Genomic DNA, 72089 nt, shown 5'->3' on the forward strand with positions numbered 1-72089 from the left:
GAGAATTGGGTACTGAATTTAAATAAAGGAAACTACGATGGTATGAGGCGCGAGTTGGCTAGGATGGATTGGGGAATGTTACTTAAAGGGTTGACGGTGAATAGGCAATGGCAAACATTTAAAGAACGCATGGATGAACTACAGAATTTGTTCATCCCTGTTTGGCATAACAATAAAATAAAAAAGTTGACTCAGCATTGGTGAACAAGGGAAATTAGGGATAGCATAAGATCCAAGGAGAGGACATATAAATTGGCCAGAAAAAGCAGCAAACCTGAAGATTGGGAGCAGTTTGGGATTCAGCAAAGGAGGACAAAGGGATTAATTAAGAGGGGAAAAATAGAGTATGAGAGTAAGCTGCAGGGAACATAAAAACTGACTGTAAAAGCTTCTATAGATATGTGAAGAGAAAAAGATTAGTGAAGTCAAGCGTAGGTCCCTTGCAGTCAGAATCAGGGAAATTTATAATGGGGAACAAAGACATGGCAGCCCAATTAAATACATAATTTGGTTCGGTCTTCACAAAGGAGGACACAAATAAACTCCCAGAGATGTCAGGGAAAATAGGGTCTAATGAGAGGGAGGAACTGAATGAAATCAGTATTTGTAGGGAAATGGTGTTAGGGAAATTGACGGGATTGAAGGCTGATAAATCCCCAGGGCCTGATAATCTGCATCCTAGGGTACTTAAGGGAGTGGCCCTAGAAATAATAGATGCATTGCTGGTCATCTTCCAAAATTCTATAGACTCTGGAACAGTTCCCATGGATTGGAGGGTAGCTGATGTAACCCCACTATTTAAAAAATGTGGTAGAGAAAAAACGGGGAATTATAGACCGGTAAGCCTGACATCGGTAGTGGGGAAAATGCTAGAGTCCATTCTAAAGGATGTAATAGCAGAGCACTTGAAAAACAGTGACAGGATCGGACAAAGTCAACATGGATTTACAAAAGGTAAATCATGCTTGACTAATCTACTGGAATTTTTTGAGGATGTAACTGGTAGAATAGATAAGGGAGAACCAGTGGATGTGGTGTATTTGGACTTTCAGAAGGCTTTTGATAAGTTCCCACATAAGAGACTAGCGTGCAAAGTTAAAGCACATGGGATTGGGAGTAAGGTACTAACTTGGATAAAAAACTGGTTGGCAGACAGGAAGCAAAGTATTTGGAATAAACAGGTCTTTTCCGAGTGGAAGGCAGTGACTAGTGGGGTACCGCAGGGATAGGTGCTAGGACCCCAGTTATTCACAATATATATTAATGATCTAGATGAGGGAACCAGATGTAATATCTCCAAGTTTGCAGATGACACAAAGCTGGGTGGGCGTGTGTGCTGTGAGTAGGATGCCAAGAAACTCCAGTATGATTTGGACAAGTTGGGCAATTAGGCAGATGCATGGCAGATGCAGTACAATGTGGATAAATGCGAGGTTATCCACTTTGGTGGCAAAAACAGGAAGGCAGATTATTATCTGAACGGCAATAGATTGGGAAAAGGGGAAGTGCAACGAGACCTGGGTGTCCTTGTACACCAGTCGCTGAAGGTAGGCATGGAGGTGCAGCAGACGGTTAAGAAGGCAAATGGTATGCTGGCCTTCATAGCGAGAGGATTCGAATACAGGAGCAAGGATGTCTTGCTGCAGTTGTACAGGGCCTTGGTGAGACCACACCCTTGAGTATTGTGTGCAGTTTTGGTCGCCTTATCTGAGGAAGGATGTTCTTGCCATGGAGGGAGTGCAGCAAAGATTCACCAGACTGATACCTGGGATGGCAGGAATGACATATGAAGAGAGATTGGGTTGATTAGACCTATATTCGCTAGAGTTTAGAAGAATGAGAGGGGATCTCATTGAAACCTATAAAATTCTAACAGGACTAGACAGACTAGATGCAGGAAGGCTGTTCCTGATGGCGGGGAGTCCAGAACCAGGGGTCACAGTCTAACACAGCCGTTTAGGACTGAGATGAGGAGGAATTTCTTCACCCAGAGAACGTTGAACCTGTGGAATTCTCTACCACAGAAGACAGTGAGGCCAATTTATTAAATATATTCAAGAAGGAGTTAGATATATTTCTTAAGGCTAAGAGGATCAAGGGATATGAGAAGAAAGCAGGGACAGGGTACTGAATTTGGATGATCAGCCATGATCGCATTGAATGGCGGAGCAGGCTTGAGGGGCCAAATGGCCTACTCCTGCTCCTATCTTCTATGTTTCTATGTTAACATCACCTCAGCGAACTTCAGCTGTAGCACTGAGTTCAGTACAGGGTCCTAAGCTCTCTTTGAAAATCTAGCGTTCAGCAGACTGACAGAGATCTAAAGCCCTCTTAAAGGGACACACACAACTTTCAGGTAAGTTTGCATTGAAGCTTTTGGACTGGATTTTTTTTTATTGAAGAATTGGTTTGGTGCAATGCAGGTTAAATGTTAAGTATGCAGGGAGTGCTACTGGATGTTTGCAAGACCTCGGGTGGTAAAGGAAAGCCTCTGAGAAGACAGAAAATATTCAGCAGGTCAGGCAGCATCTGTGGAGAGAGAAACACAGTTCACGTCTCAGGTCGAGATGCTGCCTGACCTGCTGAGTATTTCCAGCATTTTATGCTTTCATTTCAGATTTAAAGCACTCGCTCACAGAGGGAAAAGGAAGACACAGAAGAGGAAGACTCAGAAGAGGAGGAAGCGGAAGGAAAGGTGCAACCCAGACAACCCTTTTCTGGCCGGGACATCCGCGATGGAATCATCAGCGACCACAACCCCAATTCCACTTTCAGCATTAGTCCCACACTTTACCTGCCCTCTGTTGCTGACCATCACAGCGTCCTCTTGGACACGATGCTGAAATAAAAGCCACCACAAAGCAAACTTTCCAATCCAACTTTATACATCTATCCATCTAATATGACATCAATGAATCAACTCATCACCCTTGTGCATTCTCTTAGTGCCTGTCTTGTGTGTGCCTTTGCCTATCCTACTGATGTCTCACAGTGCTATGCCAGTGGCTGCTGCATAGCTGATGGAAGGCTGCTGACTATCAGTGGGGGACACTGCAAATGGCCGCTGACGAGAAGCTAGGAATGGGAGATGTGCCTCGTGTTTGGTACAGATTGTTGGAAGGTGAGTGATTGTGGAGGGGGAGTCATGCATTGAGAAATGTGTGAGGCTAGTGGCGCCATTGATAGGAGACGGCTTTTGAAGATGCAGTCACTGACTTTGGATCAGTCGTTTGAGGTCATGAGACTTCTTTGAGCACTGGAGCCAGGTCACGGGGTTGACACTGCTGACAGTGATGGCCTCGGTGATGTGGTCCCACATCATTCATTCTGGAGGGCCTCCTGGCCCCTGTGGGTAGAGGACCTCTCTTGCAGTGTTGACCCCCTACACAAAGCTGGAGTGCTGTGTGCGAGACCCTGGGTCCCCTTCCCTGGCTCGCTGAGCCATTTGTGTTAGTGCTGAAGCACTTTTCCCATATTTTTTGATGCGGAAGGGAATTCAGCTTTATGAGCTCAGGAGTCCCATTTGGGAATTCTTTTTAATGTAAATTTTTTTCAGAAGGCAGTTGAACTATAAGGGCTATATTTTTACATCATTTTTAATTTTTCATTTCAGAAGGCATTTCCCCCTTACAAAACCAACAATACTTTCTGAAATGACAACCTCGCTTTCAGAGAGGTGGCCGTAGCTGCAACAATGCTTCGGCCTACAATTAATAAAGAAGAAACGGGGAGCCTTTTTCAAGCTGAAGGCTTTAGCTGAGTGCATTGAAGCCGAGATCAACAAGGAGCTGGCAGACTTCCGTTGTGAAGCCAATGCCACCAGAACAGCATTGCACAGTGAGTTAAGCGCTGGGCTAATGTTAATTAGTCCCCAATGCCAATTTTTCAGTCCTGCCAGCTCCACCCTTTTCGGTGGACATTAACACCCGGCCACGGTGACACCGGCAACTTTTGTGGTGGCCAAGAATTTCTAGGCCATAGATCTTTAAAGGTTGAAGTGCAGGGGAAAAGCCCATAGAAAAAGCAACTGGGATTCTGGGTTTTATACATAGGGACATTGAATATAAAAGGAAGGAAGTGAGGTTGAATTTTTATATGACATTAGTTAAGTCACAGTGGGAAATTTGCATGCAGTTCTGAACACCCCCATTATAGGAAGGTTATTAGAACCATGGCAAGAGTACAGTGAATGTGCAATAGAATTATACTACTATGTACTACTATTGCTGCAGCTTGGTTTATATGGTGACCTTAATGTAGAAAAGCATCCTAAGGCATTTCACAGAGGCACAAGGAAGGCAAAGAAGGAGAGATTTGGAGGAGTGGCCAAAAACTTGATCAAAGAGGTGCGTTTTAAGGAGGTCTCAAAGAAGGAGAGAGAGCTGGAGAGATGGAATGGTTTAGAAAGGGAACTCCAGACAGTGGGGCCTTGGGGTCTTTGTGGCTGAAGGCACAGCTACCAATGGTGGGACAAAGAGAAGTGTTGCACAAAAAGCCGGAGCTAGAGGCACAGAGTTTGCGGGGCGGGGGGAGGTGGTGGGGGTGGAGTGCTGTAGGGCTGCAGGAGGTTACAGAGATAGGGGGAAAAAGTCATTTAGGGATTGAAACACAATGATTGCAATTTTAATTCTGAGTCGCTGGGGGATCTGAAGCCAATGTAGGCCAGCAAGGGTGCTGGGCGAGTGGGATGTGATGTGGAATAAGATATAAGCAGCACCTTTTTAAACAAATTGCTGTTTATGGAGGGTGGAGGATAGGATTCCAGCCAAGAGAGTATTGGAATAATCAAGTCTGGAGGCGATAAAGGCATGGCTGAAGGTTTCAGTGACAGATAGGCTGATGTGGGGGCGGAGGTGGGCAATATTATGAATGTGGAAGTAAGGCTGTCTTTGTTTTGAAGATGATATGGGGTTAGAAGTTCAGCTAAGAGTCGAAATCTGTGCTGAGGGTGCAAGCAATCAGGTTCAGCTTGAAACAATAGTCAGGGAGTGGGATGGAGTTGGTGGCAAGGACACAGAGTTTCTAGCAGGGGCTGAAGACAATGGCTTCAGTCTTCCTAATGTTCCTCATAACTGGAGGAAGTTATGGCTCATCAAAGACTCGATGCTGGACAAGAAGTCTGACAACACAAAGTGAAGGGGTCAAGGAAAGTGATGGAGAGATAGAGTTGGGTATTATTGCCCTACACGTGGAAGCTGACCATATGGGTTTGGATGATGTTGCCAAGGAGTAGCATGTAGATGAATAGGAGGAAGGGGCCAAGGATGGATCCTTGGGGAACTCTTGAAGTGGCAGTGCAGGGGTGGAAGAGAAGACATTGGCAGAAATAGTCTGGCTATGATCAGATAGGTAAGAGTTGAACCAAGTGAAGGCAGTCTCATTGAGCTGGACAACAAGGAGATGCATTGAAGGAGGATGATGTGATTTACTTTATAGAAGGCTGCAGAGAGGCCAAGGAGGTGGGGATCAAATAATGCATACTTGTCACAGTCACAGAGGGCCATTCTGGTGCTGTAGGAGAGGTACCTATTTGGAGTGATTCAAATAGATAGTTGTGGGAGAAGTGAATATGGATCTAGGAGGCAATAAAACATTTAAGAGCTAGCAACTCCATAGGCACAATGGGTAAAATAGCCTCTTTCAATACTGTAAATTCTATGGTCAGGATCTTATCAGAGAGGCGCGTTGGGGGTGGGACTGCTGTCTTTTGGGTTCTAGTCCCGCCCCCAGCGGCGTCCGATGCACAGACGCTATTTTGCATCAATTGGTCTTGTTAAGCACGCCCTGCAGGCTTACCGGCCAATTAAGAGAAAGCGGGTGTCAGATGACATCAGTTGATGACGCGTCATCTGCCAGTTTTCTTAAAGGGGCCACCACCATTTCTTTTTGACAGGTGATTTTTTTCAGTGTTTGACAGCATTGAGGTGCTGCAAACACTGCCAATACTGTACAAAGGTGAGCCCCTGCCCCCAGGCTCTCCAGTGACTCTCTCCTTAGGCTAAAACAGATGGCACCTGCAGGTGAGGTTACAGAAGTGATCTGTCACTAGTGAGAGAGGTTCTCCCAATGAGGTGGGACTACACAAACACTTCAAAGCTTGTCACGTACAGAAAATTCTAAACACATTAAAAATGACTTTCCCAACATTTTCTTACCTCTGCAACTCACCAGTGTCCCATTGGATCCTTCACACCGCTTCTGCAGCTGTCATCTATACACAAACATTACAGTAGACCCACAGCACGCCACACTTACCCTGGCAAGATTTCCCAATGTCGGGAAGCCCACAGTAGAAGTGTCAAAATTGGAAAAAGCCTCTTAACTGCCTGTTAACAACCTGTTAACAAGCAGTTAAGTGGCTATAATCCTCTTCCCGCCGCTAGGGGTCGGGTCCCTGCGCAAATCGCGGACCCGACTCCCGGGAAGATTGATTGGAAGCGGGTTTGTGACCCGCTGCCAATCTTTTTGATTTTGCCAGCAGTCCTGCCTCCAAACCCGACCCCTGAGTGCCGGCAAAATCACCCCCATATGATTCTATAATGATCGTAAACTCTATTCTAATATTTAAAATGTTATTGGCCAGAGAGCAGAACATTTAGCATGTGTTTAACTAGATGCTGCAGGGATCTATAGAAAACTGGGTGGCTGATGAAAAATGATTTTGGACCTCACAGATTGTGTTCTTACAGATGGAGAGTTACAAATACATTCATTGTTCTTCATATAACATAGGGACTTAATCCACCTGATTGAAGCAAGGAAAGTTATTATCCATTCCTTTCACATTACATGCAACAGTAAACTTTTGAAAGACTCTATTTTTCAAAAGACAACTTAGTGTAAAAAAAAACTATAATGAGTGTTTTATAAAAGGCAGTGCATTGATTTTTTTTGCGCTGCAGGGGAAATGTGACTTTCCATGCTTGGTTCATATTGTTAAAACATCTTCACAATGAACAACAATTAAACAAACAACATTCTCAAAAGTTATTTCTTGTTTTCATTTTAACTCTACTTTCCCTCTGATTTCTTTCCTGGTGGCCATGACTCACTTTGGGACATGATTCCATGGTGATTGTGGCCTTCTGTATCTTGCCCAAGTGGTCATCTTTTATGGAAGTCTGTACAGTGAGAGTCAGCAAGTATACCATTTGAAAACACTGAACATTCTAGACATTTTCTATACTTTTCGAGTTGCTTTGAATATCCTTTCAGGTGCAGTACTTGCAGTACTAGCAAATAAATGTTGGAGTGCTCTGCATCTCCTCATATATTTATTAAGTGTGAGTTTGGCTCAGTGATGGTACTCTTGCCTTTGATTAAATAAGGTTGTAACAACCTCAGGACATGAGCCAATAATTTAAGCCGATACTTCATTACAGTACTTAGAGAGTGCTGCATTAGTGGAGATGCTGGGGTGGAAATTTCTTTGGGCCCGTTTTCATGCCTGAAATGGGCGCGGGCACAAAATTGGGCCTCGGACCTCATTAACATTATTTAGCCGAGCTGCTGGTGCCTGTTGCTCTTCCACAGGCAGCTTACCCATGTTAAAAAGATGAATGTTGGGCCACTTGCTGTGCCAGCAGCAGCCCGAAGGTAAGTCCCAGGAAGCGGGGGTAGAACAGTAATGGGTGGGCGGGGGGTCGTTGGCATGATTGTGCATACTGTGGAGTCAGGGGTGCACTCCTGCTCATCCTGGCTCCACAGCAACAATTTTTGAAATTTATTAAAAAACATTTTTTTTTTGGTGGCCGCTGCTTAAACTGCAGCAGCCACTGAAGAATCCCAAGCGGAGGAGGACCTACTTCTGCTCTGCTCATCACACTCCAGTTCTAGCAAGGGGGTCCAAAACTGGCGTTAGGTCCCTAATTTGCATATGTAAGGGGACTAATACCTGTTTTAGGTGCCAGTCACAGATGCCTGAAAAATGACTCAACCCAATATTGGGTTGGCTTCTTTAAGAGGTCCTTTGGCTGTAGGATGTTGGGCTTGGAAATTGCCCATCAATGCGCCCATTTTACACCCATAAAATGGGAGCAAACAGGTCCAATTTGTACCCCACTATCTTTTGGATGAGATGTTAAGTCAAGGCCCTGTCTACTTGTTCAGGTGGACATAAAAAATCCCGTGACACTTTTTCGAAAAAGAACAAGGAGTTTCTCCCTGTGTTCTGGCTGACATTCCCCCTTCATTCACCACATTAGCTGGTCATTCATATTTATAGGATTGTTCTGTTCGTAAATTGGCTGCAATGTTTGCCTGCAGAAACAATGGTGACTACACTCTTTAAAAAAAAAATCACTTTGGGATGCCCTGAGGACATGAAAGATGTTATATAAATACAAATCACTCTTTTACCAATGAAGTAACTGCTATAGGTTTCCAGTCCATGCCTTTGTTACCTCTAGACTTGACTATCCTCCGTAAACTTGAGGTCATCCAAATCTCAGCTGCCCGTGTCATAACTTGCATCAAGTCCTGTTTGTAGTGTATGTACTTTGAAGAAGGAACTATATTCTGCAGCCCCTGTATACTGCAGTACCAGTAGTGACCACCCCTGTATATAAGCCTGTGTAGTAACTTTGTATAGTAGTTCCAGTCTTGTCTCCATTCAGTAAACACCTGTTATAACCAACTTCTGCAGTCCGTGTCTCAATTACACACGGACATTACATTGGCGACAAACAGATCCGAACTTACCTACAGTTCTGCACCACCTCACGGGGATCCATCCCTGAAGCGAAGTTATTAGAGGTCGAAGCCAGAAGGAAGAAATCCAAAAAGAAAAAAAAACAAACAGAAGAAACGGGCGTCGACCGTGGGCAACCGCCCTCTGATTCATCGAATTCGAAGATTTGCAGGAGAGGCTGTCGAGAGCTGGGCTTGGTTCTCCAGTCTATGGTGTTCCAGCTAATTGGGCTGGTGGCAGGTAGTACACTGATCCTTCCTGGGCTGCGGCGGGCTAGAGCTCGATCGGGTGGCTTTTCAACGGGGCCGAGCAGCGTTGTCGGGAAGAGGAGAGAGAGGGTGGAGCACACAGGGCGCGGCCGGTGCTACGAAGCCGGGCAGCGTACAGACCCGAGAAGAGGGAGGAAAGTGTCCCATAGGGTCTGCTCTGACGACGGGAAGAGTAATTAAAATAAAAGAAAAAGAAATTAGAAGCGCAGGAAGCCGCGAGGAGCTGCAGTTTGCCACGGGGACCGCAAAGAGCGGCGTTGGCAGCAGCGTGGGGGGAAGCGCGCGAAGACCATAGGGCATCGCCATCAAGGCATAAAAACACCAGCAACAACGCTGGCAGCAGCGGAAAAGACAGAAAGCGCGGGAGGCGCCATTTTGTTCAATCGGGGAAGAAGGCAAAGCGCGGGAGGCGACATTTTGTTCAATCGGGGAAGAAGGCAAAGCGCGAGAGGCGCCATCTTAGATCTCCAAGATGCCGAAGACTGGCAATATCACTGCCTTCGATAATGAAATAGAAGACTGCACCACGTATGTGGAAAGAGTCGAAGTATATTGCAAGGCAAATGAAGTAGCCGATGAGAAAAAGCCATCGGTGCTACTAAACTTAATGGGCGCAAGTACGTACGGCCTATTGCGGAACCTGATCACTCCAGTCAAACCGATGGAGAAGAGTTTTAACGAAATTGTTGATATCCTACAGGAACACCTAAATCCTACACCGCTGCTGATAGCAGAAAGATTTAAATTCCACAAGAGAAATCAGCATAAAGATGAGAGCAATGCTGATTACCTTACGGAACTACGCAAGCTATCAAAGCACTGCCAGTTCGGAGCAGGACTGGCAGATACCCTGCGGGACAAATTTGCCTGTGGACTCCTGAGTGAAGGAACCCAGAAGAGGTTACTCTCAGAGAAAGAGCTGACGCTAGATAAGGCTTTCAGCGTGGCAGTATCGTACGAAGCAGCAGCAAGGGGAGCTGCGGAAATACAGCAAAAGCCACAGGAATACGGCACCCATGAAATGACACGGGGATTTGAAAAATGTTATCACTGCGGCAGAACAACCCATGACCAGAAGGACTGCTGGTTCAAGGACAAAACATACAGGCAATGCGGAAAGATGGGACACATTGCACGAGTTTGCAGGTCCGGGAAGAAGACTAACGACAACAAAAAGACTACTAAGGAAAAGTACAGGAAAGTACAAAAGATGACGGACAGTAGTTCCGAAGACCAGAAGAGCGATAGTGAATCCGGGAACAAGAGACTAAGCTGTCTCAAACTACACAACGTAATCGCAAAAGAGGATCACTGAACCATTTGGGTCACCCTCACGATAGCAGGGTCCCAAGTCAAAATGGAATTGGATACAGGATCAGCCCTGACCGTCATGAATCGACGAGACTACGAGCGGCTATTCTCACACATACCCTTGAAAGACACATCCATTGTCTTGAAGACATATACGGGGCAGAAAGTATACCCCAGAGGGAAAATAAGGGTGCCTGTCGAATACAACGGCAAGGAAATACAGAAATTGCATCTGCACATACTGCAAGATGGTGGACCACCGTTATTGGGATGTGAATGGATCAGAAAGATAAGTTTAGACTGGCACTCCATTCAGGCACTGACTGTGGCTGGTAAAAAGGATGATGACGTCACACCTGGTCGATTGTCAAAAATCTTAGCTAACACTAAAGAGGTATTTCAACAAGGACTGGGAACTCTTAAAGGCGTAACCGCCTCGATAAAAATAGAAGAGAATGCAATTCCCAAGTTTTTCAAAGCAAGACCGGTACCGTATGCAATTCGCCCAGCCGTCGAGGCAGAGCTGGAGAATCTGGAGAATGCAGGCGTGTTGTCTAAGGTAGACTGGAGCGAGTGGGCAACACCCATTGTTCCTGTCATGAAGAAAATGTTAAACAATAAGTCTGAGGAGCCAAGGAAGGTTCGCATCTGTGGGGACTTCAAGGTGATGGTGAACCCAGTCCTTCACACAGTACAATATCCTCTCCCGAGGATAGAAGATATTTTCGCCTCACTATCTGGAGGGAAACGTTTTACAAAAATTGACCTAGCGCAAGCATATTTGCAGATGGAGGTTGAAGAATCCTCTAGGAAATATCTCATGATAAACACTCACAAAGGTCTTTACCAGTATAATCGACTGGTATTCGGAGTAGCATCAGCTCCGGCTATATGGCAAAGAGCGATGGAACAAGTCCTGCAAGGGATTCCGGGTACTCAGTGTTACTTGGACGACATCCTAGTGACAGGTGAAAATGACAGTGAACACCTTGCCAACCTAGAGCAGGTGCTCACTAGACTAAGAGAACATGGGCTACGGGCCAATTGCCCCAAGTGCGAGTTTTTTAAGAAAAAATATCGTATTGTGGCCACGTGATTGATGAAGAGGGGTTACATAAGTCCCCTGACAAAATTGAAGTGGTAGTTAAGGCTCCAGCGCCTGAAAATGTGTTGCAACTGAGGTCATTCCTCGGATTGGTGAATTATTACTGTAGTGTATGTGCCTTTAAGAGCCCCAGGTGTGCTGTAATGCCGGTAATGGCCACTCGGGCTATATAAGCCTGTATATTGTGTATACCCGTTAGAACCCCCCCCCCAGACTTTGCTTAGTAAACACCTATGAACCAACTCCTGTCTTCAGTGTCTTTATCAACACACGGACACTACAGTGGCGACGAAGTGGAAACGGACTTACCTGCAATTCGGCAGCACCTCCAGGACATCGATTCCTCGTGCGTCCAGAAGACTCAAGAAAGTGAGAGAAGCTGCAGTTTCACCAGCTGGCCAAGCTGGTGGCAGGTACTGCGCTAATCCTTCCTGGGCATCAGGCTGGGGCTCCAGCGGCTGGCTCTACAGCTGAGACAGGCAGCGAAATCGGAGGCAAGCAATAACGGACTGGGAGGGAGCACTCGGGAGATGGCCGGTGCGGCAAGCAGGTCAGCGTTCAGACCTGCAGAGAAAGTCCGGCGGGAACGAGTCTCCAGCTGTAAACAAATAATTTTTTTTTTAAAAACAAAGAACGGAAACCGCGGGAAACAGCGTTGTCATCGGCAGCAGCGGCGGGAAAGCGCGGGAAGCGCCATATCTTTGCTGCTGAAAAGAAAGAAAAGCGCGGCAAGCGCCATATCTTTTCTAAAATGCATAAGTCTGGCAATATTGATGCTTTTGATAGCGAAATAGAGGATTGGACCACATACGTGGAAAGAGTAGAGGTATATTGCACTGCAAATGGAATAGAAGATGAAAAAAAAGCTTCAGTACTGCTGAACCTAATGGGCGCAAAGGCATACGGGCTGTTACAAAATTTAATCACTCCAGCCAAACCAAAGGACAAGAATTTTAAAGAAATTGTTGATACCCTGCAGGAGCACTTAAACCCAACACCGCTGCTGATAGCGGAACGATTCAAATTCTTCAAGAGAAATCAACACAAGAATGAAAGTAACGCTGATTACCTAACCGAATTAAGAAAGCTATCAAAATACTGCCAATTCGGGGCAGGACTAGCAGATTATCTTCGAGACAAATTCGTTTGCGGTCTCTTAAGTGAAGGAACACAAAAAAGGCTGCTTTCTGAAAAAGATTTAGGCCTAGAAATTCATTATAGCCACTTTTGGGCGGTAAAGTCGGGCGGCCGCAAAAGTTTGCGCCCGGCGCAAATTCGAGGCCACATCGCCGATATTCATTAGCTTCGCCCTAAGAGTTTGCTCGAGCGCTAAAACTGGCGATGCACGGCTCTCTTTAGGCGCTAAGCCGGCGGCCCGGTCGCTAACACCGGAAGGTGGGCGCAGGGCAGGTGCGGCGAGCTGCTGATTGACGGCAGACACTCTGGCTCCGGTGAGCTCTTAAAGGGGGAGGGTGGATTTGTTTTTTTGAAAGGCCGAGACTGCTGTATTTGTGTTGTTGGGGAGGGCTTCTCTCCATCAGTTTGTTATGTGGTACCGTCACACCTCCTCCTCCTCCTCCTCCTCCTCCTCCTCCTCCTCCTCCTCCTCCTCCTCCTCCTCCTCCTCCTCCTCCTCCTCCTCCTCCTCCTCCTCCTCCTCCTCCTCCTCCTCCTCCTCCTCCTCCTCCTCCTCCTCCTCCATCATCATCACCATCTTTGTCTCTCACAAAGTGTTGCAAAACGGCTGCCTTTTCTACTGCAGGAGTGCCCTTTAATTTGCGCTCCCCGCGGCCCGCCTCGGCTGTGTACCGTTCCACTTCACAGTCGTTCGGGCCGCCAGGCGCACAATGGGGCGGCGCGAGTGAAGTTCCGGTTCCGGACGCACAAAGGGCGTTGCACAACGAAATGACATCATGATCTGCGCGCGCAGCTGAGCGCATGCAAAGACTTTGCGCCGGCGCTAAATTTCTACTGAAGTTGGGGCGAGGCGCAGATCGCGCTGCGCCCGGGTGCTAAGCGCCTAGCGCTCGAGATCTGCTCCTCCTAACGCGTTAACGGCTGGCGCAGCCAACTGAATTTCTAGGCCTTAACATTGGACAAAGCTTTCAGTATGGCTGTATCATACGAAGCAGCAGCAAGAGGAGCTGCAGAGATACAACAAAAGACACAGGGTTTCGAAAGATGTTATTGCTGCGGCAGGTCCACCCATAACCAGAAGGACTGCTGGTTCAAGGACAAAGCATGCAGGCAATGCGGAAAGATTGGACACATTGCACGGGTGTGCCGATCTGGACAAAATAAATCCACAGACAGAAAAAAAAATCAATAACTGAAAATACAGGAAGGTACAAATGATGACGGACAGTAGCTCCGAAGACCAGAAGAGCGATAGCGACTCCGAAAACAAGAGACTAAGCTGTCTCAAACTACATAATGTACTTGCCAAAGATGATTACCAAACCATTTGGGTTACCCTCACGATAGCAGGGTCCCCTGTTAAAATGGAGCTAGATACAGGATCAGCTCTAACCATAATAAATCGATGGGATTACGAGAGGCTATTTTCGCATATACCTCTAAAAGACACACCCATTATCTTAAAAATATATACGGGGCAGAAAGTATACCCCAAAGGAAAAATAAGGGTGTCTGTTGTATACAACAGCAAAGAAATACAAAAGTTGTATTTATACATTCTACAAGATGGTGGTCCACCGTTGTTGGGACGTGAATGGATCAGAAAGATACGTTTAGACTGGCACTCCATTCAGGCATTGACGGTGACCAGTAAGAAAATAAACAATGATGACATCATACCTGAACGATTAAAAGACATCTTGGCCAACGCCAAAGAAGTGTTTCAAGAGAAACTAGGAACCTTGAAAGGCATCACCGCCTCAATAAAAGTGGAAGATGCAGCAATTCCCAAATTTTTTAAGGCAAGACCGGTGCCATACGCAATTCGCCCAGCAGTCGAGGCAGAGCTGGAGAATTTGGAAAAGGCAGGCGTATTATCCAAAATAGATTGGAGCGAGTGGGCAACACCCATCGTTCCAGTCATGAAAAAAGTATTGAATAATGATAAATCTGAAGAACAGAGAAAAATTCGCATCTGTGGAGACTTCAAGGTGACTGTAAACCCGGTCCTTCACACAGTACAGTATCCTCTTCCGAGGATAGAAGATATTTTCGCCTCACTATCCAGAGGGAAACGTTTCACCAAAATTGACTTGGCACAGGCATATCTACAGATGGAGGTTGAGGAGGCCTCTAAAAAGTATCTCACGATAAACACACACAAAGGCCTGTACCAGTACAATCGACTGGTTTTTGGAGTAGCATCAGCTCCAGCTATCTGGCAAAGAGCTATGGAGCAAGTCCTGCAAGGGATTCCGGGGACTCAATGCTACCTAGACGACATCCTTGTAACAGGAGAAAACAACAACGAGCACCTTGCCAATTTGGAGCAGGTGCTCACTAGGCTGAAAGAACGGGGCCTACGAGCAAATCACCCCAAGTGCGAATTTTTCCAAAATCAGATATCATATTGTGGCCACATAATTAATAAGGAAGGGTTGCACAGTCACCTGAAAAAATTGAAGCGGTCATAAAAGCCCCAGCACCTGAAAATGTTTCACAATTAAGGTCGTTCCTGGGATTAATAAATTACTGTCATAAATTTTTACCGAACTTATCAACTCTTCTACACCCTCTTAATGAATTTTTACAAACAGGAGTGATTTGGAAATGGAACGAAGAATGTAAACGTGCCTTCCATAAATGCAAAGACTTAATCACATCTGAAGAAGTTTTGGCTCATTACAACCCATCACTGCCAATCAGACTGGCGTGTGATGCATCCCCTTACGGCATAAGAGCAGTATTATCCCATAAATTCCCTGATGGCTCAGAATGGCCGATAGCTTTTGCGTCGCGCTCATTAAACTCAGCTGAGCGTAACTATGCCCAAATCGACAGGGAAGCACTCAGCCTGGTATGGGGAGTGAAGAAATTCAACCATTAGCTACACGGACAAAAATTTACCTTGTTGACTGACCATCAACCCCTCATCTCCATATTCAACACTAAAAAGGGTGTTCCCATTATGACAGCGCAAAGGCTACAGAGATGGTCCCTTTTTCTAGGGGCACACCAATACAACATAGAATACAAAGGATCAAAACAGCATGGGAATGCTGATGGTTTATCGCACCTACCGTTGCCAACGGTAGAAGAGGCACCTACAGTAGGCCCAGTAGAGATGTTCCACTCTACCATAGTGGAATGTCTACCAGTAACAAATTCTGCCATTGAAAGGGAGACGGGAAATGACCCGACTCTCTCACGGGTCTACGATTTAACAGTGAAGGGATGGTCAGCACATGGCGAACCACTGTTGCCAGCATTCTCGCAAAGAAGAGAACAGCTGTCAGTGTGCCGAGGAACCTTGATGTGTGGATCCAGAGTGGTGATTCCACCCAAACTCCAGGATAAAGTGCTAAAGGAGCTTCACGAGGGGCATCTGGGTGGAGTGAAAATGAAGAACCTAGCTAGGGCGTTTGTATGGTGGCCAGGTATCGATGGAGACATCGATGAAATGACCAAGAGCTGCCTAGGATGCCAGAAGGTCCAAAACGCTCCACCACAAGCCCCTCTACATCCATGGGAGTGGCCCTCATCTCCCTGGCAAAGGGTGCACATCGACTTTGCTGGTCCATTTATGAACTCAATGTTCTTAATCGCTGTTGATGCACACTCCAAGTGGCCGGAGGTAATAAAGATGTCCTCCACCACCACGGAAAAAACCATCACAGTATTAAGGACCATATTTGCCAGGAATCGGCTGCCGGAACAGATATGTTCTGATAATGGACCGCAATTTGTGTCCGAAGAATTCAGAAAGTTCTTAAAAAACAATGGGGTTAAGCACTACACGTCCGCCCCATACCATCCCGCCACCAATGGATTGGCTGAAAGGTTTGTCCAGACTTTCAAGAAGGCCATAAAGGCCATGGGTAATGAAGACATAAAACTTCAGCACAAGGTGGATAACTTCTTATTCTCATACAGGAATGCAACACATATGGTTACCAACCAAACTCCCGCCATGATGTTCTTCAATAGAAACCTAAGATGCCGGCTGGATTTGGTCAAGCCCAACATCAGAAGGGACGTGGAGAACCGACAGTTTCAAGGCATGAATGAAAGGCCAACTAGAACCTTCCAGATAGGTCAACAAGTTTTGGCCCGGGACTACCGTACCGAGAAATGGCAGCCTGGAACTATCTGCACACAACTAGGACCACTGATGTATACTGTGGACATCGGAGAAAGCATAATAAGGCGCCATGCTGACCAAATCATAAAGTCATCCGAAAAGGGACAACCTACACCACAACTCTATACGTCTAACGATGAAGTAGAGATACCCATATCTACCTCCGATCCGGTGATACTGGAACCCGATGAACCCGACACTTGCATTCAAGCCAAATCAGCCTTGCCAAAAGAATCTACTACACCAGCAGAAACTACTACACCCCCGAGGCGTTATCCGGACCGAGTCAGGAAGCCTCCTGAGAGACTGACTTATAATTAATTAACTACAGCAATGTGTATATTATTTTTCTTATAACATGCAATTAATAGTTACTTAAAATATGATGTACTGATTAACTAAAAGGGGAGGAATTGTAGTGTATTTGCCTTTAAGAGCCCCAGGTGTGCTGTAATGCCGGTAATGGCCACTCGGGCTATATAAGCCTGTATATTGTGTATATCCGTTAGAACCCCCCCCCCCCAGACTTTGCTTAGTAAACACCTATGAACCAACTCCTGTCTTCAGTGTCTTTATCAACACACGGACACTACAATTAACATAAGTTTTTGCCGAATTTGTCCACAATTCTGCACCCACTGAACGCCCTGCTACAAACTGGAGTAGCATGGAAATGGAGCGATGAATGTAAGCGGGCCTTTCAGAAGTGTAAAGGCCTGATCACTTCAAGAGAAGTATTGGCTCACTACAACCCATCACTACCGATAGGATTGGCGTGTGATGCGTCTCCCTACGGCGTTGGAGCGGTACTGTCACATAAATCCCTTGATGGTTCAGAGAGGCCGATAGCTTTTGCGTCACACTCGTTAACTGCAGCCGAGCGTAACTACGCCCAGATTGACAGAGAGGCCCTCAGCCTGGTGTGGGGGCTGAAGAAGTTCAATCACTACCTGCACGGACAGAAATTTACTCTACTAACTGATCATCAACCTCTTGTCTCCATTTTCAACCCTAAGAAGGGCGTCCCGATAATGACAGCACAACGGCTACAGAGGTGGTCCTTTTTCCTAGGGGCACACCAATATGACATCGAGTACAAAGGAACTAAACAGCATGGGAATGCTGATGGATTGTCGTGCCTACTGTTGCCGACAGTGGAAGAAGCACCTGCAGTGGATCCTGTGGAGATATTCCACTCGACCATAGTCGAATATCTACCTGTGACAAATGCAAACATAGAAAAGGAAACACGAAATGACCCGACACTCTCCAGGGTCTATGATTTAATGGTGAAGGGATGGCCAGCACATGGCGAACCACTGTTGCCAGCATTCTCGCCGAGAAGAGAACAGCTGTCAGTGTGCCGAGGAACCTTGATGTGTGGATCCAGAGTAGTAATTCCACCCAAATTGAAGGATAGAGTGCTGAATGAGCTTCATGAGGGTCATCTGGGAGGGGTAAAAATGAAGAACTTAGCCAGAGCATTTGTGTGGTGGCCGGGAATCGATAGAGAAATCGAAGAGATGACCAAGAGCTGTACAGGATGCCAGAAGGTCCAAAACGCCCCACCACAAGCCCCTCTACATCCATGGGAGTGGCCCTCATCTCCATGGCAAAGGGTACACATTGATTTTGCTGGTCCATTTATGGACTCGATGTTTTTAATTGCGGTGGATGCACATTCAAAGTTGCAAGAGGTAATAAAAATGTCCTCAACCACCACAGAAAAAACTATTACAGTCTTACGAACCATATTCGCCAGAAATGGGCTGCCTGAACAGATTTGCTCCGACAATGGACCACAGTTTGTGTCTGAAGAGTTCCGGAGGTGCTTAAAGAACAATGGTGTTAAGCATTACACATCCGCCCCATATCATCCAGCCACCAATGGATTGGCTGAGAGGTTCGTTCAAACATTCAAGAAGGCTATCAAGGCAATGTGTAATGAAGACATACCCCTACAACACAAGGTGGATAACTTCTTGTTTGCCTACCGGAATACGACACATGCGGTTACCAACCAAACTCCAGCCATGATGTTCTTCAATCGAAGACTACGATGCCGCTTGGATTTGGTTAAGCCAAACATCAGAAGAGATGTGGAGAACAGGCAGTTTCAGAATATGAATGAAAGGCCAACCAGGAGTTTCAAGATAGGTCAACCAGTTTTGGCCCGGGGCTACCGCACAGAGAAATGGCAGCCAGGAACGATCTGCACACGGCAAGGACCTCTAATGTATACCGTGGACATTGGAGAGAGCATTGTAAGACGCCATGCTGACCAGATTCTAGAGTCACTGGAAAACGTCAAATCTACACCACGATCCTATACACCTGGTGATGAAACCGAAGTACCAATTGCATCTACCTCAGAATCGGTGATATTGGAAGCAGACGAACCAAACAACGACATTGATCCCGAATCAACTTTGCCAGAAGAACCTGATACCCCAAAGAGGCGTTATCCGGATAAAATCAGGAAGCCTCCTCAAAGACTGAATTTATAATTGATTAACTTCAGCTAATGTATATAGCAACTGTAATTGTAAATATGTTATTTAATTATTAATCGAATGTTATGTACTGTTTAGCTAAAAGGGGAGGAATTGTAGTGTATGTACTTTGAAGAAGGAACTATATTCTGCAGCCCCTGTATACTGCAGTACCAGTAGTGACCACCCCTGTATATAAGCCTGTGTAGTAACTTTGTATAGTAGTTCCAGTTTTGTCTCCATTCAGTAAACACCTGTTATAACCAACTTCTGCAGTCGATGTCTCAATTACACACGGACATTACACTGTTCACCCATCAACTCTGTGGTCGCTGGCCTACATTGGCTCCTGGTTAAGCCACGTCTCAATTTTAAAATTCTCATCATTGTTTTCAAGTCCCTCCATGGCCTTGGTCCTCCCTATCTTTGTAACTTCCTCCAGCCCCCAGAGATATCTGCGCTCCTCCAATTCTGGCCTCTTGAACATCCCCGATTTTAATCGATCCACCATTGGCGGCCGTGCATTCAGCAGCCAAGGCCCTAAGCTCTGGAATTCCCTCCCTAAACCTCTCTGTTTCTCTACCTCTTTTTCCTCCTTTAAAATGCTCCTTAAAATCTCATCTGCCCTAATATCTCTTTATGTGAATCGGTGTCAAATTTTGTTTGATAACGCTCCTGTGAAGTGCCTTGAGACGTTTTACTACTTTAAAGGCGCTATCTAAATATAAGTTGTTGTTTTTGTAAGTACTATCTGGAGTATAAGAGTAAAGAAGTCTTACTATAATTATATAGGACCTTGGTGAGACCACACCTGGAGTACTGTGTACCGTTTTGGTTCTAGAAATTGGACATCGACAGAAACCTGCTGATATCACCACGGCCTCAAGTTATGGCCGCTGAAAATGGCCGCAGCGCCAGCGGGCAAACATTCGCACTGGAGGCTGGAGATTCTTAGCCCAGCACTAACTTACCGAGTAATGCTGTCCTGGTGGCATTAGTGGAGGCGTCCGACCCGAAATTCCTCTCCAGGAGCGGCGTTGCAGCTTCTTACAGCCTCTGGGAGCGAAGCTGTGACGTTCGCAAGGAATTATGGGCAATTAAAAGGGCTATGAATTAAAGGGGAAATGCATTCAGAACTAATAAAAATTAAAATGCAGTGAAAAAAGTGCAGTTTTCAGCTCTTACTGCCTCTAGAAAAATCATTAACATTAAAAAGAAGTCCCAAATGGGAGTCATCAGCACTTAAAGCTGAATTCACTTCCGAACCTCAAAAAATGGGAAAAGTGCTTCAGCACTAACATAAATGGCTCAGCAAGCCAGGCAAGGGGCATCCAGGGTCTCGCATGCAGCACTCCAGCTTCGTACAGGGGTTCAACACTGCAAGAGAGGTCTTCTAACCACAGGGGCCAGGTGGCCCTCCAGAAGGAATGATGTGGGACCACATCACCGAGGCAGTCACTGCCAGCAGTATCACCCCCACCATCTGGCTCCAGTGCCCAAAGAAGCTTCATGACCTCAGGCCACTGGTCAAGGTCAGTGAATACATCTTCAAAAACCGTCTCCTACCAACCGAATCGCTAGCCTCATACACTGCTCAATGCATGACTTCCCCCCGCCCCAATCACTTCCTAGCCTCATCTCGCCCCCTTGAAGGAGATGTTGCAGGCCATTCTTGGCAGGGGCATGTCTGAGCCCTTGGCCAGCAGCGGGGCTGAAAGGATACAAGATGCTGGTATCCTCACGTGTTATCCTCCTTCTCGCATAAAGTTGGATTGGAAAGTTTGCTTTGTGGTGGCTTTTATTTCAGCATTGTGGCCAAGAGGATGCTGTGACAGAGGGAAGGTAAGGAGTGTGACAAAGTTTGAAAGGCCTCATTATAATATTTAAATTGCCAACCCGCCTCCTGGCAGTGGGTTGGCAGCCTGCAACCCCCACCCCATCCTGCCTGAGTGAAAGGTGAAAGTGGGCGGGTTGGATGTGGGGTTGGGGTCAGGTTTTACATTTTTACAACTTTCACTTCCCCCCATGCCTCCAACCCACCCATTCTTACCTGTGAAAATTCCGGCCTCTGTTTCTCTTTCCACGGATGTTGCCTAACCTGCTGAGTATTTGCAGCATTTGCTGTCTTCTCAGAGGCCTTCCTTTACCATTCACAGCCTTGCAAGCATCCAGCAGCAATCCCTACACATTTAAAAAACTTTTAACATCTATTGCAGCAAGCCACTACTTCAATAAAGCTAAAAAAACAGTCCAAAAGTTTAAATGCAAACTTACATGATAGATGTGTGTGTCCCTTTATGAAGTGCTGACAGCACCTCTGTCAGTCTGCTGAACACTGGGTTTACCTGGCGTGCTTAGGACCCAGTGCTAAAGTCAGCACTAGGGTCCAATTTTGCCATGGTGACGTTAAGTCGGCGTTGTACGCTGACTGATGTCACCACTCCACCATTTTTTTTGCAGGGTGCTACTTCAGAATGGCAGCACTACTGGGCCTGGGAAAATGGAGGACGCCGTGGGACCTACCACCAGCTGGCAGAGAAGGGGTCGGCCATTTGGATGAGGAGAAATTTCTTCACTCAAAGTGTTGTGAATCTTTGGAATTCTTTCTCCCTGAGCATTGTAGATGCTCAGTCATTGAGCATATTCAAGACTGAGATCGATAGATTTCTGGATACGGGGTTAGTGCGGGGGATATGGGGATAGTGCGGGAAGGTGGAGTTGAAGTCAAAGATCAGCCATGATCTTGTTGAATGGCGGAGCAGGCTCGAGGGGCAGAATGGCCTGCTCCTGCTCCTGTTTCTTATGGTCTTGTGTTCTTATCAGCCGTTTATTAGGATAGATTGAAAGACACTTTTAAAGGAATAGTGAGAAAATTTCCCATAAATTGATGCAATATATATGCTGTTTAGAGACCAATTAAACATTACAATGATTTGTTTGTAACTGTTACTTATAGCATCAAAATTTACATATTTTACTGTTATAGTCAATGCTCGATGGCTTACTGATAGCTCAGCTGGTGACTCTGCTTGTGCTGTTATACAAACCAGAATGTCCCAGATTTGATCCCAGAACTGTGCTAAGTTAGGTAATCTCAGCTAGAGCTGTGTAATTTACCTCAATAATGCAGGTATCTGCTGTTCAGTGACCCCCTAGGTGGACCTGCATGGATGCTCGGTGAGGACAGTATTGAGCTTGGTTGTGATGGTCAAATAGACGGCTGACACTCGCCATCAAGCTCACACATGAAGAAGGCCTCTTGGGTGAACAAACTGGAGGTCAATGACATCTATGCAGCCAGACCAATGCATGAATCACTAGGGGACTAAATAGGGGAAAATGCATTTCTATCTGTTAAACCTTCTGCTCTTGAAAGAATATGGGGGAGAAATTAAACTCACAGCCACCCAATAATCAGCATAAAATCAGTCTTAGATCTCTGAAGTTCGTGCTGTGATCTACCATGCCCAACTGCGCCAGATGCCACATTGACTCGCTTGGCTTTTAGTCATCCAGGGTGCCAGCCTGTAACAGCTATTAGGTTCCTTAAATTTGCAAATTGGGTCATATGCCAACGTAGCATGCAGAATGCGAAATTCAGATACAAATGGGTGGAGCTTGTCCCGCACATGTTCCTCCTCATTGCATAAGGTGTTGAGTGGCCGAACCAGCAGCTCCTTAAAGGGACCACCAGAGTCTGCACAAAATAGAGGCCAGGATAATGTCAGTTTTTATTTTTGCACAGGAGAAGCACGAGTGCTCCTCCTGGGCCCACAAAAAATCCAGCCCACTTCCAGCGTGTTCGAGGCCCCATCCCCCCCGCCCCTATTTGTGGTGTATGTGCCTTTAAGAGCAATTGTGGTGTATGTGCCTTTAAGAGCCCCAGTTGTGCGTAATGCCGGTAATTGCCACTTGGGCTATATAAGCCTGTGTATTGTGTATATCCTTCAGAACCCCCCCCCAGACTTGCTTAGTAAATACCTATGAACCAACTCCTGTCTTCAGTGTCTTTATCTACACACGGACACTACAGTGGCGACGAAGTGGAAACAGACTTACCTGCAATTCGGCAGCACCTCAAGGACATCGATTCCTCCAGCGTCCAGAAGACTCAAGGAAGTAAGAGAAACTGTGGTTTCACCAGCTGGCCAAGCTGGTGGCAGGTACTGCGCTAATCCTTCCTGGGCTTCAGGCTGGGGCTCCAGCGGCGGGCTCTACAGCTGAGACAGGCAGCGAAATCGGAGGCAAGCAATAACGGACTGGGAGGGTGCACTCGGGAGACGGCCGGCGCGGCAAGCAGGTCAACGTTTAGACCTCCGTCGGGAACGAGTCTCCAACAGTGAATAAACAGAAACCACAGTAAAACAGCCTTGTTATCGGTAGCAGCGGCGGGAAAGCGCGGGAAGCGCCATATCGTTGCTACAGAGAGAAAAAAAAAGCGCGGGAAGCGCCATATCTTTTTTTTTGAAATGCCTAAGTCTGGCAATATTGATGCTTTTGATAACGAAACAGAGCCTAACTTTGGCAATATTGATGTTTTTGATAACAAGATAGAGGATTGGACCACATATGTAGAAAGAGTGGAGGTGTTTTGCACCGCAAATGGAATAGAAGATGAAAAAAAAGCTTCAGTGCTTCTGGATCTAATGGGCGCAGAAACATACAAGCTGTTACGCAACTTAATCACTCCAGCCGAACCGATGGACAAAAATTTTGAGGAGATTGTTGATACCCTACACTGCAATTCGAGGCAGGACTGGCAGATTCTCTGCAAGACAAATTCATCTGCGATCCCCTAAGTGTAGAAACACAGAAAAAGATATCTTCTGGAAAAGATTTAACACTGGACAAGGCTTTCAGTGCAATAGGAGCGGCAAAGATACAGCAAAGGTAACAGGACTTCGGCACCCATGAAATGACACGGGGTTTCGAGAGATGTTATCGCTGCGGCAGATCCAACCATGACCAGAGGGATTGCTGGTTCAAAGAAAAATCATGCAGGCGATGCGGAAAGATGGGACACATTCCACGTGTATGCCGATCTGAAAGTAAAAAATCCACTAACGGGAAAAGAATCAATAAGGAAAAGCACAGAAAGGTACAAATGATGACGGACAGTAGCTCCAAAGACCAGAAGAGCGATAGCGACTCCGGGAACAAGAGACTAAGCTCTCTCAAATTACATAATGTAATTGCCAATGAGGATTACCAGACCATTTGGGTTACCCTCATAATAGCAGGGTCCCCAGTTAAAATGGAGCTAGATACAGGATCAGCTCTAACCGTAATAAATCGACGAGATTACGAGAGGCTATTTTCGCATATACCTCTAAAAGACACATCCATTATCTTAAAAACATATACGGGGCAGAAAGTATACCCCAAAGGAAAAATAAAGGTGCTTGTGGTATACAACGGCAAAGAAAAACAAAAATTGTATTTATACATTCTACAAGATGGTGGTCCACCGTTGTTGGGACGTGAATGGATAAGGAAGATACGTTTAGACTGGCACTCCATTCAGGCACTGACGGTGACCAGTAAGGAAAAAAACAATGATGACATCATACCTGAACGATTAAAAGACATCTTGGCCAACGCCAAAGAAGTGTTTCAAGAGAAACTAGGAACCTTGAAAGGCATCACCGCCTCAATAAAAGTGGAAGATGCAGCAATTCCAAAATTTTTTAAGGCAAGACCGGTGCCATACGCAATATGTCCGGCAGTCGAGGCAGAGCTGGAGAATTTGGAAAAGGCAGGCGTATTATCCAAAATAGATTGGAGCGAATGGGCAACACCCATCGTTCCAGTCATGAAAAAAGCATTGAAAAATAACTCTGAGGAACAGAGAAAAATTCGCATCTGTGGGGACTTTAAGGTGACTGTAAACCCGGTCCTTCACACGGTACAGTATCCTCTTCCGAGGATAGAAGATATTTTCACCTCACTATCCGGAGGAAAACGTTTCACAAAAATTGACTTGGCACAGGCATATCTACAGATGGAGGTTGAGGAGACCTCTAAAAAGTATCTCACAATAAACACACACAAAGGCCTGTACCAGTACAATCGACTGGTTTTTGGAGTAGCATCAGCTCCAGCTATCTGGCAAAGAGCTATGGAGCAAGTCCTGCAAGGAATTCCGGGGACTCAGTGCTACCTAGACGACATCCTTATAACAGGAGAAAACGACAACGAGCACCTTGCCAATTTGGAGCAGGTGCTCACTAGGCTGAAAGAACGGGGCCTACGAGCAAAGCGCCCCAAGTGCGAATTTTTCCAAAATCAGATATCATATTGTGGCCACATAATTAATAAGGAAGGGTTGCATAAGTCACCTGAAAAAATTGAAGCAGTTATAAAAGCCCCAGCACCTGAAAATGTTTCACAATTGAGGTCATTCCTGGGATTAATAAATTACTATCATAAATTTTTACCGAACTTATCAACTATTCTACACCCTCTTAATGATCTTCTACACACAGGAGTGATTTGGAAATGGAACGAAGACTGTAAACGTGCCTTCCATAAATGTAAAGACTTAATCACATCCGAGAAAGTTTTGGCTCATTACAACCCATCACTACCAATCAGGCTGGCGTGCGATGCATCCCCTTACGGCATAGGAGCGGTATTGTCCCATAGATTCCCTGATGGCTCGGAACGGCCGATAGCTTTTGCGTCACGCTCATTGAACTCAGCTGAGCGTAACTATTCCCAGATAGACAGGGAAGCACTCAGCCTGGTATGGGGAGTGAAGAAATTCAACCATTACCTACACGGACAAAAATTTACCTTGCTGACTGACCATCAACCCCTCATCTCCATATTCAACCCTAAGAAAGGTGTCCCCATTATGACGGCACAAAGACTACAGAGGTGGTCCCTTTTTCTAGGGGCTCACCAATACAACATTGAATACAAAGGGTCAAAACAGCATGGGAATGCTGACGGTTTATCGCGCCTGCCGTTGCCAACGATAGAAGAGGCACCTACAGTAGACCCAGTAGAGATATTCCACTCTACCATAGTGGAATGTCTACCGGTGACAAATTCTGCCATTGAAAGGGAGACAAGAAATGACCCTACTCTCTCACGGGTCTACGATTTAACAATGAAAGGATGGCCAGCACATGGCGAACCACTATTGCCAGCATTCTCGCAAAGAAGAGAACAGCTGTCAGTGTGCCGAGGAACCTTGATCTGTGGATCCAGAGTGGTGATTCCACCCAAACTCCAGGATAAAATGCTAAAGGAGCTTCACGAGGGGCATCTGGGTGGAGTGAAAATGAAGAACCTAGCTAGGGCGTTTGTATGGTGGCCAGGTATCGATGGAGACATCGAAGACATGACCAAGAGCTGCCTAGGATGCCAGAAGGTCCAAAATGCTCCGCCACAGGCCCCTCTACATCCATGGGAGTGGCCCTCATCTCCCTGGCAAAGGGTGCACATCGACTTTGCTGGTCCATTTATGGACTCAATGTTCTTAATCGCAGTTGATGCACACTCCAAGTGGCCAGAGGTAATAAAGATGTCCTCCACCACCATGGAAAAAACCATCACAGTATTAAGGACCATATTTGCCAGGAATGGGCTGCCGGAACAGATATGTTCTGATAATGGACCGCAATTTGTGTCCGAAGAATTCAGAAAGTTCTTAAAGAACAATGGGGTAAAGCACTACACGTCTGCCCCATACCATCCCGCCACCAATGGATTGGCTGAAAGGTTTGCCCAGACCTTTAAGAAGGCCATAAAGGCCATGGGTAATGAAGACATAAAACTTCAGCACAAGGTGGATAACTTCTTATTTGCATATAGGAATGCAACACATATGGTTACAAACCAAACTCCCGCCATGATGTTCTACAATAGAAACCTAAGATGCCGGCTGGATTTGGTCAAGCCCAACATCCGAAGGGACGTGGAGAACCGGCAGTTTCAGGGCATGAATGAAAGGCCAACTAGGGCCTTCCAGATAGGCCAACCGGTTTTGGCCCGGGACTACCGTACCGAGAAATGGCAGCCTGGAACTATCTGCACACGACTAGGACCACTGATGTATACCGTGGACATCGGAGAAAGCATAATAAGGCGCCATGCTGACCAAATCATCAAGTCATCCGAAAAGGGACAACCTACACCACCACGCTATACATCTAACGATGAGGTAGAGATACCCATATCTACCTCCGATCCAGTGATACTAGAACCCGATGAACCCGACACTGGCCTTCAAGCCGAATCAGCCTTGCCAGAAGAACCTACTACACCACCAGAAACTACTACACCCCCGAGGCGTTATCCGGACCGAGTCAGGAAGCCTCCTGAGAGACTAACTTATAATTAATTAATACAGCAATGTATATTATTTTTCATATAACATGTAATTAATAATTACTTAAAATATGATGTACTAGTTAGCTAGAAGGGGAGGAATTGTGGTGTATGTGCCTTTACGAGCAATTGTGGTGTATGTGCCTTTAAGAGCCCCAGGTGTGCGTAATGCCGGTAATTGCCACTTGGGCTATATAAGCCTGTGTATTGTGTATATCCTTTAGAACCCCCCCCCCCCCCCAGACTTGCTTAGTAAATACCTATGAACCAACTCCTGTCTTCAGTGTCTTTATCTACACACGGACACTACACTATTTATCATAACACTCCTGACTTGAGCCTTGGGAGAGGCTTTGGGAGGTCAGGAGGTGAGTCACTCTTTAGAGAGTATCCACCCTCTGTCTGGATATTGGAGCCACTGAGTTGATATGCCTGGTCCATAGAGTTGATACCACCATTCCTTCATTGTCACTAGGCCAAAATCCTGGAACTCCCTCTGTAACAGCACTGTGAGAGTAACTTCACCATACAGACTGCAACGGTTCAAGAAGGCAGCTCACCACCACCCTCTCAAGGGCAATAAATACTGGCCTTGCCAGCAACGCCCACATCCCATGAATAAATATTTTAAAAACGATGACTCGCAGGATGTTGATGATGGGTATTCAGTGATGGTGGTTCTGTTGAAGGTCAGGGGGTGGATGAGCCTTTTCTTGTTAGAGATGGTCATTATTTGTCATTTATGTAGTACAAATGTTGCCTGCCACTTGTCACCCCAAGCCTGGATGTTGTCCAGGTCCTGCTGTAGGCTGGGATGGGCTGGTTCATTATTGGATGAGTGGTGAATGGAGCTGATACTATAGAATCATCAGTGAGCAGCCCCACTCCTGACCTTACGATGCAGGGAAGGTCATTAATGAAGCAGATGAAGATGGTTGGGTTAAGGACTCTGGCAGTGATATCCTGGATCTGTGATGATTGGCCTCTGATAACCATGACCATTTTCCTATATGTCAGATATTACAGCAGCCATTGGAGGGTTTTCCCAGGGACCCCCAATGACCTCATCTTTATTAGGACTCCTTACTCAGTCAAAAAGCAATCTTGATTTCAAGGGTAATTACTCTCACTTCTTGCATTTAGCTCTTGTGTACATGTCTAGATCAAGGCTGTGATGAGGTCTGAAATTGAACATCACTGGCAGAATCAAAACTGAGCATCAGAGAGCAAGTTATTGGTGAATAGATTTTGCTTCTAGGCACCAATGATGACTCCTTCCATCACTTTAGCTGCACTAAGTTAGCTTGGCTGGGGGACCAGCTAGTTCTGGTGTGCAGGTCTTCAGCACAATAGCCAGGATGTTGGCAGGCCCATCGTCTTTGCTGTGTCCAGTGTACTTAATATCACGTGGACTAAACTGAATAGGCTGGACATTGACATCTATGGTGCTGAGGGCCTCAGGAGGAAGCTGAGTAGATTCGTCCACTTGGCACTTTTGGCTGACTATGCTTGCAAACATTTAAGGCCGGTCTCTTGTGCTCACTTGCTAGATTCTACCAAATGTGATGACAAAAGAGTGGCGGGTGCAGGCCGAGGACACCATGCTGGACTGGCGGAGCAACTTCCTGGAGGCAGCAGCCAAGGACAACTGCAATGTGCTGGCCCTCTTCAAGGAGCTGCTTTGGCAGAGCAACCTGGCCAGCAAACTAATCCCGACCCTCCGCAGTAGACAGGAGACCCTCCCCGAGGAGTGCCGCATCAGGCCACCAATGAGCAAGAACAACAGCTGCACCGTCTGTTAAAGGAGCCGGCAACATCCAGGGGAGCTGAGGCGGATTTTAAATGTAACTCAAGTTTTAGTTGAAATTTCACTCAATTTCTGTCACTTTTTAAACAGGTTCTTTTTACAATTTAAAAAACGACCATTAATAGAGAGAAAAGTTAGCAGCTGCTTTCTCTGTGGTTTGAATTATTCACATATTTTATGCTCTGTGTTTTTAGACTTGAACTTGAAATTTCTGTGTTCAGGATTACATTGTTACATCTTGGAGTCTTTCCACAGACTGTCTGTACTGCACAGAGAGTTGGCAATAAATTTCCTTTTAGATTTAAAAAATGTGATCACCGATACAACAAAGGCAGAGATAAGAATTTTAATGTAGCGGGTTGTTCGGATATGGAATTCCCAACCAAAAAAAGAGTTGGAAGCAAAATCCATAGTAGCTTATGAAAAGAAAATGGAAAAGAAAAGTTTTAAAAGGTATAAGGGAAAGGGCATGGGAACTGAACTGTGGATAGCTGCTTCAGAGATCTAACACAGGTGTGATGGGCCGAATGGCCTCCTTTTGTGCTGTAAGATTCTATGGGGTAGATTTTGACTTTGTGCAATAGTGTAGAACGGTTGATAGCGAATCGGCAGCTCGTTGTACATCTCTCTCAATTGTTATTTCCATTGATGTCATTTTACACCTATGATGCTTTAAATCCTTTTACTATTTCAACAAATTAAAAGAAAAATTGACTTAAACTGTTTAACTGTGAACAAAACGTTGGTTCTCATTCCTTAGGAAAGATTTTTCTTCGTGATGCAATTTTATATACCTGAGAAAGGAATCTGTTTTCAGGTAGAAACAGTTATTTTGTGTTTCTCTTGCAATACAACAAAGTGATCTCTGAGAAGCAGCCAGATTGACATTAACTCAACAGTACACAAAGACAATCAATATGACATGGTCTCTCGGGAGCGCAGTAGTGCAGTTTGTTCCTTGAAGCCTGTGGATTTACAGCAAGACTGCTCTCAAGAACATTTCATAGCTCAGAGATAAGCAAGTTCCCTGCTGGTTTCATTGTGGACCTTTGTGCCTAGAAGCAGATTTTAAAAAAAGAATCATCTCAGTAGTTCCAGCAATCTCAGTGTCATTTACTTCTGGAAATTAGAGCGTACAGCTTCAAGAAACAGCCATTGAACCAGACCTGAGACGTGAGCTGGGATTTCATTCGAAATATGGCTCGATGAGCTCAGAAGCAGAAATTCTCAACACATCTCAACAGAAGCTGTCCAAAGAAGTCTTTCATTGATACATCGTGCCAATCAAGCAATAAGCTCAACTATCAAAAAATATAATTCTCTATAGTATATAAATGCAAGTCTTTTATTCTTTTATAGCTGAGAAAGTATTAAATAAGCACAAGGTTGACATTGAAATTAATCTGCATCTGTCAGGGGTTTGAAGGCTGACAAAACTCCATTGAGGTAGACATGTGGTAATTGATGCAGAGGGGAGGGGAAAGTTGCAACCAGCCACCAAAAACTTGCCATCTCTGAATCTGTGTCTAACTAAAAGTAATTTGGAGTTTTTAGGCAATCATTCTTCCATAACTATAGATAGCAATTGATGGTACTGTGACCATTTGTACTTTTTCTTAGTCCCAAGGGTGCCTGCTGTTGCCAGGTTGAGTGTTTACAAAGGACCTGAGTATTGTAACTCAAGACCATCTTGCATAAATGAGTAAAAAGTAAATATGAGAATTATTTTTTGTTAATGTCAATGATTTCTGCTGCACAAAGCCCCTATTTTGTGAGGTTTCTTCAGAGGCACATCAGAGAGGATTATTAAAACTCATCAACATCAGCCTTTTATCTGAATTAACCTCTCATGGAAAAATGCCAATTGCCATCTGAAGACAATATCAAAACCAACCAATTTAATTCAGATCAAATCTGATCTAATTACATCACATTCTCTACATTAATGATGCATTCAAAGTTTAGCATCCTCTCCATTTAAAATACACATGTACCTGATAAAAGTAATTGTTGAGAATATTCATATCCCATTAACCAAAGCTAACCATTAATGATAAATGAGTAGCTAGCAGGCTGCACATTAATCTTACCCCTTTCCCAGGGGTACTGCTGCCACTATTTGCCACTTACCCTGGGAGATTGGTATCTAAAGCCAGGTATGAGTTTTTGAAGTGGTTAATACATTTAACTCAAGCGTTCTTGTAACAACATTCCTTGTAAAACCAGATTTCTAAAGACAATGCACATTTACCTTTAAGATCACTTGGAGCAAATGAGCTGGCCCAAGCCAGCTTCCATAATGAATTGTTGTTTACTACTTTGTATGCTGTCTGAGGCTGAAGGTGCACCATATGGCCAACTCTTAGTCTGAGCTCAAGCTGCAATGGAAAGAAAAGATGGTCCAAGTCTTCAATACGGTGCCAGACGTGGCACAGTTGGTATCACTTTCACTTCCTTTTTGTCCGTGCGCAAATTTTACAACAGCAACAACTTTTACAACAACTTTTATAACAACAATGACAGCAACAGCAATCACTTAAAAGCATATATAAAGTAATGCCATATTGCCACCCCACCATCTCGAATCATGAGACAATCAGACAAGGTTCTGTACAAGTTTAACATAACTTCTCTGCTTTTGAATTCTATTCCTTTTATGGCGGTTTTAACCTGCATCGCTACTTTTAATGATTTGTGAATCTATACCCCTAGATCCCTTGGGACCTCAATCCCATTTAGACTCTTATTTTCCAAGAATAGGTCACCTCCTTATTCCTCCTACCAAAATGCACCACCTCACACTTACCTATATTGAAATTTATTTGTCATTTACATGCCCATTCTGCTAGTTTGTTTATGGTAGAATTAATTAAAAGCTTTTAGTTCATCATGTACAAACACCATTTAAACATAGAAACATAGAAACATAGAAGATAGGAGCAGGAGTAGGCCATTTGGCCCCTCGAGCCTGCTCCGCCATTCAATGCGATCATGGCTGATCATCCAAATTCAGTACCCTGTCCCTGCTTTCTCCCCATATCCCTTGATCCCTTTAGCCTTAAGAAATATATCCAACTCCTTCTTGAATGGCCCAGTAATTCCTGTCACAACGCGTGAGTACGGACAGGGTACTCACGCGTGTGCCAGGAGGAATTGCCAGTTCTCAGCATGCACAGCGCATGCGCTGAAAACCGGCATTTCCTGTCCTCTGACCCAAGGGGTTAAGAGGCTGAACGCATGCGCGGTATTGGGCAGCGCGTGCGACTTGGATTTCCTGTATTTTTACAGATTTGCGCATGTGTAAAGGGCTCCGGTTTTTACGCATTGAAAAACCACACGTAAGTACCTAGTTTTACAGGTAAGTGGTCTTTTAGTACAATTTAGAATTTTTTTTCCACAGGTTTATTATTTTTAAAGAATCTACAGTAAGGTAAGTAGAGTTTTAGACCCTATTTTTTTAAAATTTATTTTTTTCAAAAATTTGATTAATTGTTTAAAATAGTTTTTTAAAGTTATTCATAGTTAATTTAATTATTGGGATGCTTTTTAAAATTTTATTTACAGTTTAAGTAGTGTTTTGGGGTGCCGTACATTTCATGAGTTTGACAGTCTTTACTATCAAACTTATGAATGAAGTTTCCCCTCCCCTGATTGGCTGAACAGTGCTCACCTGATCCCAGCCAGCACATCGCACAAACTACGCGCTGGGTCAGGTTAGCACAGCGCGCCGAGATCAGAACCTGGCCACTGACAGGAAATCCACTGCGGGCCAGGTTTCAGATGTCGGCGCGCCGGGTAAGTGCACATCGGGGGCTTGCACGCGCGGCAAGCCCCCGACACCAAGTTCTGGGCCAATATATTTAATGAATTGGCCTCTACTGCCTTCTGTGGTAGAGAATTCCACAGGCTCACCACTCCCTGGGTGAAGAAATTCCTCCTCATTTCTGTCCTAAATGGCTTACCCCTTATCCTTAGACTGTGACCCCTGGTTCTGGACTCCCCAACCATCGGGAACATCCTTCCTGCATCTAGTCTGTCCAGTCCTGTCAGAATTTTATAAGTTTCAATGAGATCCCCTCTCATTCTTCTAAACTCCAGCCAGTATAAGCCCAATCGACTCAATCTCTCCTCATACGTCATTCCTGCCATCCCAGGTATCAGCCTGGTGAATCTTCGCTGAACTCCTTCCATGGCAAGAATATCCTTCCTCAGCTAAGATTAAAAAAAGATTACTTGTCAGAAATGACTGGGATATAAAAGAACTGCATAATAATGCGTTAACACTTCAGAAACGTCACTCAGTTATACGGCTATGCATCGAGAAACAATCCAAAACTCAAAGGTGAGCTGAAAGTGGCACATCTATTTGTGCAATTAGTATTAATTGTAAAGTTTTCAATGTACAGGAAACTTTCGATTAACCGGCCCCTAAATAACCGGAACGCTCTATCCACCGGCAAAATTCAGGAGTCGGTTCAGGTAACTTTTTTTACTTTTATTACTTTTTTTACTCCATTTGTTGCTGTGCAAGGGTGTAGCTGAAGCTATTGCTAAGCTACAGAGATGCTTGCAACTTGTGCCGATTGTTTTGAAGCTGTTGCTGGGTTTGTTGCTTTATACGGAGCTCTGAGCTCCGTATCTTTTACTATAGCGTTCGGTTATCCGGAATTGTTGATGAACCGGCACCACGTCGGCCCCGTCCATGCCGGATACCAGAAAGTTTCCTGTATTAGCCCATCCCTCATGTCACTATAGCAATGGCTGCACAAGCAGCAGGAGCAGCTGCTTTCCTATGACGCTGACATGCTGTATGTCCACATAATAATTAGAATATTAATCACAATGCAACCAGACAACCAACAGAGTGCTGTAGTTCTTTAGTTCACAGTATTAAAAAGAACTGAACAAAAATGGGTATCCATATTTTCAACTTCAATCGCTTCCATTAATAAACCTTGGCCTAGAAATTCAGTTGGGCGCGCCAGCCGTTAGCGCCTTAGGAGGAGTAGATCTCGAGCGCTAGGCGCTTATCGCCCGGGCGCAGCGCGATCTGCGCCTCTCCCCAACTTCAGGACACATTTAGCGCCAGCGCAAAGTCTTAGCGCGCGCCCTGCTGCGCGCGCAGATCATGACGTCATTTAATAGTGCAACGCCCTTTGTGCGCCCCAAACCGGAACTTCACTCGCGCCGGCCCATTGTGCGCCGGGCGGCCCGAGCGACTGTGAAGTGGAACGGTACACAGCCCAGCCGGGCCGCGGGGAGCGCAAATTAAAGGGCACTTACCCAGCAGTATAAAGGCCAGCCATTTTGCAGCATTCACTCTTGTGCAACGGTTTTTTGGACAGAGACCAAGGAGGAGAGTTTACTGGTTTGGACCAACACTTGGACAGGTATTTTTGGCTCAGGCCAGAGCTTACCAATTATCTTTGCCTTCATTCAGAGCTCAGTGTTTGCCAGCATATAATGGGGGCTGCATTGGGTGGCAACGCTGAATTTCAGCCTTATGCCAGAAGGGCTTACAGACGCCGTAAGAGAGTGGCAGCCCTGGCTAGACGCAGAGGGGGCAACAGGCGTCGCCAACTGAGGCCTTACCCACGCAGGGTATACCGCCAGCAAACCTCCTATCTGACCATGTCTGCCGCGATGTGTGTTAGGAGGCTGCGATTCCGAAGGGAGGTGGTTGCAGACATCTGGAGCCGGAAGATGTAGGAGGGGTTCTAAATGAATTTTTTGCATCTGTTTTCACTATGGAGAAGGACGATGTAGACATAGAAATAGGGCGGGGGGACTGTGATATGCTCGAACATATTAACATCGAGAGGGAGGAGGTATTGGCGGTTTTAGCTGGCCTAAAAATGGATAAATCCCCAGGTCCGGATGAAATGTATCCCAGGCTGCTGTGTGAGGCAAAGGAGGAGATTGCGGGGGCTCTAACACATATATTCAGGACCTCTCTGGCCACAGGGGATGTGCCAGAGGACTGGAGGACCGCTAATGTAGTACCATTATTCAAGAAGGGTAGTAGGGAAAAACCGGGGAACTACAGGCCAGTGAGCCTAACATCAGTGGTAGGAAAATTATTGGAAAAAATCCTGAGGGACAAAATTTGTCTCCACTTGGAGAGGCAAGGATTAATCAGGGATAGTCAACATGGCTTTGTCAAGGGAAGATCATGTCTGACTAATTTGATTGAATTTTTTGAGGGGGTGACTAGGTGTGTGGATGAGGGTAACGCAGTGGATGTGGTATACATGGATTTCAGTAAGGCCTTCGATAAAGTCCCGCACAGGAGACTGGTCAAGAAGGTAAGAGCCCATGGAATCCAGGGTGCCTTGGCACATTGGATACAAAACTGGCTTAGTGGCAGAAGGCAGAGGGTGATGGTCGAAGGTTGTTTTTGTGACTGGAAGCCTGTGGCCAGTGGGGTACCACAGGGATCGGTGCTGGGTCCCTTGCTGTTTGTGGTCTACATTAATGACTTGGATATGAATGTAAAGGGTATGATCAGTAAGTTCGCGGATGATACAAAAATTGGTAGGGTGGTAAATAGCGAGGAGGGTAGCCTCAGTCTGCAGGACGATATAGATGGGTTGGTCAGATGGGCGGAACAGTGGCAAATGGAATTTAACCCGGAAAAGTGCGAGGTGATGCACTTTGGGGGGACTAACAAGGCAAAGGAATACACAATGAATGGAAAGACCCTAGGCAAGACGGAGGGTCAGAGGGATCTGGGTGTGCAAGTACACAGATCCCTGAAGGCGGCGGAACAGGTGGATAAGGTGGTAAAAAAGGCATATGGGATACTTGCCTTCATTAGCCGAGGCATTGAATATAAGAGCAAGGAGGTTATGATGGAGCTGTATAAAACACTGGTTAGGCCACAGCTGGAATACTGTGTGCAGTTCTGGTCGCCACACTACAGGAAGGATGTGATCGCGTTAGAGAGGGTGCAGAGGAGGTTCACCAGGATGTTACCAGGGCTGGAGCGCTTCAGCTATGAAGAGAGACTGGGCAGATTGGGTTTGTTTTCCTTGGAGCAGAGGAGGCTGAGGGGGGACATGATTGAGGTGTACAAAATTATGAGGGGCATAGATAGGATGGATGCTGAGGAGCTTTTTCCCTTAGTAGAGGGGTCAATAACTAGGGGACATAGATTCAAGGTAAAGGGCGGGAGGTTTAGAGGGGATTTGAGAAAGAACTTTTTCACCCAGAGGGTGGTTGGAGTCTGGAACTCACTGCCTGAAAGGGTTGTGGAGGCAGAAACCCTCACAACATTTAAGAAGCATTTGGATGTGCACTGGAAATGCCATAGCATACAAGGCTACGGGCCAAATGCTGGAATATGGGATTAGATTAGGCAGGGCTTGATGGCCGGCGCGGACATGATGGGCCGAAGGGCCTCTATCCGTGCTGTATTACTCTATGACTCTATGACTCTATCTGCCGGCTGCTTCAGAGAGATCTGCAGCCACAGCTGATGCGTAGGATGTCTCTGTCGGTGGCAGTGAAGGTGACGGTGGCTCTCAACTTCTATGCCTCCGGCTCCTTCCAATCCGCTACTGGGGACATCGCTAACATTTCCCAGTTCGCCGTGCATTGCTGCATCCGCCAGGGGACCGAAGCCCTTTTCAGAAGGAGACATCAATTCATCTCCTTCCCCATGACCCTGGACAAGCAGCAGCAGCGTGCAGTGGGGTTTGCAAGAATAGCGGGCTTCCCCATGGTGCAGGGCGCCATTGACTGCATGCATGTGGCTTTGCGGGCACCTCTTGAGCATGCCGAGGATTACCGCAACCGGAAGGGCTACCATTCCCTCAATGTACAGCTGGTGTGTGACCACAGGCAGCGCATCCTAGCTATCAATGCCCGCTTTCCAGGCAGCAGCCACGATGTCTTTATCCTGCGACAGACAACTGTGGCTGACATGTTCCAGGCACAGCCTCCCCCAAGAGGATGGCTTATCGGGGACAAAGGCTATCCTTTGTGTACCTGGCTCATGACCCCGCTCCGCGCGCCCATGACCCCTGCTGAAGAGGCATACAACGAGAGCCATCAAGCAACGAGGAACCTCATAGAACAAACAATCGGCATGCTCAAGCAACGGTTCCGCTGTCTCGATCGCTCCGGGGGAGCCCTCCAGTATTCGCAGGATCGAGTCTCCCAATTCGTCATCGTTTGCTGCATGCTGCACAACCTGGCTATCCGCAGGACTCAGGCACTGCCACCTCACGTTGGACCACCACCTCAGGAGGAGGAGCAGGAGGAGCATGAGGACGACGAGGGCGAGGAGTACCAGCCCAGGAGGGAGGCACAAGGTCCAAGGGCCGCCCGTCGGCGGCTTATTGAACGTCACTTCTAGGCCCCCTGTCAGGGAATGGCTTGTGCCAATGATAGAACATGATTGCAGCCGCTCCGCAAGCCCTCAGCCGGTTAAGGCAACAAACACTTCAAAGATCAAACATGGACAATGTGAATAAATAAAATGCTTTATTGTACAAACTCTGGGCCCTTCCCACATGAAACCCAAAAACAGACGAAACCCCCAAAAAACACTCAAACACATTACTCGCTCCCACAACCTGGAGAGGATTAACAAAATAGGGCAACTAAAATGGCCGTCATTCTCGGCCTTCGTCAAAAACAAACATCACATCATCGGCCTTCAAAAAACAAACATCCAATTCTCGGCCTCAAGAAACAAACACAAATGGCCACACATTCGACTATTTGGCCCGCTAGGGCGATGCCTTGGCCATCTTTGGGTGGGCCCTGCCCGCCCTGCTGCTCCGCCTCAAAGTAAGGCCATTGGCTGCTGCAAGGCTGGGGGCAGGCTCCTGAGGGGCACATGTCGTGACGGCAGATGCCCTTGGGGGTCGGCCTAGTCGAGGTCTGGCCGTCGAGCGGGCGGCTGTTGAATGCTGCAGCTGTGGCTGGCCAGCATCAGTCGCTGCAGCAGCTCCTGGCAGCTCCACTGGGGGACTGGCAGTGGTGGCTGGAGGAATGGCGGCAAGCTGGCGGATGGCAGGCGCTCGCTGGTCGCCTGAGACACTGGCACTCGCCCGGGCCAGCACTGCAGCATGCGCACCAATCTGCCGAGGGACAGACCGCTGTGCTGCTGCAGCGCGCCGGGTGCCCTGGCGATGCCTGGCTGACACAGCGAGTGTGGCAGCAGTGAGTGCCCGTGTTGACCTGTTCACCGACCGCATCAGAGCAGCCAGTGACTGGACGGCACCACTGATCACCTGGCCAGTCGCTGACAGAGCTGCCCCGAATTTCGCCCGACTCGCTGCCTGATCTTCCCGGTATTCCGCCCGACTGGTGGCTTCTGAGCGCCCGAACTCGGCCACACTCCAAGAGAGGGAATCGATGGACTCAGGCAACCATGCCACTGCCGCCATGAGCTCCGTGTGCCGGCGCTCCGAGTCCGCGGACAAGTCTTCGAGGCGTTCCATCTCCTCGGCGAAGAGCACCTCCTGACTGGAGGCCGGACTCTCCCTCTGGGGAGAAGGCCGCCGAGCTGGCCGACCCTTCCTGCGTTGCTGGAGGCCGCTGGGCCCAGCAATTGGACTCCCCTCCGACGCATCCCCCCTCTGGGGAGAAGGCCGCCGAGCTTCCACCCCCCTCCCGCCTTTCTGCAGGCCGCAGGTCCCATGAGCTCCCCTCCCCTTCGACACTTCCGCCACGCTGCCCTCCAGGGAAGACGTGTCCCCTACATTGGCCTGGGTGGCCGCGGCTGAGGGTTCCCCTGATGGGCCGCCTTCCTCTTGCTCCTCCTCCTGCTCCTCTTCGGAGGGTCTGTCACTGGCAAGTTCAGGGACCTCCTCTTGACCATCTGAAAGCAGGAAGGCACAAGAGTAGCTTTAGAGTGAGGAGAGGGCATCAGTGCGGGATGCATGAGTGGTGGCATTCAGCGCATTGGTCGGACAGTGGCAAAGGATGTAGATCTGATGCGCAAGTGGGACGAGAGAGGTGCAAAAGGTGATGTCCTTACCATTGCTGCCCAGAACAGGGTCGGCATCTCCACATGCAATGGGCCCAATCACCCGGCCACCCATGAGGCGCTCCACGCGATGTTGCAGGTCGGTGAGTGGCTGGATATGGGGTCGGCCTCACCCGGTCGCAGTCCGGCTCTTGCGATTATTCGCCAGCTTGGCCTGCAAGAGAAAGGACGGCCTCTAAGTACAGTGTGTCGCCGTGATCTTGTGTGCACTGCCTCCCATGGTGGAATAGCTTGGCCAGTGTGTCGCCATGATCTGGTGTGCACTGCCTCCCATGGTGGAATAGCCTGGCCAGTGTGTCGCCATGATCTGGTGTGCACTGCCTCCCATAGTGGAATAGCCTGGCCAGTGTGTTAAGTGCAGAATGTGCAATTGATGCACATGCCTGTCCCATAGCTGCTGGATGAAGGCTGCCCATTAGAGCTTTCAGGTCCCTTTGCCCATAATGTGAGGTGCACATGCAAGGATGAGGAGGTCACTGGAAAGGGTACTCACCCTGACAATGCGTGTGAGGTCATTTAACTTTTTGCGGCATTGGGCACCGGTCCTGGGGACGTCGCTGTTGGCTGACAGCTTGGTGGCGACATGCCTCCAGGCTCTCCTGTAGACGCGGACCGTCGCCTTCTTGTCATTGTCCGGGTACAAAACATGGCGCCTCTTCTCCACAGCAGCAAGCAGCACACTCAGATCACGCTCTGAGAAGCGCTGCGCACGTTCACGGGCCTTCTCCATGTCTTCAGGCGCTATTTGGGTCCAGCAGCAGTGTTCAGGCCTAGCTGGAGGGCTCCACTATCCAGGGCGTGGCAGCAGACACAGTCGACCCTTCCCCCTTAAGAGCTGGTCGGCGCCAGGGTGTCTGCTGTCAATCACGAGATGGCCGCACCTGCGCTGCGTCCGGCCTCGGCGCTATCGATCACCACCTCCGGCTTAGTGCCCAAAGAGAGGCGTCCAGCAGCAGTTTTAGCGCTCGCCCGAACTCCTAGGGCGAAGCTAATGAATATCGGAGAAGTGGCATCGATTTGGCGGCGGCCACAAACTTTAGCGGACGCCCCACTTTAGCGCCCCAAAAGTGGCGTCAATGAATTTCTAGGCCCTTGTCTTCTTGAACCAGCACCCCCCTCCCCCCCCGTAACATGTGAATAAGTGCTGCGTTTCTGACAAGTGCAGAAAAACACACACACAATTTGCGTCACAGAATTAAAAACAAAAAGCAGGAAAAGCTATGATTTAACAGAAATAAACATTCATCTTTCTTCCTGGACAGGAGAACCAATCAGACTGACTTGGAAATGTTTACTAATATGTTGATGTAAAGATGTTAATTTACAAATTTCGCTTCTAATGTTTTTCTCTCAAAAATTCTCCACACTATTAATCCCTGCTCTTATCATGAAAAGCGTTGAATTATTTTAGGTATTTCCGAATTACATAGTGGGAAACAAACTTCATTGTACCCTCAATTTTTAATCTCCTATTTCAAACATTTATACCAAATCGAAATTCTACATTAACAGTTTAATCAAAGTATTTTCTGTGTCTTTCTCAATAAACAAATAGTGGTTTCTTCTAAAGTAGCTTCCTGTCATTTTTATACATCATTACATAACTCTTGTTTCTATTAACACTCCACTAACGTTTAAGAGGAAATCTATATTTAAATTATTCCTGGGACTTGTTAGGACTATAGAACGACAGACAAAATAAAATGGTTTGTGTTTTACCCCTTTTTTGGTTCTCTTCCTAAACGTCTTAATGATATATTTTAAAAAGTTAATAAAAAGAAATATGTAACTCCTACAAATCCTCCCCTACTCTCCTCCTCCTAAACAGCATGGTGCATGTTTGTATAAAGCTACTCACTTCACTCGATTGTTCAAAATCAAATGTTGAGAAATTTCAATTTTAAAACTGTTTAAGCATTTTGGAGACTCTTTAAAGGGGTTTCGACTTCAAGACCTGGTTGAAATTTGTTTAGATGAGAAGAAATTGATTTTTGCTTCTGTTTCTTCCAAAATTATATTCGAAACTTAGGGGGGAAAAAAGTGTTTTTAACAATCATTTTTCTTTCAAGTCTCGTTGCAGTTTTGACGGAAGAAGTTGCTCCAAGTTTCTCTTTCCCTCTTCAATGCTGTCGTTAAACATACAACAAAAAATAAATAAAATAGACTCTAATTCCAAACAGAGCTCAAAGAAGAAAGTGAATAAAGTGGTTAAACTCCGCAATCCTAAGGCGGCGGTGAGGTTATCTATCCCCAGCCTTGGCGACGAGTTGGGATCAGTTTTGGAGAAGTTGTTTCCTCTTTTCTGCTGTTGTTCCCTTTGTCTCTCATAGACTCTGAGGTACAAACGGGGCCACAAACCTTTTTCCCGCTCTCCCAACATGATTTAAATAACCCTGATAAATTGTTTCAAAAAGTGGACAACATCTGTCAAAATTTAACTGGAACTTACCGCGGGACATTCAACATCACTTTCCCATATTTTTTTACGGCTTTAAACAATTTTCCGAATTTAAAAAAAAATTCAAATTTTTGTTTCTCCGCAGGCATAAAACTTGTTTGCTTTCACCTCCTTCCAGCGGCCATTGTACATGTGCTGCACCTCCACCTGTGTTGTTCCAAACTGCGGCTGCTGCTCAATCCCCGGGAACAGACTACACGTGTCTCCACAGAAAAAAGTACTGACAGAATCTCAGGACAATGCTCGCTGGGTTCCAGGGCTCCATATCTTAGCAAAAAAAGCTTTGGAATTCCCTGCCTAAACCTCTCCACCTCTCTACCTCTCTTTCCTCCTTTAAAACGTTCCTTAAAACCTACCTCTGTGAACAAGCTATTGGTCATCTGTGCTAATTTCTCCTTATGTGGTTCGGTGTCAAATTTTGTTTTATAACACTCCTGTGAAGCGCCTTGGGGCATTTTACTACATTAAAGGTGCTATACAAATACAAGCTGTTGTTGTTGTTGCTGTTTGTGGGACCTTGCTGTGCGTAAATTGGCTGCCATGTTTCCTATATTACAACAGTGACCACTTCGAGGTTGTGAAAGGCGCTATATAAATGCTAGTTCTTTTCTTTTTTCCTGAGACAAAATAGCATTTGTAGTTGTTACTTATTGCAAATTGTCAGAAAACAGAAACATCAGTGAGTAGCAGGATATTAAAGTCATGGGAGGAGAAATTGGGTATTTTGGGGCACTAATATCAGCCGGGCGCAAAGTTTAGTCTCCAGTCCTTGCTCCCTTCCAGCCCCCTTGCCCTCATGTTAAAGCCACTCTTGTACCTTTCTGCTTTCAGATAGTGAACCACCAGCTGACCAGCCTGTCCCTCAACCTGCCAGTGGCAATGATGCCCCAGAGGAGGAGGAAGAGGAAGCCGGAGCCTCACCGCCTGCGTCTCCTGAGGGTGACAATTCAGACACTGGGGCCACGCCTTCCCTGGAGGGGAGCAGGTGGGTAGTCTCTGATGAGGGTGAAGCTCCTGGACCCAGCGGGCTGCAATAATGCCATGGGGGCAGGGAAGCTCGGGGGCCATCTCTCCAGAGGGTGAGTAGGCGCACGGGTTCTGCTGCACAGGACTCGGACTCGGACCTCGACATCGCCGCCATGAATACCCAGGCCTTGAGCATACACACTGAGCTCATGGGTGCAATGGCAAGGGTGCCCAACAGCATGGATGTACTGGCTAGGAGCGCGGAGGTGTCCGCCACCAGCACAGCTGCCATCTGTGCGCAAACCCTTCAACCCATCCTTACCTCATTGCAGAGGATGGTTAAATTGCAGGGAGATCGTGGGGACCCAGAGCCCATGCCACGTGTAATGGGTGCGGTGGCAGGATCCATTGTAGCACAGGCCGACGCAACGCAATGGCTTAGTGCAGCAATTGAGTCATTGACTGGTGCCATCAAGTCTCAGACTGCTCTCATGCAGTCTCAGATTGATGCCACGCAAGCACTGACTGCTGCCATCCTCGCTGGGTCGCCCACAGTCCCTCAGGGATCTGACGGTACTGCAGCTGGTCAGCAATCTGTGCTCGAGCAGATTGCTCCGGATGCTGAGGTTCTGCCCCGGGGGAGTGGCAGTGTGTTGCTCGAACAGGAAGGTCCTGTCCTCTCTCAGAATGACAGCATTCCTGCTCCCACCACTGCCATTGCACTTGCCGCAGCCTGTAACACAGCCAGCCCAGACTGCTGCCGCCTATGCAGAGTTGGTGCAGTCTGCAGCCGGGCCCTCCAGGCCCAGAGCTGGTCGAGGGCGTCCTTCAAGGGCATCTGCAGTCTCTGGATCTGACATTCAGCAGCCTTCCCCCAGCCCTGCTACAGCCACTGGGGCCACATTATGGAGGAGCAGCAGGGTGGGAAGGGGGGCAGTGCGTAGGAGATGGAGATCACCTTCGAAGGCCCAACAGTAGGATGTGTAAATAAATAGGGGGAATGTTTGTGGGAAAGTTCGAGGTTCTTGTTATTATATTTGTTTAGTATTTTTCCGTTTATCTCCATGTTGTGAGAACGAGTTTTGTTAGTTCATGAATTGTTGAGTTTGTTTCTAATTGTTTATCCTGAATAAATGTCACAGAGTTTGTAATATAAATACATTTTTAAATTCTAATTTTACATATTTGGTCATTTGACTTATTGCAGCTTTGGCCAGCAATAATGGGTGTGGGATGCTTTCCGTGTTGTGCTTCTTCATCCCAGAAGCCATCTTCTCAGTAAGGGCTTAGAATCGGTGTCTTATGAGCCGTTCATGGACAGCCCTTGCAGTGGCAACATTGTCCGCCTCCCTCCCACGTTGGTGCTGCTGATCCTCCTCTTCATCCTCCTCCTCCTCCTCTCCCTCTTCCTCCTCCTTGGTGGCAATGGCTGGGTCCTCATGATTGCAATGTTAAGCATCATGCAGCACACAACAATGAAGAAGGAGACTCGCTTCAGAGAGTACTGCAGGGCTCTTCCTGAGTGGTCCAGACACCGGAACCGTTGTTTCAAGATGCCGATCGTCTGCTCTGAGGTTCCTGGTGGTGCTATGGCTCTCATTATACTGCAGCTCGGCAGGGTTGTTGGGGTTACGGAGCGGTGTCATCAGCCAGGCGCAGAGAGGATAACCCTTGTCCCCGAGGAGCCACCACTTAGGTGACGCAGCGCTTGGAAAAGGTCTGCCACAGGATAAAAGCATTGTGGCTGCTGCCAGGATAGCTGGTATTGACGGTGAGTATGAGCTGACTGTGGTCACAGACCAACTGGACATTTAAAGAGTGGACCCTTGTGGTTTCGGAAAACCTCTGAATTTTCATGTGGTGCCCGCAATGCCACATGCATGCAGTCAATGGTGCCCTGAATCATGGGGAAGCCCGCTATCCTCGCAAAGCCATAGGCGCATTCGCGCTGTTTGTCTCGGGTTATGGGGAAAGAGATGTACTGGCATCTCCTCTTATACAAAGCATTTGTCACCTCCCGGATACAACAATGGACAGCCAACTGGGAGATATTCGTTATGTCCCCAGTAGAAGCCTGGAAGGAGCCGCTGGCATAAAAATTCAGAGCCACCGTCACCTTCACTGCCACCGACAGAGATGTCCTGGTCCTGAGCTGAGGCTGCGGATCTGGTTGCAGGACGTGGCAGAGCTCAGTGACCACCTCCTTGCTAAAGCGTAGCCTGCGTAAACACTGCTCCGCGGACAAATGAATATATGAGAATTACTCCTGGAATACCCCGGGAGGGTAAGGTCTCCTGTGCAGAGGCCTGTTGGCCCTCGTCCTTCTGGCCACATTTGCCACTCTCTCTCTGTGCCTCTGTTGCCTCCGATTGTGCAGCTGGCCGACAATACTCCGAGTTAGTGCAGCCCCCATAGAAGCTTCTAAACATCGTTAGAAGGAAGGTGAAATAAAAATTAACCTCCAAAGTGGTTCTCAGGATCCAAAACTCCTTTGGACGACGTTGAATCTCTCCAGACATCCTTCTCCCTCTCAACCTGCATGTTCCAAAAATTTTGCCGACAAGAAAAGGCAGGAAGTGGCCGCCTTTAAATAGCACTCCTCCAGCCCCTTCCCGACTTGAAAACGTTCCCCTCTACTTGTCGTTCCTAGCGGCAGGTGGAAAGGCAGGGGACACAACTCGATATCCGGTCCGGGGCACTAACGGGGCGTTGCACGCTCGACTGACGTCACGATCTATGGGCTGGTCAATTTCGTGAGCGGCGCTAAATTCGGAGGTGCTAACGGGAGGTGCTAACCAACTGAACATGTGGTGTTACTTTCAGGTCAATGGCCTGGAAAAAGTTAGAGATGTAACAGATCCCTTTTTTCATCTAATTTCTCCTGTCTATCATCCTATCATAGACCTTCCCTTTTGTTCTTTCCTCTCCTCCCCCCTTTCCCTGCCTCTGCACCTGCTTAAAATTTGACGATAGGTTATCGACCTGAAACGTTGGGCAGAATTTTCCGGGGGGGCGGGGGGGGTGGTCAGTGGGGGGGGAAATTGTTTTTTTCACAGCGGGTCTGCCAGTGCTGAGCAGGCCCAACACGCAGCGGCGGGGGAGGCCATTTAAATCATTAGTGTGGTGTATGTGCCTTTAAGAGCAATTATGGTGTATGTGCCTTTAAGAGCCCCAGGTGTGCGTAATGCCGGTAATTGCCACTTGGGCTATATAAGCCTGTGTATTGTGTATATCCTTTAGAAACCCCCCCCAGACTTGCTTAGTAAATACCTATGAACCAACTCCTGTCTTCAGTGTCTTTATCTACACACGGACACTACAGTGGCGACGAAGTGGAAACGGACTTACCTGCAATTCGGCAGCACCTCAAGGACATCGATTCCTCCAGCGTCCAGAAGACTCAAGGAAGTAAGAGAAACTGTGGTTTCACCAGCTGGCCAAGCTGGTGACAGGTACTGCGCTAATCCTTCCTGGGCGTCAGGCTGGAGCTCCAGCGGCGGGCTCTACAGCTGAGACAGGCAGCGAAATCGGAGGCAAGCAATAACGGACTGGGAGGGTGCACTCGAGAGACGGCCGACGCGGCAAGCAGGTCAGCGTTTAGACCTCCGTCGGGAACGAGTCTCCAACAGTGAATAAACGGAAACCACAGTAAAACAGCATTGTTATCGGTAGCAGCGGCGGGAAAGCGCGGGAAGCGCCATATCGTTGCTACAGAGAGAAAAAAAAAGCACGGGAAGCGCCATATCTTTTCTGAAATGCCTAAATCTGGTAATATTGAGGCTTTTGATGGCGAAATAGAAGATTGGACCACATGCGTGGAAAGAGTAGAGGTTTATTGCACTGCAAATGGAATAACAGATGAAAAAAAAAGCTTCAGTACTTCTGAATTTAATGGGCGTGAAGACCTACGGGCTGTTACGAAATTTAATCACTCCAGCCAAACCAAAGGACAAGACTTTTAAAGAAATTGTTGATACCCTGCAGGAGCATTTAAACCCAACACCGCTGCTGATAGCGGAACGATTCAAGTTCTTCAAGAGAAATCAACACAAGAATGAAAGTAACGCTGATTACCTAACCGAATTAAGAAAACTATCAAAGTACTGCCAATTCGGAGCAGGACTATCGGATTATCTTCGAGACAAATTTGTTTGCGGTCTCTTAAGTGAAGGAACACAAAAAAGACTGCTTTCTGAAAAAGATTTAACATTGGACAAAGCTTTCAGTATGGCTGTATCATACGAAGCAGCAGCAAAAGGAGCTGCAGAGATACAACAAGAGACACAGGACTTCGGCACCCATAAAATGACACAGGAGTTCGAAAGATGTTATCGCTGCGGCAGATCCACCCATAACCAGAGGGACTGCTGGTTCAAGGGCAAAGCATGCAGGCAATGTGGTAAGATTGGACACATTGCACGGGTATGCCAATCTGGACAAAATAAATCCACTGACAGAAAACAAAAAATCAATAAAGAAAAGTACAGGAAGGTACAAATGATGACGGACAATAGCTCCGAAGACCAGAATAGCGATAGCGACTCCGGAAACAAGAGACTAAGCTGTCTCAAATTACATAATGCACTTGCCAAAGAGGATTACCAAACCATTTGGGTTACCCTCACAATAGCAGGGTCCACAGTTAAAATGGAGCTAGATACAGCATCAGCTCTAACCGTAATAAATCGACGAGATTACGAGAGGCTATTTTCGCATATACCTCTAAAAGACACATCCATTATCTTAAAAACATATACGGGGCAGAAAGCCTACCCCAAAGGAAAAATAAGGGTGCCTGTGATATACAACGGCAAAGAAATACAAAAGTTGTATTTATACATTCTACAAGATGGTGGTCCACCGTTGTTGGGACGTGAATGGATAAGGAAGATACGTTTAGACTGGCACTCCATTCAGGCACTGACGGTGACCAGTAAGGAAAAAAACAATGATGACATCATACCTGAACGATTAAAAGACATCTTGGCCAACGCCAAAGAAGTGTTTCAAGAGAAACTAGGAACCTTGAAAGGCATCACCGCCTCAATAAAAGTGGAAGATACAGCAATTCCAAAAATTTTTAAGGCAAGACCGGTGCCATACGCAATACATCCGGCAGTCGAGGCAGAGCTGAAGAATTTGGAAAAGGCAGGCGTATTATCCAAAATAGATTGGAGCGAATGGGCAACACCCATCATTCCAGTCATGAAAAAAACATTGAAAAATAACTCTGAAGAACAGAAAAAAATTCGCATCTGTGGGGACTTTAAGGTGACTGTAAACCCGGTCCTTCACACGGTACAGTATCCTCTTCCGAGGATAGAAGATATTTTCGCCTCACTATCCGGAGGGAAACGTTTCACAAAAATTGACTTGGCACAGGCATATCTACAGATGGAGGTTGAGGAGACCTCTAAAAAGTATCTCACAATAAACACACACAAAGGCCTGTACCAGTACAATCGACTGGTTTTTGGAATAGCATCAGCTCCAGCTATCTGGCAAAGAGCTATGGAGCAAGTCCTGCAAGGGATTCCGGGGACTCAATGCTACCTAGACGACATCCTTATAACAGGAGAAAACGACAACGAGCACCTTGCCAATTTGGAGCAGGTGCTCACTAGGCTGAAAGAATGGGGCCGACGAGCAAATCGCCCCAAGTGCGAATTTTTCCAAAATCAGATATCATATTGTGGCCACATAATTAATAAGGAAGGGTTGCATAAGTCACCTGAAAAAATTGAAGCAGTTATAAAAGCCCCAGCACCTGAAAATGTTTCACAATTAAGGTCATTCCTGGGATTAATAAATTACTATCATAAATTTTTACCGAACTTATCAACTATTCTACACCCTCTTAAAGATCTTCTACAGACAGGAGTGATTTGGAAATGGAACGAAGACTGTAAACGTGCCTTCCATAAATGTAAAGACTTAATCACATCCGAGAAAATTTTGGCTCATTACAACCCATCACTACCAATCAGACTGGCGTGCGATGCATCCCCTTACGGCATAGGAGCGGTATTGTCCCATAGATTCCCTGATGGCTCGGAACGGCCGATAGCTTTTGCGTCACGCTCATTGAACTCAGCTGAGCGTAACTATGCCCAGATAGACAGGGAAGCACTCAGCCTGGTATGGGGAGTGAAGAAATTCAACCATTACCTACACGGACAAAAATTTACCTTGCTGACTGACCATCAACCCCTCATCTCCATATTCAACCCTAAAAAAGGTGTCCCCATTATGACGGCACAAAGACTACAGAGGTGGTCCCTCTTTCTAGGGGCACACCAATACAACATTGAATACAAAGGGTCAAAACAGCATGGGAATGCTGACGGTTTATCACGCCTACCGTTGCCAACGATAGAAGAGGCACCGACAGTAGACCCAGTAGAAATATTCCACTCTACCATAGTGGAATGTCTACCGGTGACAAATTCTGCCATTGAAAGGGAGACAAGAAATGACCCTACTCTCTCACGGGTCTACGATTTAACAGTGAAGGGATGGCCAGCACATGGCGAACCGCTGTTGCCAGCATTCTCGCAAAGAAGAGAACAGCTGTCAGTGTGCCGAGGAACTTTGATGTGTGGATCCAGAGTGGTGATTGCACCCAAACTCCAGGATAAAATGCTAAAGGAGCTTCACGAGGGGCATCTGGGTGGAGTGAAAATGAAGAACCTAGCTAGGGCGTTTGTATGGTGGCCAGGTATCGATGGAGACATCGAAGACATGACCAAGAGCTGCCTAGGATGCCAGAAGGTCCAAAATGCTCCGCCACAGGCCCCTCTACATCCATGGGAGTGGCCCTCATCTCCCTGGCAAAGGGTGCACATCGACTTTGCTGGTCCATTTATGGACTCAATGTTCTTAATCGCAGTTGATGCACACTCCAAGTGGCCAGAGGTAATAAAGATGTCCTCCACCACCACGGAAAAAACCATCACAGTATTAAGGACCATATTTGCCAGGAATGGGCTGCTGGAGCAGATATGTTCTGATAATGGACCGCAATTTGTGTCCGAAGAATTCAGAAAGTTCTTAAAGAACAATGGGGTAAAGCACTACACGTCCGCCCCATACCATCCCGCCACCAATGGATTGGCTGAAAGGTTTGTCCAGACCTTCAAGAAGGCCATCAAGGCCATGGGTAATGAAGACATAAAACTTTAGCACAAGGTGGATAACTTCTTATTTGCATATAGGAATGCAACGCATATGGTTACTAACCAAACTCCCGCCATGATGTTCTACAATAGAAACCTAAGATGCCGGCTGGATTTGGTCAAGCCCAACATCCGAAGGGACGTGGAGAACCGGCAGTTTCAGGGCATGAATGAAAGGCCAACTAGGGCCTTCCAGATAGGCCAACCGGTTTTGGCCCGGGACTACCGTACCAAGAAATGGCAGCCTGGAACTATCTGCACACGACTAGGACCACTGATGTATACCGTGGACATCGGAGACAGCATAATAAGGCACCATGCTGACCAAATCACCAAGTCATCCGAAAAGGGACAACCTACACCACCACTCTATACATCTAACGATGAAGTAGAGATACCCATATCTACCTCCGATCCGGTGATACTGGAGCCCGATGAACCCGACACTGGCCTTCAAGCCGAATCAGCCTTGCCAGAAGAACCTACTTCACCACCAGAAACTACTACACCCCCGAGGCGTTATCCGGACCGAGTCAGGAAGCCTCCTGAGAGACTAACTTATAATTAATTAATACAGCAATGTATATTATTTTTCATATAACATGTAATTAATAATTACTTAAAATATGATGTACTAGTTAGCTAGAAGGGGAGGAATTGTGGTGTATGTGCCTTTAAGAGCAATTATGGTGTATGTGCCTTTAAGAGCCCCAGGTGTGCGTAATGCCGGTAATTGCCACTTGGGCTATATAAGCCTGTGTATTGTGTATATCCTTTAGAAACCCCCCCCCAGACTTGCTTAGTAAATACCTATGAACCAACTCCTGTCTTCAGTGTCTTTATCTACACACGGACACTACAATTAGTGGCTTGTTTACAGCCACCTAACAATGCTTTTTGTCCAATTTTTTGATTTTGACAGGTCACCCACTGGTTTCCCGCTGTGCCTAGACCTTGCCTGTGAAGCTGAGGCGGGAGGTCACTTGCCATTGTTTCAACTGATGAGTTGACAGCTTCAAATGTCAAGTCAAAGTTCCCAGCTGATTCAAATATCTTCTCTTAGCCACTAGCTTCTCTAATCTGCATTTCCACTATAGATTCAGGATGCTGCAAATCTTTACACAAGTCTCCATCCAGTCTGATCTCATTACCTCTCCCACCATTGAGAGATTGCTTCTGTCATCTCTTCTTCACCTGCCATCCATTCCATCAGCATAGGTGCCCTTTATACTCTCTCATCTTGGTCTTTAGAATCCCACCACGATCAGCCCCAACACCAGCAGCACCAGGCACACCAGCAGTATCAACAACACCAGCCTTCTCCACAATCAACTGATGCTGCACAGGGCACAGGGCATCAGCACCTGAGCACATTGCTGCCTGGGAGGCCAGGGATGGCCTCACCATGGCCAGATATACTTCACTTGATGCTGTACACCCTGGCTGCCACATGATGCACCAGGTTGGCACCGCCCACACCAACACCATAAAGCATCCTTACAATGCCCAAGCCATTCCTTTCACACTCAACACCATTGCGGGGGGTACCATTATGTCTCACCATTCACTGCAACTCACTAAGCCACTTCCAAAGGTGTACACAAATATGTCCAAAATGCAAAGTGTTCAAAATAAAGGTTTCAATGTTTGACAGCACATTAACAGAAACTTCACATGAACATTGCATAAAACACCCAAGTGCCTACCCTTGTGTCTTGTTAGTTGGTATGATTGCACTAGGATTGAGGGTGAGTGTGAGGGGTGGCTAGTGAGATGGGGATGTAATGAGTAGCACAGCAGGATGAGGTTGAATGCAGCTTTGCAGTAACATTTCGTGATCTACTGTAATCATTGAAAGGTTTGCAGCCTGGTCCTGCTGACGACATCCCTGCTTGTGTCCTCCTGTGCAATGTGCAACCAGGCTGTGTTGGTCTCCAGGGGAGGTCTCTTCCACCCTTGGAAGGGAAGAGAACCTCACTGCATGCTGTGACTCCCTCCATAAGTATATGGAGGGTGTCATGGGAGAGCCTGGGTGTAGCCCTGCACCTCTGTGCAGAGCTTGTCAGTGTTTGCAGCACCTCAATGCTGTAGAACATTAACAGCACAAATGTCAACATAAATTTGCACATGGTCCCTTTAAGGAAACCGGCTGATGACATGTCATCAAATGACGTCATCAGACCTGCTTCCTTCAATTGGCTGGGAAATGCGCTGGGTGGGCTTAGCAAGCCCAATCGGGGAAAATCATTTCAGACAGCGGGCTGGAGCCAGCAGTGAGGCCGGGACCCGCCATCGACGTCAACCACCGAGGTTGATAAAATCCAGCCCGTTAACTCTGTTTCTCTCTCCACAGATGCTGCCTGACCCGCTGAGTATTTCCAGCATTTTCTGTTTCTATTTCAGATTTCCATCATCCGCAGTATTTTGCTTTTGTATTAGTGTTTGGTTCACTGCCACTTCTCTTCTAGGAATGCCCACCTTGAAGAAGTTCTGCTCGTCTCTCCGATGGTATTTCCGTTTGTCTCTATTACCTTGTTCATCTTCATTGCTTTCTGTTTCCCATCTCGTGTTTGATCAGGTATCTACCAAAACTAGTTTTTACAGCCACATCTCTTTCCTCAGCAACTGTCTCCGGCTCTGACTTATTCCACAAGGATTCCAACTGAAATTCCACCCTTCATGTTTCGGATCCATCCAGGATTACAGATACCACCAAGTTATTAAGCGTTCCTCGAACCACTGCTCTCGCTGTATCCTGAGATCCACGTTCCACGCCATGCATCGCCACATGAACACTCTCGACCTCTCTGTTCAGCAGCACTGACTCACTCTATCTCAAATCTCTCCTGCTCCGCAGTTCCATTTCATCCTTCACCTCATCTGGTGCTTTAACAAAAAACTTTTATTCTTCCTTTCAGGTGTCAAGGATCGCAAGCTTCAACAATTCTTGAACATCAACACCCCTCCGGAACCTTCTTCCCCTTCACTTCCCTCTGACCCCATCCCTGCCATGTTTTCACTATCCCCTCTGACTGACCCCGAACGATCAGTCCTCAGCAAAGGCCTAAGCTTCATCACCTTACGCCCCCATCTCAATGAATTTCGAGCTCGGCACGACCCAGAGCTCTTTTTCCGTCGCCTTCATCTTCATGCCCACTTCTTTGGCCAGGAGTCTTCCCCCTGCACTGCTGACCCTTTCTCCCGCTTTCAGAATTTTCGTTCTACCTGGACCCTCTCTAGAATTTTTCATTGCAAACTGCTGGTGTGACATCGGTCGTCTCAATTTCTCTGCTCCCCTCACTCACTTCCACCTACCTCCCTCTGAACTTGCAGCACTCCACTCTCTCAGATCCAACCCTAACATTGTCATTAAACCTGCTGACAAGGGTGGTGCTGTTGTTGTTTGGCGAACCAACCTCTACCGTGCGGAGGCTGAATGTCAACTCTCTGACACCACCTCCTACTGCCCCCTGGACCATGACTCCACTCCCAAACATCAAACCATTGTTTCCAAGACTGTCACTGACCTCATCTCCTCTGGAGCTATTCCATCCACGACCACCAACCTCATAGTCCCCCAACCCCGCACAGCCCGCTTCTACCTCATTCCCAAGATCCACAAACAGGTCTCCCCTGGTAGACCCATCGTTTCAGCCTGTCCTTGCCCCATAGAATTGATCTCTTCTTATCTCGACTCCATTTTTTCTCCCCTTGTCCAGTCTCTTCCCACCTACATCTGTGACTCTTCCGACGTCCAGTTTCCTGGCTCCAACCGTCTCCTTTTCACTATGGACGTACAATCCCTCTACACCTCCATCCCCCACCAAGACGGCCTGAGGGCGCTCCGCTTCTTCCTTGAACAGAGGCCCAACCAGTTCCCATCCACCACCACCCACCTCCGCCTGGCTGAACTTGTTCTCACATTGAACAACTTCTCCTTTGACTCCACTCATTTCCTCCAAATTAAAGGTGTTGTTATGGGAACCTGCAGGGGTCCTAGCTATGCCTGCCTTTTAGTGGGATATGTGGAACATTCTTTGTTCCAGTCCTACTCAGGACCTCTCCCTCAACTTTTTGTCCAGTACATTGATGATTGTATCGGTGCCGTTTCCTCTGAACTCTGAACTAGAAAATTTCATTCACTTTGCTTCCAATTTCCACCCATCCCTCACCTTCACATGGTCCATCTGTAAGGGGGGGCTTCTTTTAACTGGTTTATGGCAATTCACCTGGCCAGCAGCCTTTGCCTCTGAGCTCTGACCAATTCCAACTTTTTACCTGGTTTACGGTAATTCACCTGGTCAGCAGGCTTTTGCTGCTGCACTCTAAACCAATTTATAAACAGTGGTTTTGAATCGCTACCCCTCCTTCAGTTCTGAGTGGAGGAACTTATAATTAATTATTTTAAATGGACAAGTGGTTTGGATGAGAGAAAAATCAAGTTTTATTACCTAAATAAACTACAATCAAAAGAATAAACGATACCACACGAACACAGTAATTACAGTAAAACTATATAACAGGGGGTTGCAGATGGCGAAAACGAGGGATACAATGGCTACAATGTTATTTAAACAATCTTAGCAATTCCCTTAAATCACCACCGCAAACTCCTGCTAGGTTGCCTTGTTGAGGAGTCAGAACACCCTGCTCACCTGTGGTCCAGCGAAGTAAAAGAGTGATAGCTTCTCAGCAGCTATCTTTTATACCTGGTGAAGTCCTGCCATTCTGCCCTGCAAGGGCTGTGTGCAAAATTCCCTGCCCAAAGGGTCTAATACACAAGAGAAAGCTGTGATTGGCTAACTCAAAGTGGTTGGACTGGGTTAGAGTCTGCGCTGTGGGGCCGAAATGATCCCGCCCACATCCGGAGTTCACCTGGGCTAAAACAAAAGAGAATGCAACAGCCCTATTGTCCAGTATGCTAGGTGATTTAGACCCATTCAACTCTTAAATGGATCCCATTCAAGATACAAAAGTCTCTTCTGCAGTTTAGATGTATCCACTCGATATACAAACAAATGCTAATAGCATTCAATTGCTTTGTAAACAAAGCATTGTCCTTTGTCTTCGGCCATGTGGTGACAGCCATTTTTATCCCTGGAAATTTAAAAACACAATGCCCAGGGATTCTTTAATCAAAAAATTGATCTTCAGAACTGTAAATTATTGCGAATTCTTACACATCTCCGACTCTTCCCTTCCCTTCCTCGACTTCTCTGTCACCATCTCTGGGGATAGGCTATCGACCAACATCCACTATCAGCCCACTGACTCCCACAGCTACCTGGACTACACTTCCTCCCACCCCGCTTCCTGTAAGGACTCTATGCCATTCTCTCCAGTTTCTCCGTCTCTGCTGCATCAGTTCTGAAGATGCCACCTTACACACCAGTGCTTCCGATATGCCTTCCTTTTTCCTCAACCGATGATTCCCCTCTACCGTGGTTGACATGACCCTTGATGGTGTCTGTTCCATTTCCCGCACTTCTGCTCTCACCCCTTCCCCTCCTTCCAGAACCACGATAGGGGTCCCCTTGTCCTCACCTTTCACCCCATTAGCCTTCACATTCAATGGATCATCCTCCGCCATTTCCACCACCTCCAGCGTGATCCCACCACCAAACACATCTTCCCCTCCCTTTTCAGTATTCCGAAGGGATCGTTCCCTCCATGACACCCTGGTCCACTCCTCAATCACCCCCAACACCCCTTCCCCTTCCCCCGGCACCTTCCCGTGCAAACGCAGGAGATGCAACACCTGCCCTTTTACCCCCTCCCCCTACCCCCCTTACCACTGTCCAGGGCCCCAAACACTCCTTCCAGGTGAAACAGCAATTTACTTGTACTTCTTGCAATTTAGTAAACTGTATTTGCTGCTCACGATGCGGTCTCCTCTACATTGGGGAAACTAAATGCAGATTGTGTGACCGCTTTGTGGAACACCTCCATTCAGTCCATAAGCATGACCCCGAGCTTCCGGTTGCCTGTCACTTTAATTCTCTGCTCCACTCCCACGCTGACCTCTCTGTTCGGCCTCTTGCACTGTTCCAATGAAGCTCAACGTAAGCTCGAGGACCAGCACCTCATCTTTCGATTAGGCACTTTACAGCCTTCTGGACTCAACACCGAGTTCAACAATTTCAGACCATAACCTCGGCCCCTATTTTTTCACATGGCAGCTGTTGATGATTCTGCCATTCCCATTTACACCTCTTCTAGACTCATTTTTATTTCTTAACTTGTCCCATTACCATCTCCTTTTGCCTTGCACCATCATCCCTTTTGTCATTTAATCTCTCCTGCTTTTCATCCTATCACAGACCTTCCTTTTTGTTCTTTCTTCCCCTCCCACTTTCCCTGCCTCTGCACCTGCTTAAAATCTGCTACATCTCTAATATTTCCCAGTTCTGACGAAGGGTCATCGATGAAACGTTAACTCTGTTTCTCTCTCCACAGATGCTGCCTGACCTGCTGAGTATTTCCAGCATTTTCTGTTTCTATTTCAGATTTCCAGCATCCACAGTATTTTGCTTTTGCATTGCTGTGTTACTTTCATTTGTTTATAAATTAACTTTATTCAATAAACTTTTGCAGTGTATTCCATTGACTACATTGGGCTGGATTTTGTGAATGGAGGTGAGTTGGAGGCGGGCCTGCTGCTTGTCGTGTCAATGTTTCGCCTCCATCCTCGCCTGACCAACCAAAGGGATTTTCCCCTGATTGAGCTTGTTAAACCTGCCCTGCGGGCTCAGCAGGCCAATTAGGGAGGAAGTCACTGACAGGGCATGTCAACGTCAGACATGCTATCTGTCAAGACATCTTGAAAGAAGAAATGTCAGCATTTGACAGCTCTGTGAAGCTGGCATTCTCTTTAGTTTGATGAGGCCTTCTGTTCAGGACTCATCAAACCTTTCAAATTTGTAAATTTCACATGGCTGTTGGTTCAGAGGTTCCAACAGCCAGTCTGTGAAATTGACAAGGAGGATGTCGGCTCTCCCGATCCACCGTGGCTGAAGACTGTAGGAAGAAAACAAGGTAAGTGAATACTTTTTAAAACTTTTCACTCACCTTGCATAATTACCACTCCACATTTGCACCCATCACTCACCTCTACATCTTACTTCCAGGTGCCTCCGACCGCCACAGACCTCCTCCACGTCTCCTCCAACCTGACGGGATTCTCCGAGGTTGGGAAGCCTTCACCTGTGAAGGTAAAATGACACTAATCCTTTTTTTCTGCCTGTTAACTACCAGTTAACAGGCAGTTAAAAGGATTAAATGCCTTTCCCGCCTCCAGGAGATGGGACCCGAAGCTGCACATCTTCCCGCCTCCTGGCAAAAGAGGCAGGATGGGGGCGGGTTTGCCATCCGCCCCCACTTTCTCCGAATTTACCGGCTGTCCCGCCTCCATGCCCGCCTCCTTGGGGCTTGGAAAGTCCAGCCCATTGTCTTTTGACACACTTTGAATTTTGTTTTTTGCCTGACCAGAGTTACTGCAGAAATCGGATGCTTTGTAACAAATGAACTAATTACATTTTGAGGATAAATGACACATTGGTCCAGAATTTGCTGTCAAAATAACAGTGAGGCTAATGGCACTCACTGTTATTTATGTGTAAATGATACAGCAACTTCAGAAGAGAGGCAGATGTGGATATCCAAAAGTTGCTCTCCAAGTTGCTAGATTCGCGAAAATAGCATCTTGCTGTCTGCCCCACCATTAAAATGTATTGAATGGCATGAAGTTGCTGTATTTGCATAGTAGATACAAACTAAACTCGCCACAAAAAGTTACATCTTGTCCATTTCAGGCTAAGTACCCTTTTCACGGCATAGTAAGTGCTAATTATTGCCAAACAACCTCTCTGGCACTGTAAATTACCTATTACAAGTGTGGAATCTCATTTCTTCAGGTTTGAATTGTTGGAGATTTAGAAAATGTAAAAATATTTTTCCTTTTCCTTTCTGTCTCTTTTTTACTCTCTCTCTTAATCCAATCTTTTTTCAATCTCTTTACTTCTCTTTCTGTACTTGATTGGACATTGAATTCACTCACTCTAAATTACACTTCCTTCTCAGTCCTTGCACTGTTAATTTCACAATCCTTCAATCTGATTAAGGAGATATACAATTGCTTGCCCGGTTCACTCAGGTCCCAGATGCCTTGTTTCCCTCACTGTGCTGTTATCAGCTCGCACTTTCAGCAGCATGCCACATATAAAAATTAAAAACCAAAATGTTCAAGGGCAAGTCTAAATAACAGTAGACACCGTTAGATGCCCTGCTACAGAAAACTATGGCCCATTACCTTCAAAAATATAGAGCATGGCTTAATGCTTTTATATGACATCAACATATGAATTTCTCATCACATTACAGAAATTAAACTGTGAATGCTGGTTATCTAAAATATAACAAGAAAAAGCAAGAAACACAGCAGGTCAGTGAGCATCTGAAAGAGAAAGCTAGGTTAGCATTTTGGGTAAACTCTTGGCACAATATACGGTGCTATATTCTCATTCCATTCCCTGTGCTGTTTCTGATGGTGTTCAGCAGGAGTTGGCTAGGGAGTTGTAGGAAAGCGTTTCTCTTTTTTTGGCATTACCTTAATAAACCCATCTTGGTTATAGTGGAGTATAAGCACCATATCACCATTTTGTTAACTTGCCTTTTCTTTTAATAATATAGGCCCTGAATTTCCTTGTTGTCTTCAGCACTTATGCCAATGTTGCGCTATTATTACTCGAAAAGATCGAGGAAATTTGCATTTTAATGCATTACACACCTTATGCACCATTATTGCGCTAAACACAATTATCCTCAATCTTTTTAACAGTGAAAATCTTATGCCCGTCAAAGCCCCTCAGGGTTCATTTGCATAGCTGCACTATTTTTTCTGGGTGTACGCTGCTTCTGCAATCAGTGTAACTTCACAGCCAATTAAAAAAAACAGTCCAACAGCTCCCTCTGACACTTCAGACAAGTGTAAATGAGGAGTTGGTGAGCTAAAGAAGGGACCAACTGCAGTTACTGATTACAACCTGGCAAGGAACCATTTTTAACCTCTTCCTTCACACTTTTAAATTGCTGAAACCTAGACTTCATTTTACTGCAGTGCTTTCCTCTCTTCCCAGAACAACAATTTGGGACTCCCGACTTCTCCTATCCCCAAATCCATGCTCAGATCGACCTCTGACAAAGGATGGCTTTCCCCAAGAACAGACCACTCCATGCCATCATAGTGGAGGAGGAGTTGAAGCAACAACATGGCGAGGCCAGGAGAATTAGGCACACAGCAGAAAACACTGGGTCCCTGACGGCCTGTAGCGCTAGGTGGATGGCTGCTGCTGCTGTACAAAAGGGTCATGAGACTGAGGTGACCCTTGACTCATGGCAGCTGGGTCCTGACAGTGAGCCTTTGCAGGGAGCTCCTGGGCAGCCTGGTCTTGCCCACCACTACACATAGCCACAGTATTCTGAAGAGGACTGCTGGAGGCCTGGCACGTGCTGTTGTCCTGGGTACAGCAGTATTAGGCACAAGGATTTCAGCCACCGCCATTCCGCTGGGCCCTGGATCTGCAGACCCACTGATCAGTTGGATGGCTGATCTAATGGCAGCTATCACATCTGTCCAGCCCTGAGATATAGCAGTGGTCACGGTCCAGAAGTCGCAATCAATGTTGTGCTCCAATCTGCCCCCAACTGCCTCCAGAGCTGTAGCCTGGGCTTCCATGGAAGTGCAAGCCCTGATTGCCCCTGGCTGCCTCTTATCTGGGGGTCTGCTAGAGATGGCATTGCAGCTGCCACTTGCTGAACTGTAGCCTGCAAGGAAGAGAAACCTTCTGAGATGTTGCGGCCAAGGAGAGCTATAGGAGTAAAGATTCGGGGGCTTCACACCACCCGTTACAAAAATAGCCAAAATAGCGAAAAGAGGGCGGCTGCTGCTCTTTCACCAGCTGGTGGCGGGTCCTGCGGCGTTCTCCATTTTCCAATGCTCGGTAGCACTGCTGGTAAGATCCATCACCTGCAAATTAAAATGAGGGAGAGGTGCCATCAGTCGGCGTGCAACACTGACTTAAAGTCACCATGGTGAATTTGGACCTTTGCGCTGAGCTCAGCGCTGGGTCCTAAGCTCGCTTGTAAACCTAGCACGCAGCAGGTTGACAGAGGCACTGTCAGCACCTCTTAAAGGGGCACAAACATCTTTCAGGTAAGTTTGCATTTAAGCTTTTGGACTGGATTTTTTTGATTTTACTGAAGAGGTGGCTTGCAGCAATAGATGTTTTTTAAGTGTGTAGGGAGTGCTGCTGGACAATTGCAAGGCCTTGGATGGTAAAGGAAGCCTCTGAGAAGACAGAAAATGCTGCAAATACTCAGCAGGTTAGGCAACATCCATGGAGAGAGAAACAGAGTTCACGTCTCAGGTCAATATGTTGCCTGACCTGCTGAGTATTTCCACCACGTTATGCTGTCATTTCAGATTTACAGCATCTGCTCGCAGAGGGTAGAGGAAGAAACAGAAGAGAAGGAAACGGAAAAGGAAGAAGCCAAAGAGGAGGAAACAGAAGAGGAGGAATCAGAAGGAAGGATGCAACCCAGACAGCCCCTTTCTGGCCAGGATATCGGGGATGGAATCATTCACCTGCGGTACCAGTGACCACACCCCAATTCCCCTTTCAAGCCCCATACTTTACCTTGCCTCTGGTACTGACCATCATGGCGTCCTCTTGGAGATGATGCTGAAATAAAAGCCACAACAAAGCAAACTTTCCAATCCAACGTTATACATCTATCCATCCAATATGACATCAAGAAATCAACTCATCACCCTTGTGCATTCTCTTAGTACCTGTCTTGTGTGTGCCTTTGCCTATCCTAAAGATGTCATGCAATGCTACCCCAGTGGCTGCAGCATGGCTGGTGGAAAGCTGCTGACCTTCAGTGGGGGACACTGCAAATGGCCTTGCTGGTCGATCTTGAGGAGCTGGTGGCTGGGAGTGTGAAATCGAATGACGGTGTATCTTCGTCTTTTCTTCTTCTTCTTCACTCTCCTCTCCCTCTTCTTGGCCAACCACAGGTTGGGCAGGATGCATTTCTTGGGTGTGTGAAAAAAGGAAGGCACAAGGGTGGAGTTGTGGTGAGGGGAGGGCGGGAAAGCAAGAGTTGCATGCCAGAAGGAGGATAATGTATGAGGATATCAGGATCTTCTATCCTTTCAGCCATGCCTCTGCCAAGAATGTCCTGCACTGTTTCCTCCAAGGGGGTGAGGTGAGGATAGGAATGGGAGATGTACCTTGTGATTGGTAGAGATTGTTGGTAGCTGAGTGATTGGGGGGGTGGGGTCATGCATTGAGCAGTGTGTGAGGCTAGTAGTGCAGTTGGTAGGAGATGGCTCTTGAAGCCAGGTGTGGAGGGGACACTGCTGGCAGTGACGGCCTCGGTAATGTGGTCCCACATCATTCTTTCTGGAAGGCCTCCTGGCCCCTGTGGGTCGAGGACCTCTCTTGCAGTGTTGACCCTCTGCACAAAGATGGAGTTATGCATGTGAGACCCTGGGTGCCCCTTCTCTGGCTTGCTGATGTTTAAAATCAATCCTTCCTGAATCCTCCATTTAAAACATAGTAGTGGCATACAGCAGATGTGAATGCAAATTCCAGGTGAAAAGAATGCATGCTGGGGCTTTGGTTACTGATTGAAATGCATTTTTAAGCCATAATATGTTTCAAATAACTTAATCACAATACTTATATGAAGCATCATGCCCTTCTCTCCCATCAACCCTGTCCTTGTGGATCCACATTAGCTTCTGGTCTCCCAATGCCTCCAATTTAAAATTCTCATTTTTTATATACAAAGAGACTGGCTCAGGGTAAAGGTTAACTGTAAACAAGTTTTTCATGAAACTTTCTCAATGTCCATGCATGTGCAAACGTACACTGAATCCTTAGAGCTGTAGATATGTACCGTTACAATGACTCCCAGGGCTCGATTTTCATTGAGCCGTGGAGTTGGGCTTGGAGGCGTGCGGGGGGTTAAAATCGCAAAAACTGGCAGGTGGGCAGGCGGGTGGGGGGCGGGAACCCCCCCACACCTGGTTCCCAACTCCGGGTAATGTTAACTCAGGCGTGTCTGATGGTCCCGACTCCGTCCCGCATCCAACAGGCGGGACTGGTCTTTAAGGCCCTTAATAACCACTAAATGGCCTCTATAATCCTATTTTAACAGGCCCTTGCAAATATAACCCTTTTCCCACGTAAAACACGCCTGGTGGGAAACACGAATGTGAAACCTGGCGGGAGCACTATTGAATTGCTGACTATCAACTGCAGGTCAACCATTAAAGAGGAGATTTGATCAGCCATCATTTGCAGGTGGCAGGACTTAGTGGTCTCAGGTCTGGGGCAACTTTTAGAAGGCTTAACCACACCTGTGGAAGGTTGGAGCCTCACACCCATCTCCAGTGTGGCCTCCTGGGAAACCCCTCTCGCCACCTTCACTCAGCGCTTCCTCAACGGAGGCATATACCAGAAGCATGGGAGCAATCTATTTCCTTCCCATCTGGGCATTAGAGGAGCTCGAGCACCAGCCGCGGCACCAGCAGAACCAGGAACAACAGCAGCACCAGCAACAGGAGCGCCAGGCTGCTGCTCACCCACCTGAGGCTGCACAGGCCAGAAGGGGCCAGCGCCTGGAAGCCCATCGGCGCAGGAGATACCCCCCAAACAGGGTCTACAGATGCAGGGTCACCTATCTCAACATGTCTGAGCAGCAGTGCCAAAGACGGCTCCGACTTTCGCGAGAGGTAGTGACTGACATCTGCGCAATGCTACAGCAAGCCCTGCTGGTCAGAGGACCAGGTGGACAAGCATTACCAGTGGCTGTCAAAGTCACCACCGCACTCAACTTTTTTGCCTCAGGCTCATTCCAGGGATCAGCAGCACACATCAGCGGTATCTCCCAGGCGGCCACACACACTTGCATCACGCAGGTAATCGATGCCCTCTTTGCCCTCGCGCACAATCACATCCATTTCACCAAGGATTGAGCAAGTGTCACGGCGCGAGCGGTTGGATTAGCTCATCTGGCAGGCTTTCCAAGGGTGCAGAGCATCGTTGACTAAACATATGTGGCCCTTAAGGCACCCCATCGCAATCCAGGTATTTTTGTCAACCGCAAGAGCTTCCAGTCCCTTAACATTCAGCTGGTGTGTGACGACAAGAAGGAAATTTTGCATTATTGTGCCATGTACCCTGACAGTTGCCATGACACCTTCATACTGCGCCAGTCCAGTGTGCCTCCACTATTCAGTCCACCAGACCAACTTAACGGATGGCTACTTGGCGACAAGTCTATCCCCTGAGGACGTGGCTGATGGCGCCATTGAGGAGACCATCCAACGAAGCTGAGGAAAGCTACAACTCCAGCCACATGTCCACCAGAGCCATAATCGAGCACACCATCGGTTTGCTGAAGATGCGCTTCAGATGCCTGGATAGATCAGGTGGAGCCCTGCAGTACTCAGCAGCCAGGGTCTCCAGAATCGTCATGGTTTGCTGTGCACTTCACAACATGGCACAGCGTCGTGGCTTGCAGATTCCTGAGGACCAAGTGGCTCCTCACATATCAGATGAGGAGGAGGACGAGGAGGAGGAGGAGGAGGAGGGCGAAAACGAACATCCTGCAGAGGCCCATCAACCAGCGGCAGCATTACACGAGAACATTGCTGCCCGGGATGCAAGGAATGTACTCATCCTGGCCAGATTTGCTTAGCCTAGTCAATCAAACACTTTTGCCTTGCAGCTTCTTAACATAGCATTGACAATGGCCAAGAACCAGTGGATTCCTAGCACTCCGACCACCATACTGACAGTTGCAAGTATTCCTAAGGCCTCAATGTGGAAGTCCCAATAGCGAAATGACAGACGCCACAACTGCAACATTTGCCATCAGAATTTTTATGTACAAAGACGACGTGATGGCATTTTTATACCAAACACAAAATTCCACCCAATGACCTTGTGACTACTTGTGCTTTATCTTCCTCTTACACGTGCTCCTACGTAGTGCTTCCCCTGTGGCTTCAGCAGATGTGGAGGCCCCTTGCTCACTTTCCTGCTGCTTCTGTCTCAACACCTTTGGCGGGCGTCCTCTGGGGTTGCGAGCCTGTGAGGGGTCGTCAACAGTCTGCTGCTCCTGCAGCTGTGCAGGGGTTGAGACGTCTATCTCACTTGGGTGTGGACTCCAGTGGGGCTCTGACCGAGGGCTCTGCAGTGGCATGGAAGTGTGAGCGCTTGGAGAGGAGCCCCCACTTCCTTGAAGTCTGCCATCAACCTCCCTCTCATGGGTCAGGTCCCCCTCAGCACCTGGAAGTGATTGGAGAGCACCTTGCTGCACATCAGGGGGGCCATGGGGACCCTTATCTGCAATGGCAGTCCTACTCAGAAGGACTTCCATGAAGGTCTGGTTTCTCTGTTCAATAGATGCCCATTGCTCCTCAAGAGATGTCATTCTATTCTGAACAATGACCATGTTTTCCATACCCTGGCGACTAAGCTCCTCCATGGCCGTAGCCCTCCTCTCCTCTACCGTAGCCATCCTCTCCTGTACGGTAGCCAGCCTTACCATGGAGGTAGCAATCGTTTCCACGGAGGTAGCCATCCTTTCATGGTGATGCGTTCATGCGCCAATGACTCCACAAAGGCTCTGCTCATCTTCGCTATGGACTTCTCCATTCGCTCCACACTTGCAGCGACCCTAGAGACAAAATCTGCCAGAGACTCCTGCATCTGTGCCTGGAGTTCCATCACCTCTGATCTTATGGATGGACCCAGAGGCAGAGGGTCGACATGCTGCTGAGCCGAGCTGGCAGAGTCCTGCGCCCTCCGACTAGGACTCTCCACTGCTGTCCCTGTCTCCACAATCTGCTGATGCTCACTTGTGAGCTGTGATACACCAGGCGACAACACTACTCTATGTCCCGAAGGTCCCACCGAGGTGTGAGTGCCTGCGCTGGTGCTGGGTGCGCTGAATTCTGCTGACACTGCGCCCTCAGAGATTGCAGCTTCCTCTGAGGAGTCCGGCTGCTCAGCCTCTTCTTCCTGGCTAGAGGGGACAGATGCTTGTGATGGTCCTGTGGGGGAGTAAAGGAAAGAGTCAGAGATGTGATGCAAAGGCTACATGCACATAGCTTTTTGCAGATGCTCATAAGTCCATCTGTTACAGCTTCACAATCATTATCAGCGACTCATGCAATGTCAAAGAGAGAGATGGGAAACTTTTCTGTCACCAGCTTGCTGTGTTACACCCGTCTGTCCGTCCCCCACGCACGAATCATCCTCAATGCCCATAATTTCCAGGACGGCCTCCTCCCAGGGGGTCAGGTGGGCTAATGAGGCTGTCCCTCCTCCTGTCCTGGCTCACTCTCTCTTGTTGTGTGCTCTCTTTTCCTGCAATGAGGGAGGCAAGTGGAGGTTGAGTGAGAATGAAGGAGTGTAGAGATTGCATAGCATAGATACTTAGAAGGAGACAAAGATGGAGTGAGGTTGCAAGACCAAGGGCCCTCCCTGTGTGTTGTCAGTTGTGTTCAAAGCATCAAAGTGATAGGGAGTGTGAGGGCTGCATGGTGGAATAGTTATGTGAATGTGAGCATTGAGAGAGAGGGAATGGGTAAGGGTGCATGGATGTCAGTGTCAAGTGGGATGTGGAGAAAGAGATTGCTAAAGCTGAGTGCTGGTGAGGAAAGGCATTGGGGATCAGATTGAGGGTGATGGGAAATTCATACTCACTTTTCCAGTGCGCTGAAGGTCATGAAATCTTTTCCTGCACTGTATCCAGGTTCTGCGGGTGACTCCCAAGGAGTTGACCTCCTCAGCCACCTGCATCCACACTGCCTTGGTCTGAGTGGGAGGCCTCTTCCTCCCTGATGAAGGGAACAGCACCTCCCTGTTGGTCCTAGCCCCATTGACTAATGCCTGCAATGCCACCTCATCAAAGCGAGGAGCTGATCTGGCCCTCCCGCTTGTCATTTTTGCTACAGCTCCCTCACACTGCACAGTCAAGAAGCTTGGCAGTCTGCAGAAGAAGCAAGGCTTGCTGTGGACCTTAAATGCAGCAGCAATGATGACGTCATCGGAGGAGGCTTTCAGTCATGAAAAACCCATTTGCAAAGGCTTCTCACACATTGGAAATCAATTGGCCAATTGAGTTAAAATTGCATCAATCTCCCACATCCATTTAGATTCATGTGGGAAACACGAAATTCGGATAACATGACAACAGCCCGCACCTGAGTTAAAATCCAACCCCCAGTGCCTGCACATCCATCAGTCTACATACTGTACACTTTGGAGCAACGGTTATAGTGAGTTTTGGGAACTTCTATAAGAAAGCATGTAATAAGAAAAGGCCATTCACGCTGTTCAGATTGATTATGCATTCTCCTACTGCAACTTATTCTCAGGACCTGAAAACTGGAATTCCTTACTCCAGTCTTCTTTCTTTCTACAGCTGGAGTTTTTTAAGAGCCAAGTTTGGTGTCATCTTACCTTTGCTTTTTGATTTACCTCATCTCTTCAATTCTTGGCAACCTTGATGGTTCTACATGAAGAGCCTTGGCTTTTTGCCTAGATTTCTCAATAATTAAAAACTGTTGTTTTACAGGACAAGGACTATAAATTCCAGAAGTGATTGTTGTTTTACCAATGTTTTTCTTTTTAGGTTAATCATTATGGACAGCTGAATACTTTCCAAAATTAGCATGAAAAAAATAGACATGGAAAATATTAATCATTGACTTTCCACTCTAATAACCAGATACTGGGCACATGGCTGGGTGTATACAGAAAAATAGCAACCCTCTGCATTCACTGCAATAATATTTATGCAGACTTGTTGCACTGGTTCAATTTAACTAATTTAGGTGCACACATTATGGGTAATTGTCTGACATTGGACTGCTGGTGAGGTGCCTTTCCCATTCTAGTGCAAATTGGAAATTCAGGTGGATATTGCGCATGACTTTCTGTGATTGCGTTACATACTTAAAGTGACAGACATTTACGATAATTTGATATTTATGAAATAGTTTAATTTCCTTCCTACTTTTTCCATAATTCATTGCTCAGTTTGGGACTGGCTATGTGGTACATGATGCAATGTAGGTGAAAGAATAATAAAGCAAATGGTGACAGAAGACCTGCAGGTGTATGTGACAACTCCTACAGTATAAGACGTTTGACTTACTAGTAATAATTTATAATGCTAGTACATAATTAGAGGTTTCGGATGACATAATGGGCCCAGAAATCCGGGAGAACCCATTTTTGGGTGCGCAGGGGGTGGAGAGGGAATGGTTGCAAAGCGTAAATACCATGCGCCAGAATGGTGAGGTCCAAGGCTCCCCAGATAATGGGCCTCTTATGTCATTGTAATAGAGCTGGCATGGTGCTGCAGGCCGCCGCTGAAGACTGGAGATACATTGGGCCACTGCTAGCGCACAGCGACCCTGAGTACCGGGGGTCAGGCAGGGGAGTGAGGCAACACTGGTAATATCAGGGTCATTTTACTAACTTATAGGGTGCTTTTAATACTGCAGTGCATTTCAGGAATTCGGCTGTGCACTCCCCATGATCTTCCACCCACATGCCTGAACTCCTGATATGCACTCCTGATGGGCAAAGCACTGTGTCAGGAATGTGAATTCATAAAATGACCTCTTAAGTATTACTTTTAACGTTAGGTACACACATCACTTCTCCAATAACCAGGCTATTTTTTTAAGCAGTAGTTGGGATCCATGTTCCTGACGTGGGTTATTGTGTGCTACTCTGTAGCTTATCACTACTCTCTCTGCTGTCATAACATAGAAACATAGAAAAATAGGAGCAGGAGTAGGCCATTCGGCCCTTCGAGCCTGCTCCATCATTCAATATGATCATGGCTGATCTTCTATCTCAATACCATATTCCTGCTCTCTCCCCATGCCCCTTGATGCCTTTTGTGTCTAGAAATCTATCTATCTCCTTCTTAAATATATTCAGTGACTTGGCCTCCACAGCCTTCTGTGGTAGAGAATTCCATGGGTTCACCACCCTCTGAGTGAAGAAATTTCTCCTCATCTCAGTCCTAAATGTCCTACCCCTTATCCTAAGACTGTGACCCCTTGTTCTAGACCCCCCCAGCCAGGGGAAACATCCTCCCTGCATCCAGTCTGTCTAGTCCTGTCAGAATTTTATACGTAACGAGTTTATAAACTAGGAATAGCACCATGATACAAAGGAGTAGATCTTGACTTTGAGTGTTAGTGTAAAATAGATCAGAGGTTCCCAAACTTTACTTATTGCGTACCCCCTTCCAGATCTACCAGCTGCTTGCGTCGCCCTACCAGCAGACAGGTTTAATATTTTAACCCTTTAATGCCCAAGCATTGTACACCTTGAAGTAAATTAACTACTTTATATAACAAATTCCCACAAAGTTTTAAAGTTTTATTAGAGTAGCCTATTATAAAAATACAATAAATTAATTAAAAAATTAATAAATAAAATCTGCCATTAGACAATTTTTCCCACGTACCCCCAGAGATGTCTTGCTTACCCCTGGGGGTACATGTACCACAGTTTGGGAAGCCCTGAAAAAGATGATAATGAATCAGCAGTCCGTTTTACATCTCTCCCGATGTTTGTTTCCACTGACTTCCATGAAAATAAAAATTTGGGACAGATGTAAAACCGGCTGCTGACTGGCTATCACCGGTTATACATGATTTCACAAACAACAACAACAACAACTTCTTTTTATATAGCACCTTTAACGTAGTAAAACATCCCAAGACGCTTCACAGGAGTATTATAAAACAAAGTCAAGATCCACGCCAATGAGTGCCTGTGCAGTTATCCTTAAAATGAGAGAATTTTCTCCTGAGGAAGGTCATGAAAGAGGAAGCAACATAATTTGAAAAAGATTACTTAAATAGAAAGGTCAGCTTCAGAAGGGAAGTGATGGGATGTCTTGTACTCATAGATTGAAGTGCTATTGTAACCTTCTGTTAGATCGAAGATTAAATAGCACACCTGTGTCCAAGTGGTTTTTCAGAAAAACAGATGTTATTCCTCGGGTTACAAAGATAGTTTCTTTATGCTCACTAAATGCTCCATAAATACCAAGCCTGGATTCCATCTGCCACGTTCAACCTCTGTTGTGGTCAGATTTACTTTTATGGGTTGTCCTTTACCTTGAGGGGCAGGGGGCAACTGGAAAAGCTCACCTTTGCCATGGCAGTGCATGCATTTAAACACAGAATAACAATACAGGTGCATGATCCAAAACAAACGCTTACTGCCTTACACCTGGCCCCAAGTGGCTTTGTGTGATATCATTATTAGGTTAAAGGGAAAGGGAAACTTGTGTAGGATCTCGAGATTTTCCATATTGTCCAAATTCATCTACCACCTGTTTTCTACGTGTTTCATGTTTGTGACTATCCTAGTATTACACTATAATTATTAGACCCAATAGGAAAGGTTCACCTTTGTTCTCTTAGTCACATTCACCTATCACACCTGTCCTGGCAGACTTACATTGGCTCTCAGTCCCCCAACCCCTTCAATTGAAAATTCTCATCTTTGCGTCTACATCGTATCATAGTCCCCTCCTTATCTCTGTAGCCTCCTTCAGCCCGATAACCCCCCTCCTCCAAAGGACTCCATTCCTCCGAGTCCAGCCTTTTGTGCATTCTCCCTTCCCTTCACCCCACCATTGGAAGCCAAGGCCCAATGCTCTGGCATTCCCTCCCTAAACCTCTCTGCCTCTTTACCTCCCTCACCTCCTGTAAGATTCTCCTTCAAACCCACCTTTCTGATTGGGTATCCTTCCTATTTTGTACTCCCACTGATTTTAGAAACAATTTATAGCATGATGCAGGATGGAGCATGCATCCATTACAATATGTTTACCATTTGAACTGTTTTCATAAACAATGATGTGTTTGTTCTTGGATTTGATAGTTTTGGGCTTATAAAGATGAATGCTTGGCTGATGGTAAATGAATATTTAAATATTTTTACGTGGCAGGGGTTAAAAAAAGACCAAAAATACTGGAAATCTGAAGTAAAATCAGAAAACTCTGGCACTGCAGCAGTACCTGAAAGAGAAAGATTAGACAGGCATTTCAGTTGCGATACTTTGTCAGGGATTGTGGCCCTTTTATATTAGCTGGTATAAGGATTTTCTACTAGCACATTACCTTTTTGAAATTCAGCTCTTACTTCAAGAAAGTGCATGTCAGCACAGAACTGCAGGGCTGTGCTTCCATTTGCACTTGTCTCACCAGTGTTTGAGTATTGATATTTCAGCCAGGAAACCAGCCAATCAATAGTGGGCCATAAGAGGGATCTATGCAGAGTTTATGGTTTATGTTGTGCATGAAGAAAGCCAGCTGTATAATGGGAACTTAAATATGTAACTGCGCTGAGTAACTATAGAATACATTATACTTCTTAACTTCAGTAAGTTAGGTCTTCGGTACAAGTGGAATAAAAGCGAAGCAAATAATTTAAGGAATTTTTTGAACCAGAGAATGCATTTGTTTACCACTGTGGGCCCTATTCAGATATTATTAGTGGATGAGCAGAATACAGATTTAGCAAGACTTGCAGAATTTTTTCCTGATGTTTGCCAATCACTATGTCTATTTGTGGAAATGCCACTAGGCATCAATTATTTCTGCTGTATATCACATTTAACTTTCATTTGAAGATATGGCCCTGCAGTCTAGTTTGGTTAATGGCATCCATATAGATCTGCAGACTGGCAAGAATCAGCAATTGGAGGGATATTGAATTGCAGTTCCTGTAAATTATCCACAAATACTTTGAAAATCACACAACATTGACATTGCTGATATTTCTGAAACTGTGCTCTTTATGCAAATGATGCAAAGGAGAAACTATAGGGGCAAAATTTGTTCTGGCAGGTAATGCAAAATGAGCGATAGTGTATCTGCAGCCTGTTCTACACCCCGCGTAAGACCAATTTCACCCCCTATTGGCCCTGAAATTCTGCAGAACCTTTTTGGGATTTTGCTTTCTGCTGCAAACACATCCTTACTACCCAGGAAAAAGCCCTTACTACCCAGGAAATAACAATACTTCTCGTGGGGGGTCTTTGCAATCCTCACATGTAACCAGAGCCCTGCAGAGCACTGGAACTTGTAGGCAGATGGCATCAATCGTTTCTTCTCAAAGGACGCCCTGTTGCGGCAGATTTACCTTCACCACAAGGACCTGTTGACATAAGTGATGATAAACGAAGGCCTTTCATAATGTTAGGCACTTAAAAAAAATTGTCGGATTAAGCATGCCAGAGTTAATATCAAATTCAACAAAAACAATAAGTATTTGGTATGAATGTGCAGAGGAGGGACTGGGACTTAATCTTTTTGTCAAAATAAGCGGGTTGTCGACATAAATAGGTTTGAGATAAGTGGATATTTGCCAAGAAGGAAAAGCTCTCGAGGCTCTCGAGGCTTTCAAATCACTAAATAGGACAGGTGCAATAACAGGCTTAAAGGTTTGCATACCTATGTTCTTATTCAGAACACAGAAAATAGCAGGGCATGACTAATCTATTTACAGACACTTCAATCACTACAACCATAAAAATGATATCACAAAGGAATTCTTTTCAAGGGTTCTTGATAATAAACCTTGGTAGCACTCTCACCTCAGAATCAGAAGCCCCACTCTAGGTACTTGAGCACATAATCTAGGTTGACAGTTCAGTGTAGTACTAAGGGAGTGCCGCACTGTCGGAGATGCCGTCTTTTGGATAAACCCTGTCTACCCTCTCAGGTGGACTTAAAAGATCCTGTGGCAGTATTTGAATAAGACGAGGGGAGCCAACATTTATCCCACAACCAATATCAATAAAACAGATTATTTGGTCATTTATCTCATTGTTGTTTGTGGGACTTGCAAATACAGCTGAGCATTAGGCTATATATAGAAAGGTCAGAGGAGAAGTGAAAAAGAAAATAAGAGGGGCAAACAGAGGATATGAGAATAGAATGGCAGCCAACATAAAAGTAATCCAAAAGTCTTCTATAGGCATATAAATAGTAAAAGGGTAGTAAGAGAAGGGGTGGGGCTGATTAGGGACCAAAACGGACACCTACGCATGGAGGCAGAGGGTATGGCTGAGGTACT

Source organism: Somniosus microcephalus, chromosome 2 (assembly GCF_052327205.1).
Source record: "Somniosus microcephalus isolate GS21.2 chromosome 2, FLI_Smic_1.0, whole genome shotgun sequence".
NCBI classification, from domain to species: domain Eukaryota; kingdom Metazoa; phylum Chordata; class Chondrichthyes; order Squaliformes; family Somniosidae; genus Somniosus; species Somniosus microcephalus.